At 42.6% G+C, this 65483-nt stretch overlaps 3 protein-coding genes across 5 annotated transcripts; 2 read left to right on the top strand and 1 right to left on the bottom strand.

The window, feature by feature from the left end:
• The first annotated feature begins 9334 nt into the window (after positions 1-9334).
• LOC310868597 (glucose-6-phosphatase catalytic subunit 1-like) lies at positions 9335-12313 on the top strand. The gene is made up of 4 exons (XM_083779054.1): positions 9335-9567; positions 10228-10337; positions 11114-11165; positions 11446-12313. Exons 1-4 carry the CDS (start codon positions 9440-9442, stop codon positions 11930-11932), a joined length of 777 nt encoding a protein of 258 aa, XP_083635180.1. The 5' UTR covers positions 9335-9439; the 3' UTR covers positions 11933-12313.
• Positions 12314-14236: 1923 nt separating this feature from the next.
• On the bottom strand, positions 14237-39125 carry nbr1b (NBR1 autophagy cargo receptor b). 3 transcript variants are annotated; one of them, XM_083780281.1, is made up of 21 exons: positions 38876-39125; positions 34633-34695; positions 33640-33658; positions 33485-33507; positions 32949-33149; positions 31527-31604; positions 30848-31122; positions 29710-29835; positions 28956-29162; positions 28179-28338; positions 27776-27859; positions 26732-26917; positions 25887-26009; positions 25639-25714; positions 24108-24284; positions 23325-23772; positions 22088-22330; positions 19808-19881; positions 18994-19072; positions 18798-18891; positions 14237-18095 (listed from the first exon to the last, which is right to left on the bottom strand). In XM_083780281.1, exons 1-21 carry the CDS (start codon positions 38975-38977, stop codon positions 17922-17924), a joined length of 3012 nt encoding a protein of 1003 aa, XP_083636407.1. In that variant the 5' UTR covers positions 38978-39125; the 3' UTR covers positions 14237-17921. The 3 variants fall into 3 exon arrangements, with proteins under 3 accessions (XP_083636407.1, XP_083636406.1, XP_083636408.1); XM_083780280.1 differs by having other exon boundaries at positions 27728-27859; XM_083780282.1 differs by lacking the exons at positions 14237-18095; positions 18798-18891; positions 18994-19072; positions 19808-19881 and having other exon boundaries at positions 22150-22325; positions 27728-27859.
• Positions 39126-40294: 1169 nt separating this feature from the next.
• Positions 40295-53191, top strand: LOC310868769 (transmembrane protein 106B-like). Its single transcript, XM_083779233.1, has 8 exons — positions 40295-40552; positions 41232-41417; positions 43722-43785; positions 43991-44150; positions 44669-44809; positions 45516-45559; positions 46888-46941; positions 50455-53191. Exons 2-8 carry the CDS (start codon positions 41237-41239, stop codon positions 50585-50587), a joined length of 777 nt encoding a protein of 258 aa, XP_083635359.1. The 5' UTR covers positions 40295-40552; positions 41232-41236; the 3' UTR covers positions 50588-53191.
• Positions 53192-65483: the final 12292 nt, after the last annotated feature.

Below are 65483 nucleotides of genomic sequence, written 5' to 3' on the forward strand. Positions count from 1 at the left end.
GTGTGTGTGTGTGTGTGTGTGTGTGTGTGTGTGTGTGTGTGTGTGTGTGTGTGTGTGTGTGCGCGCGTGCAAAACACACTTTTGTGCAGGCCAAACCGGTGACATCCCTGTTACAGGAAAGTATCTCTAATCACAAGGACGTGAGGAAATAAATTTGTTTTTGTTCTTTGTGTTGCACAGAGAGAAATGAGATGATAAAGGCCTATTCATAGTCTGGATTTTCGGTGGTGAGGTGACCACCGCTCCGGTGGTGAGGTGACCACCGGAGCTGAAATAACGTTGAGCGGTGGTGAGTAAAAACAGAGAGAAGGGCTGGACTATGGGACTTTCGGTTTTAAATCTGTCAGGATTAAGGAATGAGTTACGGAGTAGGACCCAAAAGCAGGCAACCAGATGCAGAGTAGATTATCTTCAAGGTGTTTATTTGACTATAAATCAGGGTTATTCCAAAAGGCAAAACATAGGCAACATCAGACACAAAACTCACTCGACAAAGGTCTACGGACCAACAAGGACAGACTGCAAACAAAGGGCTTAAATAGACAGGGGTAACAGGACACAGGTGAACTCAAAATACAATCAAACACAGGATAGGCTAACAGGCAAACAGAACACAGGTGACTAGGATACAATAATCAGGTACTGTAGGTAAGACAGAACAGGAAACACCAACAAGAGGAGGCAGGAAAGCAAAGAACAATACTACAAAACCAGACACAACCAAAACAACAACAGAGTAACAGTAAACCAAACACCACAAGGCAAAATACAGAACATACAGAATAAGTCCAAAACCTAATTAGGATTTAGGACTGTCATAAGTGTTCAAAGGCAGCACACATGACCGGCGCTTTCTTTAACATTCAAGGCAATACATTCAAGGCATTACAGAACATGAACTAAACACAAAATGCTCATGTCATAAATGCCATAATAAGAGTTCAGGGTCTGGAGCCATAGTCACGGCTCAAATACAAAGGCAGAGGAGTGGGGCGTGACAAAATCCAAATCGAAATCAGACCAGCCTCTCCTCTTTAGTGGAAATCTCACAATCGTTTGACCTACTCACCAATACAAAGACGGGTTGTGTCATTAGAAAGCCTACTTTCCTTAGTGGACGCACTCTGAGCCCCCCACCACACGTATAAACGGTACTTTTTGGCCAAAAAGCTTTTTTTTATTTCCACCGGGAAAAAAAAAAGTTACTCCGCTGCGCCCTCTACCGATATTGCCCAGAGAATTGCCTCATAGAGAATACTTTTCCTCTGGTGAAAATAAATCCCTTTCTGGCCAAAAAGTACCGTTTATATGTGTGGTGGGGGGCTCAGAGTGCATCCACTAAGGAAAGTAGGCTTTCTAATGACACAACCCGACTTTGTTTTGGTGAGTAGCAAAAACGTTATTTTTATTTACGCTAAAGAGGAGAGGCTGGTCTGATTTCGATTTGAGATTTAAAACCGAAAGTCCCATAGCCTTATACTGCAGAGCAGAATCGTAGAAGCAGTAGAAGACTATGGACCAGAGCTAGTATAACGGTAACTATAGGATTTATATTATATAACTCATTGCTGGGCATAACCAGCAAAACATAATGCATTCATTTGAGATCTCATTGAGGTTTAGGGCTCGATCTCAATTGTGGTGATATAAAACAATGGTGTAAGCATTTGATGTTTGTCCAACCAAATACATTAATATTTGAAGTAAAAAGTCAAAGAATCTTAGAAAAACTTGTCGGAATTAATACTTAACTAATCAGAATATGGACTGACAGCTTTGAGATAAGATCATGTTTGTTTTTTCTCTTGACCCTGTCAGTATCAGTATCATACTGTTTCCTGGCACTGCTGTGTTGCCAAATACGGATATATAAACTTAGGAGGATAAGAGTATAAATGACAAAATGTCATTGGAGTTATCTGGGAACCTTCCATAACAATTGCTTTGCAAACATGAACCATAGCAACCCTATTCTGGGTGAATCTTGGGCCAAGAGAGCTGATCTATACATACACTACACTTTAAACATAGTTTGAGGGCCAGCCTCTTGAAACAACCCTCTCCACTTGATTCTAACGTAATGTAGCTTTATTGTGCAATGTGCATACTCAGACACAGATAGACATGGATGTACACTAGGCACACTCAGGTTTGCTCATGCGTGCATGCGTGCACGCGTCGCGCACTCTCTCTCTCACACACACCACACACACACACAAGTGTAAATAATGTATTTGTTGTTTTTGTTTTTGTTATTTTCCATACCTATGTTTGATTACTTTGTCTCCTTACTATTTGTATATTACTATTTGTATATTATCTTTGGTGAGAACCACATATAAGCCCTCCCTGGGTTTATTTTCTCACCTGCACACACTTCTCTTTTATTGATGTTACCTTTATTTCTTCTTCTTTGTACTGTTTTATTGTGCAAATAAACTAAACCACACTTGTCGATCGGCTATATTGTCTCCAAAATATTTATTGTAGTGGAAACAAAAAGAGCAGGCCTTGTATAGAACCCTGGGAGACTCATAAACAAAGTATATATAGTTTAAGTGGTTAATTGAGTCAGGTCCAATATGACACTTACTGGAAACTCAATAGCAAATTCCATAACATCTTAAAACGAGACCATCTACATCTACTATCAACACTCAGGTCCTGTTCCAAAAGAGGGCAGTGAATATCAAGTTTACAATGACCACACAGAGCTGTCTTCTCCCATTATACTAAAGTAATCAAGTGAGGTGTTTGTGGAGGATTATATACAATATTTAGTACCCAGGCCATCTATCCCAACAATTTAATAATAGTATTATATATATGCCACCATGAGTTTTGGACCTAGCAGGGGACCATGTCCACTCACCTAGCCCAGGACAGGCTTGCTCTCTCGTGAAGCTGAACACTTGAAGCCGATAGAAGTGATTGTGTCCCTAGCGATTGGTCTGGTTGCTGTTGTGTTTTTCAGACATGTTCATACGATGAATGATGAGAAATGTTTTTTATATTTACAGTATAATGAAATGCCACAAATAGGCCCAATAAAATATTATTACTGTGTGTCATACTCATACAATGATGTTACATAACTTACATGTTGGAGTTATCTATATTAAAATGATCCCTGGCTAATGAGACAAATATGCCTTAAAACATACTTGCCCTCTACAACTAAAATAAAAAACACCTTAAATATTTTATTTCTTCCATAAATAAAGAATCTTTCACTCAATAGGAACTGTTCCTGTTGCAAGTTGATGATGTCATATGTCCATATGGTCTAGCCCTATGGAATGTATAGAATGCATATGCAAATAAAAAACAACTTAATGCTTCCTAAGGATAATATGAGCATCAAAGCAATATTTGAAATGCTTTTTATTAGCAGGTGCATTCCATACATTCCATACATAGGACTGGACCACACATAGACATAATGACATCATCATGCGACAGGAGCAATTCCTATTGAGTGAAAGATTCTCTATGAAAGAAATAAAATATTTAAGGTGTTTTTTTAGTTTTTTTTTAGTTATAGAGGGCAAGTATAATGTTTTAAGGCATATTTGTCTTATTAGCCAGGGATCCTTTTAAAGTTACAACATAATATATTCTGCATGACGTTGGACTGATATTACATTGATAACATGCAGGCAGACAGTGGATGAAACTAATGTGCAACGTTTTTAAAATGTCTCTTTGACCCAACACCCGACAGGTCTGTATAACTCAAAGAGTGTATAGCCTACTAATGCCACCAAATGTTCCAAAAAAACAATATCAAATGGGGTCCATATAGCCTATAATGCAGTAATGCACACAGTATTACTGTGTGTCCTTTGACAGGTTGAGAGTCACTGCTGTGATAGTGTTTGAGTGTAACTATCTGCTGGTCATGCCTCCAAGAGGAACGTACGTTTCGTGTGTGTAGTTCCTCTCCATGTACTTCCTGTTCCTCTCCATATGACATATGGATATCAATATTGAACATTAATTGATTGTTGACTTGTAGGTATGTACTGTGTAAACATTTACGTTTGTCACACGGTGAATTCCTCAGTCTGAATTTAACCGTTAGAATTTACCCTGACAATCTCCATTGTTCCGCACTCTGTTGTCTAGTGTTTTGACAGTAAAACGTCTCTTAGTTTAAACAGAGACAGTAGCACTGTACACAGACACATCCAGGTCTATGTATGGAGCTGCTGGGTGAGTCCTCGTGGGTGTTTGACAGCAGCTAGTAGTAGCAGCAGGTCTCCAATGCTCTGCCTGTACACACTGGTGTCTGGTGCTGGGAAGCACGGCTTTGGTGACACAGCCCAGGTCCTCCTCTGCGGTGCAAAGTTAGTACTTAGTTCACGTACCATAAGATAATGGCAAGAAAAGATGATGAGTAGTGAAATCAAATAATTATGTGAATGATTCATGATTCATTTCTCTTGTTTTTCTGTTCTATTTGAACTCTATTTGAACTATTTTTTATTTGTATTCAAATGTCCCTTTTAAAGTCTTAAGGTTGCCTTGTCGTTAATGCAGAGCACTTGTTGTTGAAATGCATTATACTTTCCTTGCCTTGACAATCACACATTTTTTGAACTTTTTTCCCCCTCATAAGTCACTGGGCTGAAGGCCTCGCCTTGGAAGAAAAAACAAGGGTTTGTACGTGAACCTTGCCAGTTTACATTATTCATGTCAGCCTGAGATTCTTACATTTGCTCTTACTTCATACTCAGGGGTGGTTCCCTGCTAGCTTCCTCCCTCCCTCCAGACGCACACACACACACACACACACACACACACACACACACACACACACACACACACACACACACACACACACACACACACACACACACACACACGTTTGTTAGTTTACTGTTCTCTTGCTTTGTAGCACAGTAGTACTCGCTGAAATCTGCTAGAGGGTGCTGTTGTACTTGTATTTGTCCTTCTGTACAACCCCCCAGTTATGACTGCATGGTGGTCATTAGTGTTTCAAATATAAGCCACATTTTATTATATCATTTAGTTTTCTGTTTTAGTTTTCTGCTCTTCTCTTAAGTGTCTATGTCTGTCCCGCCGTGGTATCCCAAAAGAACACAGCATTCGGACAAGAAACTTACTGTTGAGTAGATATCATTTTCACCACCTGTTATGAGTAGGTTTGTGTCATCATGGTTTATTTCTTGGTGCACAAACTTCCAAAAACGCATCTCTGGAGGTTCCCAATCGATTCCTTTCCCTCTCGTTCTAAACCACATCACACTTAAATAAATAAATACCTAAATAAATAAAAGCAAGAGATTATTTTCGTAACTAGTTCCCAGCAGCTGTGTGTATATAACCTGATTTCTCAGTGGAGACAACCCAGTGTAGCTATTAGAGTAATGAACCATTGCTGCACAGCAACACAGGGGGGGGGGGGGGGGGGGCTTCATGCTAACCGCATAGGGCATGGGAGAGGGGCTTCATGCTAACCGCATAGTGCATGGGAGAGGGGGCTTCATGCTAACCGCATAGTGCATGGGAGAGGGGCTTCATGCTAACCGCATAGTGCATGGGAGAGGCAGGCTTCATGCTAACCGCATAGTGCATGGGAGAGGCAGGCTTCATGCTAACCGCATAGTGCATGGGAGAGGCAGGCTTCATGCTAACCGCATATAATACATGCATGGGAGAGGGGCTTCATGCTAACCGCATAGTGCATGGGAGAGGGGGCTTCATGCTAACCGCATAGTGCATGGGAGAGGGGCTTCATGCTAACCACATAGGGCATGGGAGAGGGGCTTCATGCTAACCACATAGTGCATGGGAGAGGGGCTTCATGCTAACCACATAGGGCATGGGAGAGGGGCTTCATGCTAACCACATATAATACATGCATGGGAGAGGGGCTTCATGCTAACCACATAGGGCATGGGAGAGGGGCTTCATGCTAACCGCATAGTGCATGGGAGAGGGGCTTCATGCTAACCGCATAGTGCATGGGAGAGGCAGGCTTCATGCTAACCGCATAGTGCATGGGAGAGGCAGGCTTCATGCTAACCGCATAGTGCATGGGAGAGGCAGGCTTCATGCTAACCGCATAGTGCATGGGAGAGGCAGGCTTCATGCTAACCGCATATAATACATGCATGGGAGAGGGGCTTCATGCTAACCGCATAGTGCATGGGAGAGGCAGGCTTCATGCTAACCGCATAGTGCATGGGAGAGGGGCTTCATGCTAACCGCATAGTGCATGGGAGAGGGGGCTTCATGCTAACCGCATAGTGCATGGGAGAGGGGGCTTCATGCTAACCGCATAGTGCATGGGAGAGGGGGCTTCATGCTAACCGCATAGTGCATGGGAGAGGGGGCTTCATGCTAACCGCATAGGGCATGGGAGAGGGGCTTCATGCTAACCACATAGGGCATGGGAGAGGGGCTTCATGCTAACCGCATAGGGCATGGGAGAGGGGCTTCATGCTAACCGCATATAATACATGCATGGGAGAGGGGCTTCATGCTAACCGCATAGTGCATGGGAGAGGGGGCTTCATGCTAACCACATATAATACATGCATGGGAGAGGGGCTTCATGCTAACCACATATAATACATGCATGGGAGAGGGGGCTTCATGCTAACCGCATAGTGCATGGGAGAGGGGGCTTCATGCTAACCGCATAGTGCATGGGAGAGGGGCTTCATGCTAACCGCATAGTGCATGGGAGAGGGGGCTTCATGCTAACCGCATAGTGCATGGGAGAGGGGCTTCATGCTAACCGCATAGTGCATGGGAGAGGGGCTTCATGCTAACCGCATAGTGCATGGGAGAGGGGGCTTCGATCATGCTAACTGCATGATGCATTGGGGGACAGGAAGGGGCATATGTTTGTGCTAGGATGTTCACCAGTTTAAATTCCAATTGGGAAAGTTGTTGCAGCTGGGGGAGAATGGTGACCTGCCCTTGAGCAAGGCTCTAAAAATCAACCTCTTTATTCCTCCAGTTTATTCCTCCAGCTCCCCGCTCTGTGTGAACAAATTGTGTAAGATTTTCTCTTGCAACAACTTGCACAGGGATGGTGGGAGGAATTTATGAATAAGAGGAGGTGAAATGGACAAAAGATTGAAAGGAGAGATTAGGGGAAAGGGGCAATTATGTCATGAGGCTAGTGCTGAGAAAGGGAGGGAGAAGGAGGTCGAGGTGTCTGTATGTTTATGTTTGTATACATGATGGGTCACTGTGCTATGCTGTGTGTGTGTGTGTGTGTGTGTGTGTGTGTGTGTGGGTGTGTGTGTGTGTGTGTGTGTGTGTGTGTGTGCATGTGTGTGTGTGTGTGTGTGCGTGTGTGTACTGTGAATGACCTGGTTCCTCTCTGTGAGACAGGCCAGTGTACACACAAGCATTAGATGAATGAGCCGTTTGCTATTATAGTTCATTCTAACCATGTGATATAGGGGTGGGAGACGAAAAGAAATGAGGGGAAGGAAGGAAGGATGGAAGGAAGGGAGGAAGGGAGGGGGGAGGACGGATGGACGGACGGGCGGGCGGACGGATGGAGAGGTTGAAGTTTATGACAATGAACAATGGGACAAATAGGGAGAGAGGTTAGTTACTGTATACTGTAATATGGTGTTGGAGAGGCATGGAAGGATTGTACGTTTACTTGGAGGATTCGTGTTAAAAGGACAGAGACAAGAATTGATTAGAGGATGTATGTTGCAGGGTGCCCGCTGGCCTAGCGGTCCAGGCACATACCACATATATATAGGCTCTAGCCTGACAACGCGTGCGTGGTCGAGTCCTGTTCATGACGACATTTGCTGCATGTCTCTCCCTGTCTCTCTCTCCCTCTTTCCTGCCCGTCTTCACTTGAAACTATATCAAAGGCAGAAAAGCCAAAATTAAAATTAAAAAATATATAAAAGAGGAGTATGTTGGTGATGGACAGCTGGAGAAGATGTGTGTGTATGTGTGCACGTGTGCGTGTGTGCATGTGTTGCATGCATGGCTTCAGCACCAAGGACAGAGACAGGTCAGCACCAAGGACAGAGACACCATTACCTCACTGTGGACCTGGAGCATGGATCAGACACACCTGGCCTAGCCTCGGGACCTTAGGCGTTTTGTTTTCAAAATAAAAAAGCCTGGGCGAACGCATCAGGAAATGTGGCATAGGAGCGCTAACCAATAAGTGCAGAGGGGCGTCGCTTCAAATGTATGACCTCAGTGTTCTCCGCTGTGTTTTACAACAGGGGAGGGGCGGGGGGAGGGTAGGGGAGGCGGGCACTTGGGTTCATGAACAGATAGGGAGCCGACATTTGTTTCCAGTGCTAGTTTGATACGCCCCTCTATATGCCAGGAAACACCTGGCCTGGAGTTAAATCTACTTCCCAGTATATGAGAGTTATCTCAGTCTGCAGTGCAGTCATTTCCATATATATACAAGGACTCAGACCAGAGTTGGCTCAGTGGGGACGAAAGGGGCTGTAAAGGGTGTCAATAATTGTTCAGAGTGTGTACCAAGAATACAAAAGGAATGTGTGCACACAAACATAACAAAGGGAATGTCCACAGAGGTTTGGCAGAAGCTTGTTTTGAATGACAATGCATATATAGTGGAACAAATGCTACACAAAGAATGAAATAAAGCAGAAGGAAATGTTTCGTTTAAAAAGTCTGCCATCAAATATAATAGTGGATATTAGTGGGTTTTAAGATAAAGGGTTTAAGGACCACTTCATCACTTTTCAACCTGTCTTCATATAATTGGTCCTCACTTTTCCAAAAAAAGAAAAGAAAAATCTACTCAGTCTGTATCTCATATAGGGCGAATGTGGGCAGTTCAGAAACCCATCCACCAGTGACATCATCGTTAGGCAGATTTATTTTATTTATTATTATTTTTCCCTCGATTTTTATTATCGTAAGAACGGTGGCTTCCATTATCTCATTGCAACCTTTCAGGAATAGAAAGCCTGCAGTTTCTATGAGCTTGGATTCCCCATCGATGATGCCACTGGTGGACGGGTTTCTGAACTGCCCACAGCGCTCCTATGAGACACAGACAGTAAAGAAAATTGTGGCATTTTATCATGAATATTAGTGAAGACCAATTATATAAAGATAGGTTGAAAAGTGGTCCTTTAACCTCTCTGCGTCTTCTCATGTCCCTCGGCACTCCCTCCTTACCTTCCCTCTCTCTCAGGGCAGTGTTGTTTTTGGCAGCAAATTTAGATTTTAGTTTTAGTCGTAGCCTTTTGAATAGTTTTCATTTAGTTTTAGTCACATTTTAGTCACCTGGAATGTGTTAGTGTTGGTTTAGTTTTAGTTGACTAAATGCTTTCCTGTGTCTGTCCCTAACCGCGATTTTGGACTTGGTTCATAGTTCTTGAGCCACACAATACCTGCAGACTACAGACATAGCCAGGAATACTTCCTGCACGTCTCCATGGCAACAGACCTAAGGAACACCTTCTTCCTGTTCTCCCCTGTCTGGTTCCACCTACGGCAGCCCGTAGGGGTCAAGCTAGTGTGGGTGGCGGCAGTGGGGGACTGGTTCAATCTCATACTGAAATGGTGAGTGATTAACAGTTTCAAAAAGCAGGTGGCTAGCGCACATCCAGTTCCTGTCTGGTGCTGGACTAAGGTAAGTACAGTGAAGAGAAGAGAGTCCGCACACAGGTTTGCTCCAATGGTGTTTTCTTTCGTCGTGTCTTATATTATGGTGTTTTAAATAAAATAAAACACCATTGGAGCAAACCTGTGTGCGGACTCTCTTCACTGATTAACAGTTTAACCACTTAAAGGGCCGTGAAACACTATAGGTCAGCGGTTCCCAACCTTTTTTGGACCAAGACATGAGGGCCCATTTCACACGACCCATCTGACCACTTAACACGGCTGTTGTGTTTAGCATGTTTATTTTAATGATAGAGTTCCGGCTTGGATGAATGGAACTATACAGTACAATGTAAACACATTTTGTTATATTATCAATCAAAATGTAGTGCTTTGCCAGTTATTTGGCATGCACATATACAGTATACACTATACACGTATGCTAACGGCCCACCAGTGGGCACAGGTTGGGAAATGTTGACCTATTCTGAATTTGTTGAGAAGAGTTAGAGCCTTTAATGGTGCCACTGCCACTGCAATGTCATTTTGTACTGCTGTGTATTTTTGATGTAAAGTTTAACAATAATAAAATGAACTTGAACAATGTCATCCTACTAGGCTGCTGTTTGGAGAGCGTCCCTATTGGTGGGTTCAGGAGACAGATTACTATGGCAACTCCTCCCAGCCAATGATCGAGCAGTTTCCCATGACCTGTGAGACTGGACCAGGTGGGAACTCTCTCTTTCTCTCTCTCTCTCTGTCTGTCATGCTTCTCTTGCGTCACTCTTCTCTCCGTCACTCATTTTAGTTTCTTTCTCACTTTGTGGTTTTCTCTGAAGAACTATTAGAACGATTTGTAAAAACAAGAAAATAAATGGGGGGTTTTTACCATTTAAGAGTGTAGGTTGGGGGCACAGTTGGTAGTGCTGTCGCCTCACAGCTAGAAGGTCCTGGGTTCGATTCCCGCTCGGGATGCTGTGGGTGCTGGCGGCGTGTTTCCTCCTCCGCGTCATCAGTGCCCATACCCGAGGCGGGGTTGGCGAAAGGGCCCTTCTGTGTGGAGTTTGCATGTTCTCCCCGTGTCCCCTAGGGTAGGTACCCTCACAAAAAACATGCAGTAATCCTGGTCTCTAAACTTCGTCCCCCTGGCCAGCCGGAGGGGCCAGCCCTCCAGAAACTGGTTGGAATAACGTGTTGTCGTGTTCCCCCGTGTTCACCCTCTGCCTAGGTTGGCAGAGGGTGTGTAGAGCCCAGGATCACATTAGATCATTGACACAGGGGTGAAAAATGGGTTACAAAATCGTGGGATAACAATTATATATATATATATAAAAAAGAGTGTAGGTTGACAAATTAACACAAAGTTAAATTAAGATACATTTCACTGTGTTGCTGCAGGATGGGAAGAAGATCTCAGCATCAAATTGACATTGCAGTATAGGCATATGGCCTGTGGTGAAGGTCTACTATGACATGTCATGAGACAAACTTCCTCTTCTGACAGGAAGTCCGTCAGGTCACGCCATGGGGGCTGCAGGGGTTTACTACGCCATGATGTCATCACTCCTCGCCACATAGCATTGAAGAAACAAGGAACTCGCATCAGGAAGTGGTGAGGTCAAACTCTGTGACAGTGTTGGACTTGCGAGTAGTAACAATTGAACAGTATTTTCTCTGTGTGTGTGTGTGTGTGTGTGTGTGGGGGGGGGGAATGTGGCAAATCACTCAAGTTCTACTTGGGCGTTATTCCTCCTTCTAAATGTTCTGTTTTTACCGTACATTCCCATTTTCTTTCCTCCCATGTGGTTTTCTCACGCAGGCATCCTGATGGCAGAGACCTTCAACCGCCTCCAGCCTTTGCCACTACCTGCACACCACCGTCTTCCTCATCTCCCTGGCCCTCCTCCTCTACCTCCTCCTGCAGGTGGTGGGCGTGGACCTCCTCTGGACGCTGGACAATGCCCGGCGCTGGTGCCACCGGTCGGAGTGGGTCAACATGGATACGAGCCCCTTCGCCAGCCTGTTCCGAAACACCGCCGCCCTGTTCGGTCTGGGCTTGGGCCTCCACTCTCCTCTTCACGCCAAGACCAGGAGAATACTCGCCGGCAACGGCGCTGTTGTTGGTGGTGAGGGTGGCGGCGCTGGTGCCACCGCATACAGGTCGGGGTGTGTGGTTGTCTCACAGGTGCATTTGTTTGACTCTACGTTCAGGCTACCCACACACAGTCGGATTCTGTTCTATCTCCTGTCTTTCTGTAAGAGTGCAATGGTACCTCTGGCCACCGCGTGGCCATTGTGGCCGGCGCGCTGTGCCTCAGGGTAAAGAAGCATCTATGACGCTGGTTTTCATGTTAGGCATGTCCAGTCGTCCACGTTGACACATGTGTTTGTTTGACCACGGACTCCCATCTGAAAAGATGTGCCATGCAGGCCGCCTGCGCCTTAAGAGAAGATTTGAGTCCAAATTTCTCCAAAAAGTTTCAAGATTTTTCAAAATATTTCAACAATAGCAGATCTAGATCTTCAACTCATTTTTTTTTTACAATTACTATTATATACGGCCCACTTGCAATATCCTGATTCCTGACATGTTGGTGGGCCATAATGGGCTGACCTATTTTTGTGGTGTGAGCTTGCAGATCAGCTATTCTCGAACAGTCGAAGTATAAAATATGTTTGAAATGTTTAAACTATAAGTAATTTAGCTGGGGACCCCCAGGAACCTCCCAGAGGACCTCAGGAGACCCTGAACACAACACCACTTTGAGAACCACTGATCTATGAGACAAATGACAGACAGGACTATGTTGACTGGGCAGTGGGCACACTGGTGGAACAGTGGACTGAGGAGCATGTCCTTGAATGCTGTGGACTTGAGTTTCTACTACTTCTGTTTATATTTGTTTATATTTGTACATTTTAATGTATATTTTTGACTGGATTTAAGCCACAGACATATTGGTCAAGACTTGGTCTTGTCCGTGGCAAATTTTACACACCATGATAATGTTCTTATTTTGATCATAAGACCCAATTACTGAATGTCAAGTGTCCAGGTTTGACATGACACTTATTTAGTATATAAATGATTTACTTGCAAGGACCCCCCCATAATATTATTGTCCGTGATGTTATTGTCTGCTTATTTAATGTCCGTGGCAAAAATTGAATTTTGACAAAAACGTCCACCACAAGCCAGCATGACAATGACCAAAAGTCCAGTGAGGTATAACAATACAATGATTTATTTATATACATACTGCTATTGTGCAATATCGCTTTGAGCAATCTGACACATTTGTTAGGCTATTTTATTTTTCCTCATTTCCCCCCTGTTGTCCATGTGTTTGTTTACAGCTGCCGGGACAAACCTCTTCTTCATAAGGTGTCCGTAATGTTATAATTATACAGACCCCTTCTACTGTCTATGACAATAAAATGAATGGCAATGTATTGTATATATTGTAACTGTACATTATTGTAAAGACTGCAGTATATGGTGGTTCCCACAACTCCCTGGACAGTGAGAACGTAATCAAAGCCATGCTTTAAATAATCCTCGGGTCAGAGATTAGTTCAATATTTACATGTTTGAAATATACTCTTCGTGATCTGTTCACTTGCATCTTCTTTCTGATGCTCGCTTTGAACTGCAGCAGATGATGGTGTCTGGCTGAATAGAGATCTGCGTTAATGGACAGCCGAGTCTAATAAAGTGGTCGGTGAGAGTATGATGTGATAGATGTGATTTGGTGAGTTTGGTGCTTTTTAAGCAAACAACAAAGTATTTAATGTAGGCCTACATGTTTACACACTGAGTATGAGAGAGAGAGAAAGAGAGAGAGAGAGAGAGAGAGAGAGAGAGAGAGAGAGAGAGAGAGAGAGAGAGCATGCTTTTCCTGGATAGAGGCTGCACCATCTCGTTTGAAGTATTACTGCATTCGTTATTTCGTAGTGGAATTCAGGGAGTATAGGACAGCATGAGGGAGAGGGAGAGAGAGGAAAGATAAGAGGAGTTATTAAATATACGTTCACAAAAAGGGAGAGAAAGTGACTGGGTTAAAGGGAGAGAAAAAGTGGGGATAATGATGTTGAGGAATGTGGTATAAAGCAATACTGTCCGGATGAATATGAGAAGAACTATTTTGTTGGGTGGACCGTGGACATGTATATACTCTAAGCCTTTAAAGGGTCAGTCCCGTAGAGCTAACTGTTGACATGACACAGCAGAAATTGTGAAATAGGCTTGAATTTGCTGCCTCCCTCAGGGCACAGGAGGTTGTTTCATGTATGTTTTGTTATTGTGTTAAACATGTTTTTTTTCTTCAGTAAAATTGTTGTTGTTTACTGTTCACTGTTATAACGTGTAAAAAATATATATACGTGTGTGTCTGTGCATTTATATAGTGCCTTTATCCAAGGCGCTACATAGACACACACACACACACACAGCCGCCCGTGTGTGTGACACTTGTGTTGAGGAATGTGGTGTAAAGCAATAATGTCCGGATGAATATGAGATACTATTTTGTTGGGTGGACTGACCCGACCCCGTCGTACTAAGGGGGATCCTTGCAGAAATGTTCATCTACCTGCCAACAACCTGTTTACTTTGCTCACCAGAAAGTTAATGAGAAAACAAGTCGTAGGCCTACTCGTAAGTGTAGTGACTTTTTATTACAGACAGATTTGTACATCACATACCATGTTCATAAAGTGCAACACAGACATAAAAGCTCACATCTCCGCCCACACACAAATACTTCACTTTGTATACAGACACTGTAGGAAAATAGCTCTGACCTGCCCAGCCCTACCCTTATTGAAAGCATACAGTACATGGACTGAATACACTGAAGCTATGCATTTTCCCCATTCTGTTAAATGCAGAACAAGTGACCAGTTTGAAACCCATGGTTATGCATTTGACGTGCAAGGATTCTTTAAACAAATGGTCAATCTATGTTTAGTGGGTTTCCCAATGACAATAGAAGGAGGAAATAACAGAACAGGGTCCTTGTTCATTATTGTTTAAGAAAACCCTCTTTGACATCATGACAATAAAACCATATATTCTACCAGTATGAAACAGTGTTCGCTCTTGAATTGTACTCTTGTAAATGTCAATAGACCAAAGATGCACTAATATGGCGATGCGACGCTAAACCTTACCATTGAAAGCAATATAAAGTTTGTAGAGGGTAACTTATAGTTGACTATTCAATGAGAAACACAGCTGAGACCTCAAATAAGTTAAAACATAAATAAAAAATAAAAGGGGAGGGGGGAATTGGGAGGGGTAGGGGCATTTTTAAATACTGGTCCAAATCCTCACTTAGAATCTATGAGAAATATACATAATCTTATAAAAACTAATTCAGAAACAATCAAATTATTTATCTGCTAATCCTAGACTTTCCGGTCAATGGCCATCAGGGCTGCACATTATTGGAACAGTGATCTCAAGTGTTTTCGTATATGGTGGGTCTTGAACCAAAACTGGGACGCAGGACGTTCTGAGAGGGTCATAGATGAAACCTAAAACTAGCTGTAATAGAGGAATATTGTGTTATATAGTGGGTTTGCTCTTGACTTCACAGAGAAGGTAAAATTAGGGTAAATCCAGTTTAGATCCATCAGTCGTAATCTATTCCTTCAACTCTACCCTCACCTCACCGCCTCAAAATCCCAGTATTGTTGAGTGCAAAAACAATCTTTTCTTGGTAACATTCGCACCAATTGCACGCCGGTCCTAAATTCTGAATCATTACTATTAACTTAACACATTCACATATTTTCCATAATGGAAAATTCTTATATGCTCATACATAAAAATAAACCATTAAATAAAACCAAACAACAAACAATCTTCAATCTTGATACATATCATTTGACTTCCAGTGTTACAAGTTTGGAATGCACTCACTACTAGCCATGTACCCACTGACTGTACATGATATTCACTCTTAAATAGAATATTTCATTTTCAAATATAATTAGTTTTGTGACTCATAACAACAATTTGCCTTACTTGTCAGTACAACGTATGTTACAACACACACTGAAACAACGCAAAGATAATTGAAAATTGAGCATCTTTTTAGCATTAATTTCATCCCAATATCGTCCATGACGAACTATTTATTTTCAGGGAGAACTGTCGAATGGACAAACTCAAGTGAATTCACTGATTAACCTGTGGAATCCATTCCGTCATGAAGTCCATATTGATGTGTTCCTAATATGTCTTGAGGTGTAGATTTTAGGAAGGAAGGATTGACTGCAATTGAGTAGCTTTTATGCAAACGTGTACGGTACTTATGTAAATGTTTTGACAAAGTATTGTACTCAACTACTTTTGTAAAGGCAAGACTCATAGAGCAGCCTATAGTTCTGCTTTAAACTCCCTCTGTCTCGTAAGTCAATCTTTCAGAAAGATTTCTGACAAAGAAGCTAGACTAAGTGCTTTAGAGAACGTCATCAGAGATTGGTTGGTAGGACATAGTTAGTCATAGTGAAATGATGACCGTCAGGATGCCACATTGGTCCTTTCAAAGTGACCATTACTGTATGCAACTAACAGTTACTCTGAATGTTCAAAAGTGTACAAAAGACTTGTATTATACTTGTATTGTACTTTTACTTGGGTAGTTTTCAACACAATTAATCATACTTCTACCTGAGTAAAATTTAAGTCAAGTAATTGTAGTAGTTCTACTAGAGTTTGATATTCTAGTATTCTTTCCACTCCTTTTGCCGATATTGTTCACGGTCCTACAGTCTTTTCCCCGCAAGTCTATATAGAAGAATAGAATAAGAGCCACACTTTGTCATACGACAGTGTCAAAACCCCAACGTAGCCTATCTACAAGCTCACCACATGACACATTTTGTCTATAATCTGCAATTTTTGGCGTGCAACCCTGTTGTACGACAGTGTATAAATGTAGTGTAAACTGTTAAGAATGTATTGTATACAAATCTTTCAACAAAGATTCTCCACACAAATGATGTTGAGGAGTACATTTTCTCTCATAAGCAATGCATCTGTGGGGATGTTTTTGTATTCATACATACACAGCAGAATATGAGTAAGGTAGGCCTACATAGATACTTTGTGTGTTTGTGCGTACGTTATTTGATTCTCCGATTTAAGTTCCAGTGATACAGACATAAACCAATGATGAATCCTCCGTTAGAAAATGCTGCAGGCACAGAGACTCTGTACCGGCCTCTACCCGTTTCCAAACGTCTGGTCCAGGGCCGACCAATGAGTAACCGTGAGCGGGTACATTTCTCTTCATTTTTGAGAACCCCGAACTACACTGTATAATTCTCAGTGGTAAACTCAACCATGGAACAAACATTTGGTTCCATTTGTACACTCGCAGTTACAGACCTGTAAGGGTCCATTTGGATAGTGGGTTACCCTGACCCGACATCAAGAACCAGTGGACTATAGCACAATTCAGTGTGGATATTCAGTCCCAATCTAATCACATTTGAACAACCTAGGGCTGGGGTGTTTGGCGATCGTAAAAAGAGACACCTTTATTTTGCCTACACTTTTACTGGCTTCCTGTAGATATGAACATTGAAATTATTTGAATAACAGTTCTCTCTTTCGCCTATCTCTGTGTTTGTCCGTGTCCTATGCAAAGCAACTGATCTACCACTATGAAGGCCTACGCTGAATGTACAGTAAGACTATATAACATGGCGGTCTTTATCCCAGAGAGCTCACCGGAATGTCTCTTGTCTTCATTATGGTCATAGAGGAGCTCGCTTACAGACAAGTCAACTTGGTCCAATCAGAGGAAAGTTGGGCAAAGAACAAGGGAAAAGGAATGACTGTTTTTGTTTAATCATTTGACAGGATATATCCTCCTCTTGCTTCTTTCTCACCTTGTTCTTCTTCCTAAGCTTCTCTCCCCTTCCTCCCTCAGATGCTGGAGGTGATGTTTCACCTCCCACTCCTCTCTTCTCCTCTTTTAAGTATGCCTCTTTTTCATTGATAAAGGGTGGATTGTCAGTCATTTGGTCTCCTCTCCTTAACTCCTCTCTCCTCTCCTCAGTAGTGTGGGGTTAGTTATTCAGGTCACTGTCTATCATCGGAATGACTCTGCTGACCACGTCAATTAGACGGTAGTTGTGTGTTTCTCTTCTCCTCTTCATTCCTCTTGTCTTGTCTCCTTCATCAGTAGCATGTGCAACAAGCTTAAATACCTCATTGATTGTAGTTATACGTCTCCTCTTCCCTCCTTCTTCCTCTCCTCCCCTCCCCTCCTTCCTCCTCTCCCCTGCTCTTCTCCTCAGTAGCGTGTGGAGTACCAGTCGTTGTCCGTCATCTGAACAAGTTCATTGACCACGTCCAGCAGGTTGTAGTTGTGTTTCTTCAGGAGTCGCTGGTTCAGCGGCCGGTCGCTGAAGCCCATCTCCACCAGCACCGCCATCATGGTGTCCTGGGTGGACGCATCAACGGGAGGCTGGACGGGACAGAAGACCAAAACTTCATCAAGCTGGCCACACATACTTCAAGCACACTTTGTGCGGCATATATGCAAGTTAAGGGGCCGTGTCTGCAGAAAGCCTTTTATGAGCGGAGGATCACTTTGGATATTGTCTCTGTCGGGTGGAAACCTCATGTGTTCAAATCTGTTACTTTTCAGGATTCAAATTTCCAAAATAGCAGATCGACAAGCTCCAGTTATTTTGTACACGTTTGTGTGATGCTGTAGTATGATCAAGTAGGGTGTTAATTTAGGAAAAAACACACAAAAAGCGGTTTCTGCCCGATATAAACAATATCATGTCCAGAGCGCTCAGCGCCGACATGAAGTGTGTTGATGCGCCCAGCGCATGAACCTGTAGTTGCTGTGCTCGAGCGTTGTGTCATCTGCACTATTAGCCCAAAATAAATAACCTAGCTGAAACAACGGTAAACAACAATGTAATAAAGCTGTATTATTTAAAAACCAAGATTTACCCTGTTCTACAATGAAGAGTGAAATTCAATTATTAGGGAGGATATACAAAATGAAAGACATTAGGGAAACATATCAGTAATTGGGTCTTATGATCAAAGTAAGATTATAATATTATAATGGTGTGTAAAAAGTATTTATGTCAACACATTGTTGACATCTGCACGTAACACCTGATCAAAAGCTGGGGAATATCTTACTGACCTGTGTGGGACCTTGACCAGTGAACAGAGCCTTGTAGGCGGACGCTGCTACTGACAGGGCTCCTTTAACAAGACCTCCTGTTATACCTGGATGTCTGGAGAGATATAGCACAGGCTCATTACAAATACATTATCCTCTTATACCTGGTTGTTCAAAGTTCAGTGTGTGTGTGTGTGTGTGTGTGTGCGGGTGAGACCTGGGGTCCTCAGGGTTCCCGTCCTCAGCGTCTTCATCAGCTGACGTCTCGTCTGTCAACGGCTGTTTAGAACTGGACCCTGGGATCCAACACACACATGTTGAGTGATTGTCTGATGCTGAATTAACACCCACAACGGCAGCGATTGCTATCGCTCTGTTTTGTCACAAAATGAGCATGACTGAGGTATGAGTGACACCCTGGTAATTAAGTGAGTTGCGATCCAGCGAGAGCACCACTACTTCGAGCGACTCAAGGCAGCACGGCTGCACCCCGTCAGCGGAGCTCTCAGCAGGGAGAACTACAGACACTCGCCCTGAAAACTTTCATCATTCTTTCTTCATTCAGAACAGGTCAGCTCCATGTATGGCTATCCAGGGTTTGATGAGGTCGGTGTCGTGACCTTCATATACTGTACATATGGAGACGGCCATATATGTAGTGTCGACCATATGTGGTGTTATGACGTGTCACGAGGCGTGATGTCACGAGGCGTGATGGGCTGACAACCATATATGGAGGAGTGACCTGACAGAAGGACGGACGGGTTTTGCAGGTTTTCATAGTAATCTGCGACCTATGGTCGCAATTAATATTGATATTACTGGCTCCTTCTCCTGCCGCATTGGGGGAAGTCGTTTCTGTCCATTAGACAATGCATTGAACTTTGACTCTTTCTGAGAATGCCACGATCACAGCTAAACTTGGTATCTTCCCAATATAAAAATCGATGAATCCATTATATCCATATACATATAGTGGGAGTGTTATAACCAACTTTAACTAAATTAAGGGGGGGGGGGGGCGTGCTCACCCTCCTCTGTCTCCATTCCTCCCTCAGCGGTGGCAGCTGTAGAGTCACTGTCAGTTTGTCCAGCACTCTCTGGACTGAACAACAGAAAAGTGATATATCATACTGTCAATACCACAACATAAATATACAACCTTTGTTTTGTTTATTTTACATACTGTATCAACAATTCTAACTTACTAAATCAAATAATTAGTATTATTTAAGCTATAGTTGTAACCAATCTACAATGTCAGAATGTGTCACATCACCACGTGGGTTAGGTTTGTATATATATATATATATACTAGAATTTCGCGGCCGCTTTGCGGCCGCTCATCCCAGAGTTACGTTGCCGCGCACTATGGGAAGAAGGAAATTGCGGGAGTTGACATGTAGTAACGGATGGGTTATTAGTTATTATTATGTGTCCTTATTAGTGTAGTGTAGTGTAGTCAACACGTTATGGCTCATACACACTGCCCGGTATTTGCTCCGATTATGCTGTCGGGGAGCATTTTTGGCGCTGGCCGACAAAACCTGACGTTAAGCGGTGCCCAAAAGGTAGATCAGGATCTACCAGTATAGATCACAAAGGCTTTGCAGGTAGACCACATGACATGGCCCTAAAAATATATATAATTTTAATATAAAAAACGATTTTTGCATCTGCCGCTTGAGATGACCTGAGATGACTTGATTGATTGACATCAAAAAGGGCCTGTAAGCTCAAACACACAATGCAATACTTGTTGTTGCGTACAATCATCAGTAGCAAAGTCAAATACCAAAAATAAAAACCCTACCATTTCCATTTCCCCCCCTCTATTTCCCATGTGCGTTTGTCTTATAGTTGCTCTGGCCTCTGTACTACTGCCACCTACCGTCCATTTATTGTATTACACAGTGGGTGAAAGAAACACACCCCTTAAGACTAAACCCCACCCATCAGAGGTGTGGCGTCCAGAGGTACCTTTGACATGACATTTTGTGTGTGTGTGTGTGTGTGTGTGTGTGTGTGTGTGTGTGTGTTTCGATGTGCAGGGCGTTGCTGAGAATGAGCACCTGTGCTCAGCTACTTCCCTGGGTAAAAAAAAAAAAGAAAAAAAAGAAAGGTACCTTTCAAAACCTATAGAAGTCAGCCTGGTACAGACGAACGGGACACCACTGTATGTAGCCTATGAAAGGCTCCTCAATTACATTTTGTAACTATTTTCAGCAATGGGATAATAGTTTTATTTGGTGGGTATATGAGCTGGTCGTTTTGAAAGTAGCTCTGAAGTAAAAAAAAGTGTGGGCAGCCCTGGTATAGATGATTATATATATATATTCATTCCGTGGGTAAATCCCTGTAGGCTACCCACATATTGGTAGCCTATATTAGCCCAATATTATTACAGTAGGAACTGTAGGAACAGACAGCTTGGTGTAAATGTCTCTAATGGTGAAAAGCGTCAAATGGAGTCTGTACGGCCGAAGATAAATGAACAGCTGACGTCCTCTCCCACCGACGTCAGCTGTTCATTTATCTCCTTATTCATACACGCTTTGAGCTGAGAGAAGCTATAAAGCGCCTTTTAAATATGACAATGCTGTATATACAGTATGTATCAGCTGCACAGTTCAGGCAAGCTGTGGCATATTTAACTTTAACAAAATAGGTTTGACAGCTTAAATCCGCGCGGCAGGCATTACTCTGTCTCAACACGCACCAGTGTTGTGTGTGTGTGTGTGTGGGAGTTCCTGGTCGCGCAGAAGAAATGGCGAATTCGAACGAATTGTAAGCGAGTCGTAGTGTGTGTTGAATGGCATTTGAATGGCATTTGTGGGCTTGTGAATGAATTTTCTCACATGTAATTTGTGCTCACTTGCATAGACCTGGCGAATTTAGCGTGGTGAAAGGGCAACAGTGTTCCGGGGGTGTGGGTGCTTCGGGCGATAGTGTTTGTAGTAAACAAATGCATTGGCGGCGTGAGTGTGGAAGGGAGGCATTTTTGGTGGCAGTTAAATGACCAGTGTTTGGCGGGTGGTGTTGAGTTTTGGCGTCCGGCGCGATAGGAGGAGATAGGTCCCGAACACTGCGAAGGTAAGTGTGTGACGTCACTGCCGTGTGAGTGTGTGTGGGTGTAGTGTGTAAGATGGTGTTGTGGGTGTTGCAATAGTGACGTAGCTGTTGTGGCTTTGGGTTTCTTGCCATGTGTTGGGTACAACTTCTCACTTGTAAGAATAGATAATTTCAGTATTTTTGAACACAACGAACTGGAATGCACACTAACAGCCAGCGTCTTCTCCTCATCGGCATACCTGGGTGTGAGGAAGGCTGTGGGCGGAGCCACCACCTCTGGCGTGAGGGGCTCATCGTCCAGAGTCTGAGAGGTACACAGCATGTCGTTGGCACTGCTAGTCTCCGACACCCCCGACTGTTCGGCCCCCGCGGCCTCCCCCCGCTCCCCGTCCGGCGTGGCAGGGTCTGTGCCGTCAGAGGAGGGGGTGTCAGGGTCCGTGGGGGTCTCGGCAAGGATGTCTCCTGGTTGGGAGAGGGCTGAACTGGTGGAGGAAGAGGAATATTAGGAAGAGAGATGGGGTGTTTAAGCAAGTCTGTGTGTGTGTGTGTGTGTGTGTGCGTGCGTGCGTGCGTGCGTGCGTGCGTGCGTGCGTGCGTTTTCCTGGGCTTAAATAGAAATTGATTTTTTTTGTGGACCCCAGGAAGAGTAGCTGCTACATCAGTGGCAGCTAATGGGGATCCATAGCAAGGAATAAAGAATAAATCGAGTGGAAAACTGGGCAGTTACTCTGCTGGCTTTGGGGTGTGGTCAGACCGGTCCGACATGAACATGGCTGGGTTAAAAAATACTCTAGTCGAAAGTGTCAAACACTAGGGGCGACTGTGGCTCAAGAGGTAGAGCAGGTCGTCCAATGATCCATGGGTCGGCAGTTCGAATCCCGGCTCCTCCTGTCTAAATGTCGAAGTGACCTTGGGCAAGACAATGAACCCCAAATTGCTCCCGATGTGTTGGTTGGTACCTTGCATGGCTTCCGCCGCAATCGGTGTATGAATGTGTGGGTGAATGTAATGCACAATGCCTTGGATAAAGGCGCTATATAAATGCACCATTTACTTGAGAGGGTCCCCCAAGTGTCTATACTTGTCCCTCTACACCAAATCTGTTCGCCTATCATGACATGCCCAAAATGTGGTTAATGTTGGAGAAACAGAACACAAATGTCCACTAACAAATGCCCACGGTCACCTTTTGAGGGCGCAACAACAGAGGCATCAACGTCATTGGACTGAGTTGAAACTACAAGGGAAGTTAGCATGCCTCCCTGCAGTAGAGAAGATCACTCTGTCTCCCATGCAGTTTTTAAAAGTGGAGGTATACGAGAGCATTGTCATCTTCACGATCAAAGCAAGATTACAGGTTGTTAACTAAGCTTAATCTTTCCTTTTGGCTTCATACAAGTCATGCTCCTCACTGTATATTTATAAATGTGTACGTTTGAATATTGATGTACTGTATGTGTGTGCATGCGTGCGTACCTGTACATGGAATCCCCCAGTGGCCTGCTGGTGTCGAAGCAGTCAGGGAGGATGATGATGTAATCCTCCGAAGAGGCAGAGGAAGAGCGACTCCTCACCCCGTCTATCTTCCCCTCTTTCTCCTTCTTCCCCTCCATCTCCTCCTTCTCCTTCTCCTCCTCCTCCTCTCCCACCTTGGCCCCGGGGTCCACGCCGATGCACAGTTCCAGGTCCGAGGCCCTTGGGGGGGCGGAGAGAGGAGCGGCCGCGGCGTTGGGGCCCGGGGTCGCCGAAAGGGGCATGGGCAGAGAGGCTTTGAGGTAGACTGGCAGGGAGGCCTTCAGGGCAGCGGGTGGTTTCAGCGGGGAGTAGGGGCTGGTGGGGCTAGTCTCCGGGCTCTGCTCCGTCTTCAACGCTTTGCTTTTCCCACAGGAAGAGGCGGAGCCACCCTGGACAGCCGGACGCACCACTGAGAGGAAGTTCAAAGAATGGTTTGTTTTGCAGTATTATAGTTGTGTGTCATTTAAAGTTTCTGTCACGTCAAGGCATGAAATCCAGGGGATTTATAGGGTTCACCTTATACGGAAAACATTCCGTAATGATACAGCGTTTCCATCTAGTCATTCCTGCATTCACGTTGGCTGAATGTATTAATAACAGCTGTAAATCTGTGCAGGAACTCCCCACATTATGAGTGATAGATTTGCAGGAATCAATTAACATTTGCAATTCCCGCAATCCTGTACAGAGACTACAGACATCCACAATGCCTTCATATATCATCATCGTCCATGTCCAACTCACCTTTACGTGGTGCTGGGCGTGTCCCTCGGAGGGGGGTGGGGTCAGGGCCCTCCTCCAGGGTCAGGGAGCGAATCACAGTCTCACAGACAAACTGGGTCCCACTGATGTCATCCTCACCTTCTTCCTGTGCTGGGACTCCACCCCCTTCTGTTCCAGGAGCCGCCCCCTGGGGCACATCTGAAGAAATTGATCATAGCATGATGATGTTCATAATACTTATAATAATAACATGCAACTTTATTTGTATTGATGAGTTTCAAATGTAGTCCCACACATGTCATGTTGGGGACCAACACAGGTGTTTAAATTTGTCTTATTGGCATAGAACTAATGTTCTACAACAGAGACTCTCTTTTTTCTGTTGAGATATTTAGTGTTTACAGTACGTCGTCATATAACTAAATATTCTGTGGTTCTTGAAAGAGTTACTAAACGCTCAAAAACACGGACAGTGGCTGAAGACTGTTGTACGGAAACTCCTGCAGTAAATGAGTTAAGACCTGAGGCCGATTCTGCAAATGTGTTCTGAATCATTAGTTCTCACACAATTCAAAAATAGCAGATGTACAAGCTGGCAGCGATAGCCAATGCAAAAATCTAAAATGGCACAGATGCAGATCCCGGTTTTAATGAGTTCATGTAAAATCAATTCTAAAACAAACATGCAACCTGTGAAGATAGGTGGCTAATTGTTGTGAGGAAAAAAACAGATTGATTGATTCATTGATTGATTGATTGGATTATTACTTACTAAATAGGCTTGAACTTCAACCTCTCTTGATTAACAAACTACAAATAGAACTCCACAGCAGAATGGCATCAAGGAAAAACGTTACCCATAAATGCTATAGTGACGACCTCTGCCTCTCCCAGAGGGTCAGACCTAGAGAGGGCCTTTGTCATGCGTGTGGGTTTCATGGTGAAAAGGGGACATGCAGGGACTCATGTCTGGATGGAAGCATGCATGGAGGGATAGACGAATGGAAGGAGGGATGGACAGATGAACCCAAGACAACGATGCATTCTATCGGTTCATCTACCCATCCCTGCCAATAACGAACGAACGGAGAGAAGGAGCAAGGAGAGGGAGGGAGTGAGGAGAAATCGGCAAAGAGAGTCGGCAAAAGTGAAAGATGTGTAGTTGTAGAATCAACCAGACTCTATACTAGTAATGTTGCACGTTTACTGTTCAATAACTTTATGTTACCAGGATACAGATCTGATTCAAGTAGGTGAGTACAGTTTTAAGGATATGACTCTTTTGGTAATACTCATGAATGATGATTCCATTTCAGTTCTTGGGGTTACGATCTGATTAAAAAACGATTCCCGGTTGAAAATTGATTCAGTACAGAGGGGTATATCAGGGTCTACTCTGTATAGTAGGGTCAGGGTGACTGAGCACAAGCTCAGTGGGTGGATCCCTCAGTCACCTATAAGGCACAATCTGGGATGAAAGTGGTGAAAGCAGCCAACACGTTTAATCAGCAATCGGTGGGTACTGATGTGAGGTGACGTGAGGTGGCCTTACCAGCTGGGGTGTCGTTAGGGACACTCTCCAGTTCCTGGACGATATTGATGTCCAACAACTCAAAGGACAGCAGATCCTAAGAAAGACAGAGATGCACTTCAAGATATTTCCCCGGACCAGGGCTTCACACAGAATGAATTATATATAATTAAAAAGAAATGCTATGCAAACCTATTCTTGGTTCTGAGTCATGCTTGAAATGCCCTTCCTGGCCCAGTATAGTGTAATAGCAGAGGTAGCAGCAGTACCTGTGCAGTGAGCAGGTCCACTGATGGAATGTAGTACTCCTCCTGGTCTACTGACATCAGAGGTTGGTCCCTGGAGGAGGTACACGACTTACTGTCCTTGGACGCTCCCAGCGTAATCTTACCCTACAGAACACAACACAACGGAATAGATTACTACAACATCCAGTAAAATAGAACAGATTACAACTACTAGGGGTGAACACAAAAAAAACATTGGTCCACTCAAATATCACGATTTTTAATGATTATTAAAATTGTTTTATGTCAGAATGACTGACTTTATCTGGTGCATTGAATTGATGATTCAACTTTTCATGGTCTATATTGTCTTATTTATTTTTTTGTAGTATAAAAAAGGAAAGTAACTTGGGGGAACAACATCCTAATATGTAAATGAAACAAGTGTTTCGGCACCTATGCATTATGCAATCTCATTTTGTGAAGAACCGTGAAGCATCGTGCAGCAGGAGTTGGCTGTCCAATTCATTTTAGTTACTCTTATGTTTTTGTTTATACGTTTTTTTAAATAAATATTTTCATGGAAAAAATGAGAATCGTGTGAGAATCGGGATCTCTTTTCTTGTGGAGGAAATCGAGATTCACATTTGAGCAAGAATCGTGCAGCACAATCGAAGTGGGAGGTTAAGTGAATCGTCCCACCCCTAATTACAACATAGAATAGAATAGAATAATTATAGATTACAACACAACATAACAAAACAGAATAGTAAGAACAGAATAGCACAGAACAGAGCAGAATAGATAAACAAACTGCCCTTAAATCAAAGACACTGTAAATATAAATGTTTCCTCCGTCCTTTCATATATTCCTCCCTCCATCCTACCTGTGGCGTGACGCAGGGCGACACCAGTATCCCATCAGCCATCATGGCAGCCGGCGCCAGGGGATCGACCACGATGCTGCACCACACTCTGGGTCCAAACTGCTCTCCCCCGTGGGCCAGGCGCCAGTGAGAGGTGTAGGAGCCCTCCACACTGGGGGCACACAGTGCTACGCTCACCACCCCGACCTGGACACACACGCACACACACACACACACACACACACACACACACACACACACACACACAAGGACGCATTTAACCACAAGAACCCCAGCGTTCCTATTCTAGTTTTATATGTCCAGGTTTTAAGCCATTAAAACCTGGACACCGCCACTGTTACTGTGTAAAAAGGTTTTTAAACTAACATTGATCATTTTTATCCAATTTTGAATATTGTGGGAGTCAAGTTGGATTGAATATCAAATGGATGGCACATTTCATGCTAGCAGAAACTACATTTGCACCAGAAGAATACAGCAGAAATACCCCAAAACTCGAAACATATATTTATTACATACAAAAACAGTAGTAAAGTAAAAGTTGTGGTATGGTGTTAACTGAATTACGAGCATGACCGTTTGAAAAACAACAATCGAAAAACTTGCATAGCAGTGCACTACTCTGGGAACTCGATGAATATGCCAGCTCCAGTTTCATTTGTTATTGGAGGACTAGCAGTGTGTGTGTGTGTGTGTGTGTGTGTGTGTGTGTGTGTGTGTGTGTGTGTGTGTGTGTGTGTGTGTGTGTGTGTGCGTGCGCGCGCGTGCATGCGTGCGTGTGCGTGCGTGCGTACGTGTGTGCGTGTGTGTCTGTAGAAGATGACAAATGTAACCGTATATATTATCTATCATGTATCCCACCCCCATATCCTTTTATGTTGGCTCATCTTATTGGCACTCCTCTCATGTCCTATTCTCGACTCCATCTCCTATTTCCTCCCCGTTGCATCTCTCCTCTGCTCTGCTGTCAGATTCATTATTCTCCTCTCTTCTCACCTGTCCTGGCTGGAGGAAGGGAACAGCCACCTCTCTCTCTCTTCTCACCTGTCCTGGCTGTAGGAAGGGAACAGCCACCTCTCTCCATCGCTCTCCAGAGCCCACCGCCAGGTTACCCCACATGAACTTCAACTGGAGGGAGAGGCAAAGAAACAAGGTCAACTATCAGCTCTGACCACATCCGTTAACCACATGAACCCTAGCGTCCCTATTCTGGTATGAACATTTGGCAAAAATAGCATATCTACAAGCTCGCAGACTGGCTTTAAATCGAAGATATTATTTAGTGCAAAGCAAAAAGACAGTGGGGCCTCTTACAGAGTGGTTAACACATTCCCTCCCGTCACCATAGGAGGTAACGTTAGGCCAGTGCCAACAGAATGAACAATATAATCAGAGAAGAAGAAGCATTATCCGGCTGACCTGGAAGTGATTGTAGATTAAAGTATACCTTGGTTTCGGCGCCCCAGCTGACCGTTCCAGTGTTCCTCATCTTCCAATACTTGATGAACTTGGTACCAGGTCGGAGTCGGGTCCCATCTGGAAGGTTCTCGTCCAGGAACAGAGCCGTCATGGCCGGGACCACCAGGGGACAGGGGCGCTTTGGACGCCTGGGCCGCAAGAAAAACACGCTTTAAATTAGAATTAGAATATAATTTAAATTATATTCCCCACTTGTCATCGACTCCCTCCCCTTGTTTTGAGGTGACGGCTATTCAATGACAGGCGTGAGTCACAATGGGAATGAGAGGGGTGGGGTGGGGGGGTGCTTTGGAACTGGAACCAGAATAGGATATACAGCACTGTTGTGAAAGACATGCCAAGTCAGTTACACAAAGTCAACTCATTAAACAAAAGGAAAAAAACTGAACCCACCCTTGAGAATTGTTGATTTGAAACCAGTGGTTTCTTTTATCTATGAAGTCGTGACACAAAACACTAACACACACTGATATCCCGGCTTCAGCCTCTGAATCGCTAGCCACGGCCATTGAAAAGAATATGTTCTGGAGGTGAAACATGCTGACCTCAATATTCCCCTATCTAAGGTATTTACAGTCAGTGGCCCACTGAGAATGAGTCACCATCCACTTCTGGCCTGAGATCGACCAAAGTCTGAGTCAGAGTTAGTAACTTTTACTGTATGTCACACATAATCACTGTCAGGGTTGCAGTACATTCTCACAGATGCATAATGACCGTTTTACTCTCTTATCTGCTAACGTACTCAGGGCTGTGGTGCTGCGTGGCCCGCGGCTGCAAGAGCACGGGGGAGGAGCTCCCGTCTCGGTGGGCGGAGCTCCACTGTAAGCCCCGCCTCTCCATCCTCAGCTGCTTCCTGATCTCCTTGACCTCGGCCTTCAGCTGCCGCTTCTCCGCTTTGAGGCGCTGTTTCTCCGCTTTGCGGAAGCTACGGTCCCCCCGCCTGTAGAACCTGGATTCACACACACATACAGATGAAGCTACGGTCCCCCCGCCTGTAGAACCTGGATTCACACACACATACAGATGAAGCTACGGTCCCCCTGCCTGTAGAACCTGGATTCACACACACATACAGATGAAGCTACGGTCCCCCCAACTGTAGAACCTGGAATCACACACACACAAATACAGATGAAGCTACGGTTCCCCTGCCTGTAGAACCTGGATTCACACACACAAATACAGATGAAGCTACGGTCCCCCCGCCTGTAGAACCTGGATTCACACACACATATAGATGAAGCGTCAAATAGAGAAGCATAATTCAAATAAACAAAACAAACACACTTCAAAATTGCAAGAATATTCCCTATATCAAGAATCCACCTCAACATTGCTAGTTTCATATTCTTTAACACAAACGTGTACTGTAACACTTTTAACAATAACTCTAAAATGAGTAACTGTTTCATTAATTTCAATACAGAAAATCTATGTCCAGGGATAGATAGAGGTGTCATGGACACAACCAGATAATGACAAATGTTTTCCTATACCTGCTGTGGTCCGGAGCTGGAGAGCCGTGCTCGGGGATGGACAGAGGAGTCCTGGCCCTCACCAGGTTGTGACTGGGGTCATGAGAGAAGCTACAGGGTTCACAGAGAGTACAGGACGTACACACACTGGAGAGAGACAGAGAGAGAGAGAGAGAGAGAGAGAGAGAGACAGAGACAGAGAAGGGAGGTAAATATGTATTAGTTTAGCCATCATACACAAAAATGCCATTAGAGAAACTGATCTAAATGATGCGTGAAATACAGCATCAAGCTACAGTAGTACCTTCACAGGGCAGATGATCTTTAAACACCACTGAGAAACATGAACTCCTAACTGTACCAAGCCTTCCTCCAATGGAGTACTCTCTTTATAAAGAGACAGAAGGTGATCACCGTACGATTAAGGTTCTGGGCAACAGCGCCTGGCTTTAAATAGGACCAGAAAGGGAAAGTACTTGGGGTTGGAGTGAGTCGGGGTGTTGCCATGAACAGAAACTTAGCACTAGTGTTAGGTTTCGAATTCCAGTTCAAGTAAACAAACACGATGTCAGCGTCTTGTGTTTACTTCTACTAAATTCCCCTTCGTTTCCCTTCTCTTGCATCAACATCCCGCTCTCTCCTTCCCTCCTGTACTCTCTCTTCCATTCCATCTTTCGTTTTCACCATTACACCATTTTATGAAACATGCAGACTCCACAACAACCAATCAGAAGATCATTTTGGGGACGTCGGACCCCACTTTGAGAATAAATAGGGTATATGTACAGCAGCCATTTTGGAAAGAACTCTTCCTAGCTACATCAGGGCCACTTCCCTACTTCCTTCAAAGGTGTTGCCGATGATACTAATTGAGGCTCCATTTAGTGTACAGTGGTTATCAAACGTTTTAATTTCAGAGAGTAACACACCCTCACAGGGCCATTTGGAACCCACTCAAGCACACTTTGGGACACACTGGTGTAGCAGAGTGTTTCCAGTGAGCAACACGCAGTAGCAGCACCCGGACTCCGTTTGACCAAAATGGAACAGAGCCTTAATTAGTATCATCGGTAACACATGTGAAGTGTTTCTGCGCGCATAAGTTATTCTGCGCGCATAATAAAATACACCCCATGTGTGGTGCTCAACCTCGCCTCACCTGCACTGGTATCCTCCTCCGGTGGTCTGCCCCCGGCAGGAGGAGCAGGGAGGGGTGGAGGACGAGGAGGAGGGCGCGCCCGGCAGCGTCGAGGAGGACACCTCGGGGACCTGCTGGGCCTCGTCTGGGCCTCCTGCCGCCGCTCCTCCACCGCCCCCCGCTCCTCTTCCTCCTCCTCCACCCCCTCCGCCACCCAGGGGCTTGTGGATGCAGCACTGGCCAGAGAACTCCCTGCAGATCTTCTCCACCGCCTCACGCACCACCTGGTCCTTGAACTGGAGGAGGGAGGGAGGGAGAGAGAGAGAGAGAGAGAGAGAGAGAGAGAGAGAGAGAGAGAGAGAGAGAGAGAGAGAGAGAGAGAGAGAGAGAGAGAGAGAGAGAGAGAGAGAGAGAGAGAGAGAGAGAGAGAGAGAGAGAGAGAGAGAGAGAGAGAGAGAGAGAGAGAGAGAGAGAGAGAGAGAGAGAGAGAGAGAGAGAGAGATATGTAGATAGTAGGGTGGAGGTAGAGACAGATTTGGTATGAGAGAAGAGGGGAAAAGTAAAGTGTCAAGAATGGGGAAATACACAGAAATGGATAAAGTAATTGCATCCGTTCATTATTATCATTATTATTATTATTCCAGAAATGGTTCCATTTTTGTAAAGACACTGCATAGTTTGTCCTGTAGAGTGCACAGACCTTCTCCATGTAGGAAGTGAACCAGGCCGGAGGAGTCTTGTCTTCTTCTTTGGTGCCCTTTAGTTCCTTCAGAATCACCTTGGGAAGAGAAGACAAGAGTTCATCAGGTACGTCAGCAGATTCTACAAAATGTCTTCCAAATCCTGACAGTTTTCTGAAATACCTATGTTTCTATGTCAGTGCTGGTAACTCAAAATATGTATATGTATTTGGCTGCCGACCCGCATCTGAAAATATGTTGTTTCAGGGACCGGGAGAAAACACATGTGTTGAAACGGTTGCTGTGAAAGAATTATATATTCAAAGATTTGCGCACATTTCCACGATTAAAAAAAAATAGCAGATCTGCTATTTTCAACATATAAAGTTTAAAATATTGGTTAAAAGCTATAAGGTGACGCAGATGCGTCCTCAGGTCTAAACGGGTTAACAGGGGTACATTCTGTCCGTGCTGGTTCCATTTCATGTTGGTGCATGACCTCGCACGCAACACCACTATCACCACCACAGGTGTTGTGCAACATCCCTAGCAGTGAGGTCCTCGCTGCACGGCCCACTGGGGGGAGACCCACTGGCAGACCAAGGACCAGATGGGAGGATTATATCTCCACACTGGCACTGGAACGCCTCGGGATCCCCCAGGGGGAAGTTGCTAATGTTGCTCTGGAAAGGGAAGTCTGGAGCTCTACTGTTGGAATTGTTAACCCCTTATTTGGAAACTAAAAGATGTGTGTCCCTTTGTTCCTTATTGTTGGGAATCAATGACACACAAAGTTCAATCAGATCATACACATACCGGTATGCTATAATACAGGTTGTAAATATAATATATAAAACATTGCACATACTGTGTGTGTATACAGTGAGATTTTGTCTTTTAGCCGAATTCCAGGGAGTTGACAACCCCTAGAAGTGAAGTAGGTCGGGAGTGGCTTATTGTCGGTATCAGCCGGTAACACGCGGGAGTCTACTGTATACCCGTTACAATGCGCTAGACCCCTGGGAGATGGATTGCTGAGGAGGAGCGCCACACCTACCATCAGCTCCCAGTACTTCCCGCACGACTTGCTGCACCAAGCCGTGCTACTCATTTGCTGAGTTGGCGGTGCCATCGACTAATATCACTGCATAGATATTAATCTGGAACTTCGGTGTGGAAGATTTATTTACAAACCGATTCTAATCACAGCAAAAAAGTCTCACTTTGAATAGTGGCTGATTGGTCACCCACAACTATGGGGTGAGCTAAATGTAATTAAAACCGAGGAGTGCCAGACCAATCTCCCCAGGGAATGTTCTTTTCCTGTGGCAGATTTTTGTCTGGTTTCCAGGCTACCCAGACCCCAGACTGGGAAACACTGGACTATACAAGCAAAAACCAAGAAGTATATATTCATTAATGGATCCAATGAGCTTTCTTACCATGCCCTGTTCGGGGACAGCGGCCTGGATCTTGCGGCTCACCACCTGGGCCAGGGCGGGGCAGTGCTGGGGCGGTCTGAAGCCTCTCTTGGGCTCCGCTCCGCTGGACTTGGTGGTGGTGGTGGTGGTGGGGACGCGCGCTGGCTGGCCTCGCGTCTCATACACGTTCATGTGCAGACGGTTGCCTTGCCTCGACGCACTCTACGGAAAGAGAGAACACGCCAATCAGTTAGATTCACTGGTCAGATGTGCAGCCCCCGTTTGAGCTGAACTGAATACATGACGTTGCACTAATTGAATTTGATCAATTTGGTTTGTTTCAATTTCAAATTTTCAATGCATTTAATTAAACAAGCTCAAAATGTGTTGCATCACATTGTGACGCCTACTGTACACTGCCTTGAGGGGAGAGTGCTAATACTGGGCACTGTGAATGAACCAATATGTAATATATTAACAGACTAAAATAGATAACATAAAGGCATAGACATAGTACAACTATGGAAATGTAAACAAAATACAACTTTACAACTTACTTTCAATGCCTCCTCATACTCAGCTGTACAGAGAGCAGAAACCATGTTAATAATGTTATTGAACATCTCATATTCATAACAGTAACTTCCATATTAATTCATCGTTGTGTTATTTGTGTGCGTGTGTGCTGCGTGCGTGTGTGTACTTTGCATACCTTGGCTGTTGATGGACACCTGTAACAACAAAAGAACAAATATGTAAATTATATTATCCATTCAATTGCTTACCAATTTGTCATTTTTTGGGCATGTTTTTCTTTTCTATTCTAAATGTACATTTATGAATTAATTTTGCTTTTATAAGAACATTTCTGCATTTGTATGGATAATCGGCATCAAAACATGATTTGACACGTGTCAAAACTACACAAAATACTGAAATTGCAACTGCTTCAACTTTATTGCCATTGTATAAGGAAAACATTTCATTCAGAAGATACTGCAATAACAAGCTGCAAATGAGATCACCATGTGGATTAATTACTAAATTGTCAAACTGACAAATACTGTTCACAGATCTCAACTGTGGAATGACAGCAATGAAAGCCTATCAGAGGATGCCACCAAAGTATATTAGAGACATGTCACCAAGTTGGAAGAGTCATATCAGAATGAGACAACTGTAAAGTTAACACCTCTTCTCCCAGGAGCAAAATTAAAACGTAACGTAAATTAAATACTATAAAGGATTGCAGATATGCAGATGTCGGATTGTCGGCTAATCAAATGCTTATCATTTGTAGCCTGTGGCTGGTAATGTTTAAGCATGGGTTTGGTGTGGTTTCATTCATTCACCTTAATTAGGTTAGGCACTGTTTGTTAAGCACTTAACTGGCCCAATATACTTTGTCTTATGATGAATAGTTAAAATAGCCGATCAACAAGCTCTGCTATCTACAATAAAAATATAATACATGTACAGTATATTCGACCACAACCAGCAGGTCATGTGTTTCTTTCTTATGTCTACGGTTATGGTGCAGATCTGGGCAGGGCGAGAAACAGTGTGAGAGAGGTTTGGGTTTCTACAGTTTCTACATGGCTTAATAGCTTTTCTTTTACTGCATGACGGATGGATACCCACCACCCCTGCGTTAAAACAGGATGTCACATCTCCAATATGGTGATGTGTTCATTCATTGACTCACCTCCTCGCTCTCCTCGTCAAAATAGGTCACCTGCAGATTACACAGTCCAAAGGAACGCTTTACCTGTACAGGAAACACACACACACACACACACACACACACACACACACACACACACACACACACACACACACACACACACACACACACACACACACACACACACACACACACACACACACACACACACACACACACACACACACACACACACACACACACACAGTTAAAGACAGAGCATCGACGAGACGGTTTGTCCTAAAGGGCAACAAAGGAGGAGAGATAGAAAAGGCAAGGTGGGAGATAGAGAGAGTGTGAGAGAAAAAGCTAAATGACAGAGAGAACAGAGAGAGAAGGGATGGAGATTGTGGACAGGACAGAAAGCGACCTGGATTTCAGACAAAACAATCATTTCAATGAGGGTGAACTCAGTGACTCAGCCTGTAGTGTCGAGGTGTGTGTGTGTGTGTGTGTGTGTTATATGAAGATATTTATATGAATGGTAAATGGTGCATTTATATAGTGCCTTTATCCAAGGCGCTTTACATAGATTGTGCATCAATTCACACATTCACACACATTCATACACTGATGGTGGCGGAAACCATGCAAGGCACCAACCAGCACATCAGGTGCAAATAGGGGTTCAGAGTCTTGCTCAAGGACTTCGACACTAACTCTGGGCTAGCCGGGTTCGAACTGGCAACCTTGTGGTTACCATCCAGCCACTCTACCCCTGTGGCTCTATAGTCTATATAGTAGTATATAGTTATTTATATAGTTGCATAAAATGAAGTTCAGTTAATGAATACGTCATATTTACAGAATATTGAAGTTTTTATACCTAATTCTGTGTATAATTAAATTACTTCTATTCTCCTCTTCCCCTTTTTTCATCTCTCTATCTCTCTCTCCTCTCCATTTCTTCCTCTCTCTACATCCCTGCACAGTCTAGCAGTGGAACTACAACTCAACAGCCTGACATCTGCAACTCAGCAGCACTCAGAGAAATTAAGGTTCCTCTCCCTGTTATAAATACGAATGGACCATAAATCCAGCAGTCCATGTACGCCAGTGAGATGTATTTCAGCCTAGTTCCCGTTAGCCTCCTCAACAACAGCCACACATTAGAAAAATAATATAAAAGAGTATGTGTCGCGCCACACCCACATCCAAATGTGCCCTAGAAAAAAACAAAATGGCGGAGGTGCCACGCCCCCAAAGGTGCCCTCAAAATCTAAAGCAGAAAAAACATCTACTACTTTTGACGTTTTCTCGTTCAAGATCTAAATTATTGATGAGTCCATCTGAAAGTCTCACCTTTATCATTGCATGTCATCTGTCTCCTCATATGCCTGCAGGCTAGCCTCTGTCTCAGATATCTTAACTACTTTGTTGACCGGGAGGCCCCCAGGGTCTATACTTGGTCCCCTCCTTTTAGCCGATCTAAAAGCTCACAGCGTGTCACAGTAGTTTATAGCTCCTGTGTTCACTATTATGACATGCCCTGAACAGGGATGCTATAGGAGTATAGGGTTATCATCTCAGTTAGGGTTTATCAGGATTGGACCCATCAGTCTAGCGCAATGTTTGCAAGTGCCGACACAGGCAACCTGTTCTGTAACACTTTACATAAAGGTCGGTTCTATAATGCCTTATAATCGCATTTATAATGCGCTTATAAGTTATAACAAGGCATTCTAGCAATTGTTATAAAATATAAACCTTTATAAGCATGTATGATTACTTATAATTACGTTTATAACATATTATAAGTGCTGGTACATTATAAAGCTCAGTGGAACAGCATTATTATAAGAGTTATAATGCCTTATAATTGCATGCATTACAATGAGGTTATAATGCATTATAGACACAAAACTTAATAGAAATTCTTACCACAAATTCTACTGCTTTAATGGGACAAAATAAAGCTAAGCTTAACTATCACCTTCAAATCATCATTTTGTCATAACATTTTTTATTTTATTCTTGTTTTGGTGACATGGCTGGTCATCTTCTTCTCTCCCTCTCACTCCCTCTATCCCCTCCTTTCTATCCGTCTCTGCCCTCATCACGTTACAAATAAACTAATTAAATTAAGTGAATAATGAATGAATGAATGGATGGATGGATGGATGAATGAATGAAAAGTGAAAGTACCCATAGTCCATAGGCTATTACTCAACATGTTGTTTCCTAGGTTTGGTTAATTCCATTTTCTCCACTCAGCCCTGAAGTCCCAGCCAACAGCTTTGTGCCAACTCAACACTAGAGTCCAGCTGCTGCTGAGAATGTGATTTGCACTTCATGACTCATTTGAATGCAACCACAGTGATAAAACTGTGTGTGTGTGTGTGTGTGTGTGTGTGTGTGTGTGTGTGTGTGTGTGTGTGTGTGTGTGTGTGTGTGTCTCCACTGTCTGTTTGAAAGAGTGCTGATGTATGTACAGCTGATTTGTTGCGGGCGAGCAACAAATCGTTTTTGGTGAGCTACAAATCCAGAATCAAAAGCAAAATTTCATGAAAAGATGCAGCAATTGTTAACCGCTGAGCTTGGCTATAGTGAACCAATTGTACTTAAATAAATACAAGAATGACACTTTTTGATGAATGGCCTTGTCACTTAGTTGGTGATATAATGTAACGTTGTTAATTATGTTGCTATAGCAACACTATGATTGTGTGACATCTAATTGTGTGACACAATTGCACAGTGTATCCTGCTTGTCTGTCTGTCTTTCTGCTACCAGGCAAGACACACACACACACACACACACACACACACACTCCAAAGTTCTGCAATAAGGGCCTACATGCTTGTCAATGTATAGTGCTTATCAGGGGAAACCTTAACTCTATTTCCAGCAGTGGAATAATAAATAGACCTGTCTGTCAGACTGATGCAGCCTTGCTGGCCTGCATTAGCCGCAATTTGCAACTGTAGATTTTTGAGTGGTGCAATCACTCCTACATCCAGCAATGTCTGTGTACCTAGGTAGGTAGGTACCTGTATGTGTACCTGTATGTATAAGTGAGCACGAGTATGTTACTTATTTATACCAGTAGGGGGCACCAGAGTACAGAGAAGAAATTGGAACGATACAGAGAAGAAATTGGAACGATACAGAGAAGAAATTGGAACGATACAAATTGGAATGATACAGAGAACCAATAGACGGGAGTTTCACCACTCGGTTCACACTGGTGTGATTTTTTTACAATGGGTTGAATCTAGAGTTGCAACAAGCTCCATCCACTTCCTATTCATCATTTTTGGTTTGTGATCTGCTTGTCTTAAACGACGTTAAACTCACCAACATTGCAGTTGTAGTCCAAGCTTGAATTATCCTCTTTCAATCTGCCGAGCTTGTTTTTCATAAAAATCCACCGTAGAGATGTTATGAGATACTTTCTGTCAAGACATCCTCTGCAAGTGATTCTTTTTCTAAGTGTTGCAGTTTGGAAGCACTCGTTTTTGTTAACGGATCGCGCTGCTGCCTCCTGCATTATGTGCAAATTCGAAACAGGTGGAATGCAGGGCCGTTCAGTGACGTACGACGAGTGCTTCCAAACTCCAGCACTTAGAAAAATAATCACTTGCAGAGGATGTCTTGACAGAAAGTAGCTCATAACATGTCTACGGTGGATATTTATAAAAAACAAGCTCGGCAGATTGAAAGAGGATAATTCAAGCTTGGACTACAGCTGCAATGTTGGTGAGTTTAACGTCGTTTAAGACAAGCAGATCACAAACCAAAAATGATGAATAGGAAGTGGATGGAGCTTGTTGCAACTCTAGATTCACCCCATTATAAAAAAATCTAGAGTTGCAAATTGCGGCTAGGCCTGCATGTGCACCTCTACAGTCCAGGTGTAGACAAAGAGGAAAAGGATAGTAGGGTGGCTTTCACTGAAATATAGTCTACAATATAGACCCATTAGATTTATCCACACAGCACTGACCTAAAATGTGTATTCTACACGGATTCTGTCTTTCAGTTGTGAGGTTTGCGTCCAAGATGTTGATCATCAACATTCGCTGCCTGATGATATTACAAAATCACACATCACGACTCACACAAACACGACATGGATGACAGCACGTTTAAATGACGGTAAATGATGGTGCGGCCCTGCTCTTATAGCTTGGTGACACTCTGTCGTGTCGTTCATGTGTCCTCTCATGATGAATGATGACATATACTGTCTCTCTGTCCGTCTGTCGTTCATCCGTCTCTTACCATGGCCTCCATCGACTCCCAGCTCTTGGTCTCGGAGCCCGACAGGAGAAAATTCTTCGCATTCCCCCGAAAATTCACCTTCAGATTGATGTAGAAGTCCATGGCTGCGCCTGTCTCTGATCCTGCGCGTTACCACATATTACAAACGATGACAATGTATCGTTTGGGGGTTTATTTCAGTTTTTAAGGGCGAGTAATTGAGGTTAATCTCGCCGATTCTCTCTGTACTGTGACTTATCTGTGGGATGAGATGAGACGTATTTTCTGTTTACATCAGAGCCCTGGCCCCGCCCACAAAGCGATCACATGTCCGGAAAAAGGAGCTCCGTCTTCTGTAGTATCATCGCTGCGCAAAGACGCGCAACCACCACTCTGCGCGCAACCAGTGCTAACGTTTGACACTTGACTACACTAGATGGCAGTATTGGGTAAATGATGGAACTTTCAATGGGCCAGTGGTTCTAAAACTTAAACTTAATCTTACTGTCCGATAAGGCTTAGAGTATGTCCACGGTCCACCCAAAAAAATAGTTATTCTCATATTCATCCGGACAGTATTGCTTTATACCACATTCCTCAACACAAGTGTCACACACACACACACACACACACACACACACACACACACACACACACACACACACACACACAGGCGGCGGTGGCTGTTTGTGTATGTGTGAATGTAATGCAGTCTATGTAAAGCGCCTTGGATACATTTAGGCACTATATAAATGCACCATTTATACACACACACATTATTATTATTATTATTATTACTGAAGAAATACTCTTCCAACCTCCTGCCCTGAGGGAGGCAGCAAATTCAAGCCTATTTCACAATTTCTGCTGTGTCATGTCAACAGTTATAGCTCTGGTCCATTAACCTCGCCCACCAGGCTGTCCATAGCCTTGACCAGAGCTAGTCAACAGTGTGGGAAAGACTCGATTGCCTACGTACACAACACAACGACAACGGATTGAGTTGTTAAAAGTTATAAAAACTCAATGGTGTAAGCCCAGCATAGATATATGAAGCCCAGAGCCATCTAATAGAAGAGTTGCGATATTGAGGGGGCAGAAACCGAGCGCTCGAGCGCTGTTCACGCAGCCTAAACTGAGCCAAGCTGGAGTTGGAAATACATTGTTTTCAGCGAGGGCGGCGCAGACAAGAGCTATTTTAAGCACGTGTGCAACATGACAACTGTTTAAAAGTATTTTACAGTAACAACTAAAGTGTCTTTAATGTTTATGTTGTACTATTACTACAAAACAATCTAAAATAAAGGGATTTAAGAGATCATTATAAAGCTGGGCTGTTGCCCGAGTCCAATGCATTTCTGCCAGGACTTGTCCCTTTTGGTTGTCCATGTCCGCCATTGGACTGGCCCCATGAAGTGAACGCAGTTTGCGTAGATCTGAAACGAGGGCACTAGGGCAGGCTTTCCACGGGTGACGCGAGTCGAATCGGAGCACAGGCTTCACTCCACACTACTGACTACAGTAGACCAAAGAGGAGGAAAACAAAACACTGCGCTCCGTATGTAACCATATTCAAAGTCTGCTTGTGTCGGAGCTGAACATAAAATGTCTACCCTGTATTCCGAACGCAGGAAAGCTGCGTGTCGATGATGAAGACGCTGCTGTCAACGCCATATTAATCCAACATCATTAAACCAGGTAAGAAGCTAGCTGTCGCGCAGCAACACGTTTGTTTTGGAGGAAGCTTTGTTGTTTGAGACGAAAAGAAACTGGGTCATCGTCCACTATACTATACTATAATAAATGATGAGTACAGTATGGCGTTGTGAGCGGATTTGTGTTTTTTTGTGTTTTATAATAATGTGTTAGATTATGTTTTGCACTAAACTCACTTGTATGGATCGAGTTACTCAAACGAGTGTCATCATAACAGAACTTGAATTCGACTTATGTTGGTCCATAGACCAACACTGACCAACACTCCCATTATGTTATTGTGTCATAAAGAGAGTAGAGACTCCATGTTATACAACGAGTAGCCTGTCTATCTAGGCCTGTTTATATATAGGCATCATTATCTGTTTCATGTGTTAAATCATGGGCTGTTCAAAGTCAAACTGAACTGTAGCCGGCTGTAACTTATAATTCACATTAAGTCAACAGCATTATGCGTCCCATACATTAAGAGTTTTGAAGATTTTTTATAGATTTTTAAAAGACTACATTAGACACTAGAATGTAGTATTTTCAAAATATTTTCAAAATCTTGTCAAAACCTTGTAGTGCATGGGAGGCTTCACACAAATATGTGCATCATCTGATAACTATAACGTTGCTCCACCACGCTATTCTGTTCTGTGTTCTGTTCTATTGTCAGGTATTATGGGGGCTCTTGCCAGCAGGTTGTCCAGCAGCCACAGCGAGGCGCCAGGAATTGACAGCGGGGACGACAAGGCACCGATCATTGTGGATGTCAAACCCAGACGGAGCAGCAGCAGAAGGCACAGCTCAGCGGAGACCCTGGACTGTCCCACCTGCCAGGGCACTGGACGGATACCCAGAGGTAACACACGCACGCACAGCAGCACAGCACAGCACTCATGCATAGATGGGTTGAAATGCAATCTCAGGCAAGTTGAGAGAGAGACGTTGCAACATTTGTCTATCACTGTTACGCCGCAAAACTCTGTAATAATGCGACCTGCAATGTAACACTCATGCACACACTGACACAAATGCAAAGTTGCACAACTTTGGTCACTTGCGCACACCACCAATACGCCGCATCCATAATAACCTCATAATAATTGTGAAAGCGTGGCCAGTATTTTTATCGGGAGACTATCAAACAATTAAAATTTAAAACCAAACCATAAGCTAAAGAAAGACATTGTCATACTGCATATATTCGCAGTATAATCGTGAGGGAGTGTTCATTATAATTATAATTACATAATTACATTAAAAGTGCACTGTCCCAGAAGTAAACTCTTGACTTGGTATTTTACTGTGTGTAGTTTTTAAGGAAGAACAAATGTGCCAAACAGCTTCCTGCTCTAGCATAACGTGTTCTGGCAGCTATAGCCTGCCCTACACGGACATGCACCTGGTGCACCACCAGAGATACACAGATCCCCCATTACTATTCATGGTGAACCCATCAACCAGGTATGTTCGTACAAATACCTAGGAGTAGTAATAGACCATCTATTGTCATGGAAAGATCAGATTGATTCAGTGTGTAAGAAAACAAAGCAAAGAATCTACTTCCTTCGCCGTCTAAGATCCTTCGGTGCTAGTAGACGGATTCTTCTTTTGTTTTTCACTTCTGTTATTATGAGTGTTCTTCAGTACTGTAGTACCACCTGGTACGGATGTTTGTCTGCATCCCTAAAGTCACAACTGCTGCAACAACTGAACATTTGTTCAAAGATTGTTGGACAACAACTTCAGAAACTTTATACATCCACGTATGATAACAGCATCCTAAGGTTAGCAAGGAATATCACCTCTAATACTAAGCATGTGATGTATGGAGAATATAGGTTGCTACCTTCAGGAAGGAGATATGGTGTACCAGCTAGGGCTGGGGCGGTATGGGATTTTTATTACTGCGGTTATTGCCGGCCCCCATACCGCCGGTATGGCGGTTATTACCGCCCCCCCAGGGGGGGGGGGGGGGGGGGAATAATAAGAGGGCTAATAAAAATTACTGGTATGGTGTGTGCGATATTAATTGTGAGATTACCATAATGACAGTAATCATTAAAGGACCACTTTTGAACCTATCTTCATATAATAGGTCCTCACTAATAGTCATGATAAAATGGCACGTTTCTTTCTACTCGGTCTGTGTCACATAGGAGGCCTAATCTAATTGAATACCCCTGCCATAAAGCATTACACTTGTTTACAAGAGGGTTCACCATTTTCAATTCATCATATAATTTTGTACACTATGCACTTCTATAAAGCCAAAAACAGGAAATCATCATAACGGAGGTAAAAAGGGGGAAAACGTATACAGTGAGGGGGGGAAAGGGGTGGGTGGAGTCAAGGGATTTACATCTTAATGACAGTTGGTAGGGCGTTCCACATTTTTGTGGCATAGGAGTGAAATTAATTTAGGTGGACCCTCTTGTAAACAAGTGTCCACTCACAGTTAACAGTCTTTGTATTGAGTTGTGCTTGAAATGTAGTGTAATTCTGCAAACTGTTAATAAATATTTTAATCAATCAATCAATCAATCCTTGTTTGTGCCGAATCTGGGTTGCACATGGTTTTTTGAACTCCCTCTGGTGTTGTTGTGTTGCTGGCATGATTAGACTGACTGAGCGTCACTGTTTATTATGATACACTTTTCATTTCATAAAAAAAAAAAAAAATCATTTCATAAAAATAAAAAAAAAATTAAACTTTTTTTTTTTTTTTTAAACCGCGGTAATGAACCCGATACCGCGGTATGCGTTACATACCGGCGGTATGGCGGTATTGCGGTTATTGCACCCAGCCCTAGTACCAGCATACAATAAGGTCAGACTAAAGAGGTCCTTTGTCCACCAGTCGACCTTGAGGCTTAATCAGGAGATGTAGTAGCCACAGGATAATCTAAGCGGTGGATATTGCTCATGTCTTTATGTATGTAAATTGTCTTGTTCTTTGTTGTTTGTATATGTGTTCTGCATACATGGCTGCTGTGTCGCAAGACAAATTTCAGTGTGAACTGACAATAAAGTATTATATCATATATCATATCATTACCAGTATATTAAAAACGTTGTTGTAAGCATTCAAGCAATGTCACAGGTGTGTTGATATCGTGCAGGAAACGCCCAGCATTGTTTTAATCAGTTGTTTGTATTCCAGGTCAGGAGAGCAAGCTGGTGGCTGTTATTCCCTGTAATGACCAGAGGTTGAGACCCAGACACACGTAAGGGATCATTGTTTCAGTCATTTGTGACTTCACAACATTGTACAGAATAGATGTTTTGATGGCTGTCATAAAAATGCCCTGTCAATTCAGTGTGTGCGTGTGTGTGTGTGTGTGTGTGTTTGTCTGTCTGTCTTTAGATGATGAAACGGTTATGAAATTCTGCAGCTCTCTGAGGTGTCACCTGTTCTCTGTTTTTCAACAGGAAGTTCTACGTGGCGGTGTCTGTGGCCTTGTGCCTATTGGTTAGCACCTTGGTGTTGTTCTTCCTGTTTCCTCGTTCTGTCATCCTGTCGCCAGTGGCCGTGAAGTCCGTCTTTGTTTTCTTCATGGACGAGGACGATACGGTTGAGATGCACGTAACTGTGAGTAGGAGAGAGGAAGAGGCGAGGCAAAAGAGGGATGGAGGGGGAAGAAATGAGTGAAGGAAAGACAGGAGACTGGTGGGAGGGTTAGAGGATGAAGGGTGTGAGGGACGGAGAGGAAAAAAAATGAAGAAACTAGGTCTGGGAAATGAACCAAATATATACAGAAACTGATATTTGGAACCAATAACCACTTGTGACTTAATATTAAAGATGTAGATTAGTCTGATTAATGTGTTTACACAAACCCTCAAAGCTGGACATAGGAGACTCTAGCGCCCCTCAAAAAAACCAAAAACATAATCGAGGCAAACAAGAAATAGTTGTGATTTTGATTTTGAAGTTATATCACCCAGCCCTAGAAGAAACAGATGTGATGGATGTATGAAGAAGCGAAGCATGGAGAAAGGAATGGATATAGGGAGAGTGGGAGAGATCCAGATAGAGGGATCTATGGAAGGATCATGGATGGATAAAATGTTATTGTTAACAAATCATATCTCATCTCTCCTGTGTAGAACGTCCTGAACATAACCAATCAGAACTTCTTCGAGGTGAAGGCCTCCAACCTGACGGTCCAGGCTCTGAACTTCGAGACGGTGGTGGGAACGGTCTTCATCAAGAATGTCACCACTGTCAAACCACTGTCTGATAATATAGTGAGAGCTCCTTCCATTTTAAATGACTTAATTATCTGTATTTGTGTCCGTTATTGAAATCTCAGTTTTTTTTATGCACTTAAATTTAAAGTTCTGCCCACCACATTGGAGAATGGAGTCCAAAGCCTTGACCAGGGCGCCCCAACACAATTGACTGTACTTGTGGGTGGAAAGACAATTGGCGAGGGCGCTCTGTTGTTGCACTAGGCATTCCCGCGGGCTGATTAATGCACCTGTTCAGTGGGAAACTGAACTGGAAAGGATAGCATGTTCTTCTACATGCGTTACACCTTCCTGGTATGTGTATCGGACTCAGACATGTGTCCGTGACTAGGACAATAAGTCTCAGCAGCAGTAAAAAAGGAAAGGAAAAAAGTACTTTATTCTTTGAGGAACCTGCAAAACTACAGAATCATTCTGAGATGAAAATAAGTCAAGAAGGTCTTTTCTGTGAAGATGATGCTTGACTTTCTGTACCGTTCTTCTCAACCATAGCTTCGCCGTTACCATGCCTTATAAAGCCCACTATACAGCTTCATTTGTTTGCCCCACATAAAGGACGTTTGTGTTGTAAGCGCTTCCTACGAGTCACGCCTTGGTAAACTTCACTTATCGGATAAGGTGAATTATAGCCCGGAGGTAATGTTTGTTTTCGACTGACAGACTGCGTGTGACACTCTCTCTCTCTGTGTGTCCCTCTCTACAGTACTCCTTTGAGATCCCTATCAAACTGACAGACCCGGGACTTAAGTGAGTGGCCACTGTTGCTGATTTGCCTGATGGGAAAAACCCTTAGTGGGTACAGATGTCTCATTCATAGTGTATGTGGGAAGGTGTGGTGGAGTCATATTTTAGCCAACGCTGTTAACAGTTAATGTGTGTCTTGTCAAAATGAAGCATGTGTCGAATACACAGGCATGTTGTTTTATTTATTGTGGAGTTATCTTTTCCTTACTTGAATTGGGTGTTTATATATGGAGTGAGGGTGGTGTTCCCTGGGAACTTAAAATCTTTTAAAGCTGCATTGCATAACTTGCGTGCCCCTAAGTAATGATCAATTGTCCAGTACCACTTTGTCAAGCAGTAGGTGTCCCACCCAACACCAGGGTCTAAATATCTCAATGGATGAGTAGGGAGACCACCTGCAGCCACTGCAGATGTGCTAGCTATATTGTATTAACATATTCTACTATGCAGAGCAAAACATAATTTTATTCATTACAATGGCAGATTTAAAGCACATAATACTGAAAAATTCAGAAAATGCAACACAAATCTTTCCTGTTCTTTATGATGGAAGATACTTTCTCTGTTATGAAGCTATAATTATCGTATACTTGGATACGTGGACATAAATCCATGTCCACCTTTGATCGGATTGCTCTGGAGTTACTCCAGTTCTAAAATAATTGAATGTATTTGAGTAAAATATGTGCAGCACATGTCGTTTTCCTTTGATGGTGCTGTTTGGTGTGACGTGCTGTTACATTACAGTGTTTTGGTATGTTGTATTTACAGACGTTTATGATGAAAGCTTTTTCTTCAGTTGGTTTTAGTGGTCTAAATATACAAAAAGGAGAAGTGAGTTTTGCAAAAGTAGTCTTTTGAAAGTTTATATATATATATATATATATATATATATATATATATATATAGGCAGAGAACCGCACATAGAACACAAACAGGGAGCGACATGAACCTATTTTAAAATTATTGAATAAAAAATGGATTTAAGCAACCCTGAATGGAATGCATTTAAATACTTTCTCAATTGATTGATCCATCTACCTGAAAATGATCTTATCTTACAGTGTCTATAGAGCACCGAAGTCTGACGTCAATATCAGTAGATGGCGCAAGTCCATGGGTTCATGCACTTTTTTCTTTGCATTGTAATCCCCATAGGGGGATTTTAGATCGTTTCATATAAGAACTGTGCTTGAAAAATACACATGTCATCCCGGCTGTTTCACTCGTATGGGTATGAAGAATCAACTGACAGAGAAAACGCTAATGAATTAGTAGCAGTTCATAAACAGACTGTTTAATACTTTTTACCCCTGTTTTGTCTCTTCCAGTAACTACTGCAGGCAGACCTCCATCCAGATCCACACTCTGTTTATACACCTACAGTAAGTATGACCCGGTATACCTGCAGGCTTGTGACGTATGACTCTAAATTTGGGTAAGGTTTCAGCCTGATCTCAACCCCATGGACTTCCATGATACATTAAACTATCTATAAAACATGGGAAGAAACACACAGACTGCTAGCCTCTTGACATATCACGCCGTAACTCTGACTCGGAAGAGTCAGAGATAGTTAGATTGACATGTTTAACAAATGTGTCATTAAGCACTGTTAATTACACCGTTAACCATAACCACTTAAACCCTCTTAAACCGTTGGCCACATTGACCATTGTAAACTGTTTGCAAAACTACGAGAGTGAGAGGTTTCCTTCCTACTTAATACGTGTTTTACATTTCTGATTATACTCTCATCAAACCACGCAAGTTAGATTTGATGATAATACAGCCGTTCCATTCCTAGTGACAAAGTGAGTTAGACAGGGTGGGATTTTATCACATGTGCTTTTTAAGTTAATTATGAATTAACTCTCTACAAGTGTTGCGAGAAAGGCTCCTTAGCCATCTACTGTAACTAAGCTTTGACTTTTTATTGGGGACAGTTTCGAATTGCAGCCAACCGTAAGTGCTCTTTGAGAGCAGTTTTGAAGGAGAGTAGGGATACATATTCCTTTACGACACTGAACGTTAATTAAGTTAATAGCCTACTCTCACTGGTAATGAGAATAAGAAGTTAGTTTACAATGTTTAACCTCACAAGTCATGACAAAAGGCTAATCAAACTTGGAATGGATCATATTATATAAGTCCTTTCTACTTGCTCATTACCTTTGTCGGGGTAAAAAGAGGATGCTGGACATATAAATTGATTACTGAGAGGAACATATCCTATGCCAACATATAAATTGATTACTGAGAGGAACATATCCTCAACTGTCCTACATCGGAAATGGGGTAATGGACACTATCCTAATCAGATGGTAAGACTCTTAATGTGGAAAAGTGTTTAAATGCAGATACAAAATATGTGCGTGAACAAGATTAGTAAATGAGGCCCATTGACTAATAAAACAAAACGGACCGTTACTATAATATACAGAGATACTATAAAAACTGGTCAGACATTAGCCAAATTGTCAAATGATATAAGAACGAAGCATTAAAATAAATAAAAATGCCGATTGTGATAGCAATAGCAGATCGGCTATTGTGTAATAGCCGATCTGCTATTACACGATGTTTAGTTGTGGAACCGTGTTGTTAAACCGTGTCAAAATAAATGTAATTTAAAGGTATATTCAGTGATTTCACTTAATTCAAATATCACTTTTTTTTTTGTTTTGTTGTGATAATCCTCCCTACTATAGAGTGTGCTGGCCATATAAGGAGTTCCTCCCTGTCCCCAGTTAACCCCTGGGGGTCAAAAAACCTTAGGTTTCGTTTTTGACTCTCTATCCTGATTGGACGAAAGGCTGGGTCCCACAGCCAAAAACGAAACCTAAGGTTTTTTGAGTGAAATCACTGAATATACCTTTAAGTCATATTTGGTACTAGAGATCTGGTAACAGTGGAGAGAAACTGAGATCTCAGAGTAGAGACAAGAGGTAGAGTAGTCTTTTATCTGCCTGTTGACTCCTAGCCAAGTTTTCATCGTGACTTGAACATGACTCACATGACTCACTGTGTGAGAGGGATTGTGCATTCCGCCATGCTGATTAACCACATGAACCCATCCCTACTCTGGGCAAGAAAATGTTTAGGATTTAAGTGGTTAAAGCTAATGCAACAAAGACAATGAATGGTGTATAATGTCAAACTTTATCTGATTAGTACACTAGGTTATTATATTTTTTGCATATTCTTATTGTCTCCACCAGGCCGAAGGCATGTGGGGAGAGTATGTTTTGCACTCCGTCCGTCCGTCCGTCCGTCCGTGTGTCCGTGAACAGCTAATCTCGGCCACCGTTAACCCGGTCGATGCCATATTTTGCACACACACTCCCTGGATGCCAACCATGAACCTCTGCCCCAAACTTTCCAGAACGGCCTGTTATAGCGCCACCAGGAGGCCACTTTGTGCAAAACAAGTTTTTCGATGCCATATTTTGCACACACACTCCCTGGATGCCAACCATGAACCTCTGCCCCAAACTTTCCAGAACGGCCTGTTATAGCGCCACCAGGAGGCCGCTTTGTGCAAAACAAGTTTTTGCACAGTACACCTACAGATTTTGTCCAAACATCACGCAAATTGGTACACAGTCTCTCTAGAGCCATTCAACGAAACGGGTCTTTCAGATTTATCAGACTCCATCCTGATTGGTTAAGATTGGCTTCCAAAGTTCACAGGAGTGCTCAGTTTCAAACAAAATGCTGCAAATCATGAACACATCGCGTGATTTCTGTGAAATTGTGCACCCACATTCCCACTAGGCCGAGGACGAAATGCCACATGAACAATTTCAACTCAGCCTCAAGGTGGCGCTATAACTGGCCGAAAAGTGTTTTTACCTCTAACTGCACGGATCTGTGGATAACCTGGTGGAGACCTGTGCCCGGAAGGGCACTTTTTCTAGTTTATTTTTGTTTTCAAAATCAGGATATTTGTAACTACTTTTTGAAGTGGGTTTGCTCATTTAGTTATTTTTAATTTATTTTAAATTATGTGGTGTTATATGGTGTATTTTTCAAGAGTGAAGAGAAGAGAGTCCGCACACAGGTTTGCTCCAATGGTGTTTTCTTTTATTTAAAACACCATAATATAAGACGCATCGTTTCGGCCGCCTGCGGCCGAAACGTCTCTTCTCTTCACTGTACTTACCTTAGTCCAGCACCAGACAGGAACTGGATGTGCGCTAGCCACCTGCTCTTTCATATCCACTAGGCTACCCCACCCCATTTTATATCCTGTAAAGCCTCTTTCGCCTAAAATGTTTCTCCCCCCCCCCCCCCCCCCCCCCTTCACATCTAACTTTATTTGATTAGTTTCAGTTGGTTATAATAACCTTGTTTCCTCCTGCAAGGAACACAGCTTGTGATTATATTCGTTTGTTTCTATGCCAAAAGCAAAACCCACACAATGGCCCCTGCAGGCACAAAAGCCTCACTTGACCTCACATGATTCTCAGAAGCATGTAATTAATATGGCGCCCGGGTGGCTCTCGTCTGGTAAGACTGCCTACCACACAAATAAGGCTATGGTCATTCCTGCAGCTGGCCTAGGTTCAAGTCTGACCCCATTTTGCTGCATGTCATTCCCTAGAGGCCTCCTGCCTTTCCTATCTCTTTCTCTCTCTCTCTCTCTCTCTCTCACACACACACACACACACACACACACACACACGCAAGCGCACTGTACAGTAATGAAGTAGAGATATTTTAATATTTAAGGTTTTTTTAATTGTGTGAGTTGGTTGGATATGTACATTTGTGATGAAGATTTTCTTGTTGTAAGTCCATTCATTCATTCATTCATTCAGAAATGTAAGAAAAGGATTTTGTCATATCATTCTAATTATTTTTTGTATGTGCTGTGCTGTGTCTGTCCTCTGCAGGATGTCCATGACCGTGTACTACCTGGCTCACTTTGAGCAGCTCTCCCTGGAGTCGTACGAGTACATTGACTGTGGAACCAACACCACCGTGCCCCACAGTGTCAACCCTGCTCCCCCTCGATGGGGGGACTGATGGCTGGCTAGAGAGATGGTTGGACCCATGGTAGGACGGAGGGGTGGACAGGTGGATGCATTGTTTTTCTTCTTCTTTTTTTACATTGGCAGACCACAAGTTCCACAACGTATTTCATAGTCGGTGTTAACATGTTATATGGATGGACGACACCTTCTCTTGTCCTATCGAATGGTTGGATGTATAGAGACAGTTGAATGGATAGATTGACCTGATGGAGCTTGATGGATTGATCAAATGATGAAGTGAAGAGCCAGATACCCACCCCGTCTTCTGTTATACTGAAGTCCAAATGGACTAATAGATCAAGTTATGTGACACTGGAGGGAAAGGGATGGCTGGGTTGAAGGAAGGACGAATGGATAAGCACACACCACTTTATTCATTGCTTCACGTTTCTGTCTTGTTTCGACATCTGGATGTAGAATGCATTAAACGGCATCACAACAACAAAGGAAACGGGCACTGCTCTGAATCAAAGGAGACGTCCAGTTTTAATCAGAAAACCCTTGTGCCTAATCTAATGGAAATATAGACGGGGAGTATGGTTGAGGGATTCCTCAACTAATTTATCTTTTTAACGTTTGCATTTCATAAATTTGCCATGAAGAAGGTACAGCGGGTTGGGTGGGTGTCTGCGGATCTGGAGCCCGGTCCGATCTACCAACAGTATCACGACCCTGCTGATGTTATGTATGAGCCAGCAGTCCGAGGGAGCACTTGTTTTCCGTTTCACGTGCAATTTTGAAACGGACCTATTCCGTCCACCATGGCTTGCCAGCTCTGGCGAGCGAGACTCTAGGCAAGCAGGTGCCTGCGTCCACAATAGTCTCTCACTTTCTGTGACCTTGTTTTCCATGTTATATTATATTATTTTTATTTTTATTCATGAAACCGTCTCAATGTAACATTTATACTGTATGTAACAGTAAATTCACAAAACCACTCGGTTAATGTCTATGTATGGGGGTTAAATGTTTTAATAACCCCATTCCATTTCCTTGAAATGGAAAAACAAGTCATGGGATGGCTCAAAACATCCTGATGGTCATGTGTTCTTACACAAATCTTGTAAATCATAAGCCAGAGAAAGCATAGGTTATGAGTTTCATGAACTCACTACACCATTTTCTGAATTTGTTTGAATGTCCCCCAAGTGATGAGTGATGGCAAGCCCCCCACCTGGCACCCCCTTAAGGATTCAATGTTTCAATTAAATTTTTGTAAAATTATAAATAAATAGAATCTAGCAAGTGTAAGGTGTGGGATTGGGGGGGGGGGGGGGGGGCATTTCAAAGAAGGTACAAACAGTCAAATCCAGTGTTAGGACTCGTAAGGATCCATGTGGTTACATTTGTACGCTCAAATGGATAAATGAGCACTGAGGATTGTACTGTGTAATTTACAGTGCTGGTTACGTTAGTGTCTCTGTTTCACTTTAAGGCATCTTGTGACTCCCATGTCTTAATATAGTTGATGGATTTCTGTGGAGGGTTTTGTTTTTCCAACCTTGTTGTGTGTGTCTGTTTGTCTAAGCAGTGTTCCCGTGGACTCTTAACCACTGGAGCCATATATATCAAAAGAATTGCTGATCCACAAGCTTGGAATAAAATTAAATGTTTTTTAAAAATTACGTTTTTAGAATACTTGCCCTAAATAGGGATACCAGGATAATGTGGTTAATGGGTTATTTTGTGGCTGAAGGGCTGGGGTATAGTATAGTCACAAGTAGTCACAAAAAACATTTCTAACCTAGTTTACATTTGAAACTTGTGTAGTTAAAAATGTATATCACATGTTGATATAAGGCAAATATATTGCCCAAAGGCTAATAATAAATATGTTTTATTATTGTCACTCACGATTCAGTGATCCTGATGTCAAAACTTTAAGAAAATATTACCCTTCAACCACTTTAGACTTTGCATCTCTATTTTGGGCATGTCATAGGTGAAAAAAAAACAAAGAAAAAACGTCCTAAAATAGCTCAAAAAACATTACGAGCTCATAACATGTCACAATGTGGCATGTTGTGAGCTTTTAGATGAGCTATTTTTGCACAATACCGTTGTAGTATAAAATTGGAGGTAATGACGATGTATAAAATATTGCTTTAGTGGTTAAGAAAGAAAAGCAGGTGTGCTTCCTCTGGAAACCACACTTGGTTAAGGCAGTGGGTGTTGGCTTTAAAAGGGGGACCCACATCCCCATTCCCCAGTATCACATTTTAGTCTGCTCTGAAGAAGGCTGTTTGCCGAAATGCGCCAGTGTTCTCAAATAAACCTGAGCCGCTCTTGCATCTTGTGCTGCATTTTCCACTTAGTTGGTTTATGAGTTAAATTACTTTTGTTGTTATTTATTGTACATTTTTAACACACACCCACAAGATTTTGTTGTATTTATCAAGATCGGGAACGTGTTTGTTTTGGTCCATCCCATCTGATAATGTGAATATTGCAAATGAAACTGTAGGAATCGGGATTGAAATGGCAACATCTTTGAAAAGTCAATGAAACCAACATTTCATAACATCCTGGTTGTGTCTGTTGTTCAATTAGGCCTAGTTAGGCTGTATAACTCAACTCTTACTTACCAGTAAAACATTTAAACCAATGTAAATTGCATATATTTTTTTTTCTGATGCTGTACTATACATCTCTCCAACAGATGGCGCCAGTGTATTTCAGGTTTGCTGCCTGTTACCTTTCCTTCCCCTAGCCTCCTAACCTTTAATGTCCACTTAATCTACACAAGCCTCTTGCTTGTGGAGATACATTTCATTAAAAAACTTTATTTTCAATGCAGTTCTCAGATTTACATCACTTTGTTGGCCTAGCTGCCTAGCCTAGTCGTCTATTTGCCATTAATCATGGATTATGAAAGTTGACCACTGATTGCAATATAGCTCAATTACTGCATGATTGACGATGGGTATGTTTTGGATGTATTTTTTCTTGTGATTGCTTTAACTAGCAATTGGGTTAGCAATAGGGCTTAGAGATTAGTGTTGTTGTCCATTACTGCTTGAATTTAGTTTTCCCTCTATCTCCAGAGACAAAACTTGATCCTCTTCCCTTTCCTCCTGGCCTTCTGTTCCTCACCACTGCTGGTTGTACTGTATCGACTGAAAAACAAGAACAGGTACCATTTTATATTCCAGTCCACTATAGATTTTGAAATGTACAAATGTGTCTGTATAAAGTATGAATACTCTTTGTATAATATCAGAGTTAAATGAGGTGTAATTGACATTTTTGTTAAGTGTTAATAGCTCTCATTTAGTAATCATTGCTATCGGTCACCGGCCTACCCGCCTCTCAAGCTTTTTTTTTTTTTTTTAAGATATTTTTTTGCGGCTTACGCCTTTATTGATTTTTTAAGGGATAGACAGTAGGCTGACAGGAAACGGGAGAGAGATGGGGGGATGACATGCGGTAAAGGCCGTGTCGGGTCCGGGAGTCGAACCCGCGGCACACCGCGACTGGATCACCAGTCCGGTGCCCAGACCATTACGCTATGGCCTGGGCCTCCTCTCAAGCTTTTTAGCAAATAGCAAATACTGTACATTTTCATGTTGGGATACACTGTAGGCCTATATATATATATACAAGTGCAATTGTAAGTGATGAAACAAACCTCGTAGGGGAGTCGTGGACCTCAAGGCGAGATTGATCATCAACCGCACTTACATTGTATCTGTTGGGGATCCTTGCACTGTATTGGATGGGAGCTGTCTGCTGCAGGCTGGCGTGACAGTGTGGACAGTGGCTCTGGGCTGTAGGGTGAAAACACAAGAAAAGGTATCCATGCTTGATCAGAAAGCTTTGTCTGAATCAAATGTTGGAAAAGAGAGAATGACACACCAACGGATATATAGTCCTCTGGCAGACTGGGTGGCTATTCCAAAACAAAAATATCCCAAATTTGACACCCCCACTTGAAGCCATCTCACTCGCTCATTTCTTTGGATATAGAAGCAAGTGGTCGAAATGTGAATACAGCACAAATATAGCCTGGAAACTGTGTTTATGTCAATTTCATCTTTGACTTTGGCAGACAGAGATGATGACAAAAATGTTCTTCCTGTTTGCTCATTCTGTTCGTTTGCAGAATATGACCCAGTTTATTTATTCCAGTAAAAACCTCAGGTTTCCAGTCACTCTGCTGGTTGGTCCAGAGCAGCAGAGACAGAGAGTCTGGTGACAGCTTGCAAAAGCCACCGAGTGTGGCGCTGTCAATTATTCAGCAGGACTCCTTAATGGGAACACTCTGGAGCGTAACAGCACTGTGTGTGTGTGTGTGTGTGTGTGTGTGTGTGTGTGTGTGTGTGTGTGTGTGTGTGTGTGTGTGTGTGTAAGCCACCAATGACGGCCTTGTTCTTATAGTATTCCAGGAGCATCCATTTGTTTGTTTGCGTCTGTGTTTCTCTGTGCTCACCTGTATGTGCATGCAGGCGCAAGTGTGTGCTGTGCATGCATGCATGAGTTAATGTTGCGTTCATTAACTGACACATGCAAATCAGCAATGTGTTGTTGAAATGGTAAGACATTGGCTGATGACTGACCTAATGAGGGTCAGTTAGTCATGCTGCTGATGTCACACTGATATTCATGAGCTCATCACAGAGACAACAGGATGACTATTGTTCTCTCCCAGATGGGGTCAGTGGGAGGTGTGTTAACTGATTGGTTTCACTTTGTGAGTGCGACGTAAATGTGAGCGGTCGGGTGTTTGTGTCGTTCATTTTAGCCAGTCATGTTCAGACATGAATCTTGGGTGTATTAGTTAGTTTAGTATTCACTTGACCATTGTTTGCGAACTATCATGTTGGTTTATTGTCATTGTTCATGTAAACTGTAAAAAGTGTCCTGGAAGTCCATATGGGCTGGGCTTCTTCGGATGACACTTAAATAAAGAATCAATCAATCATGATCTAATGGGAATTTGTATTTGTACTGTAAAGTAAACAGATGTTGCTTTGGCGTGAAATGGCTGTAGCACCCATTTCTCAAAAGTGGCCTTTTTCTCGACTGGTTTAGTTTCCGTAGCTTCGCTTGATTGTCATGGTCGCAGATTTAATAGCAAAGTGAGTTTAACATTGTTTAACGTCGTTTTAATGCAATCAGAATTTTCTGTTTGGATGTATGGGCTGTCATTTTGACACTCAGTAGGCGTTCTCGCATAACTTCTGGGTATTATGATGATGCATACCCTCTATACTCTAGCTCAGAGCATTAGATTTTCCAGTCTGGATTAGTTCTTATTTCTACACCTAATGTAACTTGTCACTACAGTACAAAAAAAGTGCCTGTTTTGGTGCTCCAATTTTGAACATTCTCTAGTCTAGGCTTACTACTGGTTGCTTGTAACGTGGCAATATGGCAGTGGTTCTCAAACTTTGTCATGTCAAGGACCCACACATTGACACATATTAACCCCCTCCATCTGAAAAGGTTTTGTGCCATGGACCCACAGAAGAGAATATTTTATGTTAAAAAAAGAAACATTTGAAAGACATAAGGTCATGAATACAAGCGGCCGAATGAGTTTTCTTCGACAGGTGCCTTAGAGATAGGGTGAAAAGTTCAGTCACGCGAGTCATGGGTGAGAAGACTAGAGTAGAGTCCAAAAATCTAAAATAGAAGATGTAGCCTACATGCTCGCAGCGTGCTGTGAGCTTGTAGATCTGCTATTTTTGAATGGCCAACATATAAATGGATGAAGTTGTTAAAATGATTGTGATGCTAAATTAACTACTTTTGCTGGGGACCCCCAGGGGGTCCCCGTACCCCACTTTGAGAACCAATGCAATATGGGACATTTAGACAATTCTACCATGTACTGTATGCTGAAGGATGCTATGAGCTGTACAGTCAGTGAATACTGATACAATTACAAGTACATACTGTACCTTGTTTCTGGTCTGCTGTCTTTAGTTCTTCTGTTCCTTTGGACTCTGGAGCAACCCGTAACGGCTGTGGGAAAGAGACAATCAAACGTTTAGACTGTCTCAGAAACAATGAACAAACACTCCACATCCACCACATTGTACCACAAATGTTCAAACACTGTACTTGCGAGCACAATCCTTAGTGTTTTATGGACTTCAAACAGACAGACAAAACACAAGCAATACTACTCTGAGAACAATTTACCCAGCACACACACAAACAAACACTCAACGAGACAAAGGCCAGTTTATCTCAAACAGCCTCATTTTACAAGCTTACATGTCCGTGCACTCGCGCGCGCGCGCACACACACACACACACACACACACACAGACTCCGCCAAAGCACTGTTTACCCAGGCAGAGGAAGAAACAGATGGAACCACAACTAACACATGTTGTGGGTGTAGTGTCACAGATTATCAAAGATTTAAGTGCAATTAATTATCAATTAATAATTCATTAATAATCATCCTTATGTTATTGTACGTTATGTTACTTAACTTTACGCTCTTTGCTGCTCGGTTTTCCTTCTGCTGTCCACTCTTCTCATGTTTTGAGGCAGTAGTTCTCAAACTTTTTCATGTCAAGGGGCCCCCCAAATATATTTGGTCACATATCCCATTTTAAAACATTTTGGGCTAGGGACCACCATACAAGATTTGTGTTATAGGGATTAATATTCATATATTATCACTTTTTTTAAATAGACGATGTATACAGGATTACAGTAGTTTAAGAAAAGTCCCTGTTCCCATCTTTGAGAACCAGTGTCCTACTGACTGTCATTCAATCCGGACATTTGATCTTCAAACATGGTGCGGTCAGGTGTATGGTTTGCTGCTGACCTTAGATCAGTTGACCTAGTGAATTGTCTCTGAACTCTTTACGGTTTATATCGAATGATTAACTTAATTTCAATGTGTCCATTTGTGCCAGTACTGGTTTTCAGTATATTCTAAAAATGTCAGAATTCTTGACTTGGACTTGGATTGTAGGACTCATAATGGAGTGACATGAGAATGATGAGATGATACGGATGCAGTTTCCATTAATACAACACAGAAAACCTAATGATTAATTGTACACCCTTTTCACTATACTGTATATTTAAACACCACTATAACTGTAGGCCTTATAACTGTAGGCCTGTCCAGTCCACAAACCTACACATTCAGAATGACTGAATCATATCAGTGTGTCATGCCCTATAGAATCTTCTTACAGCTTGAGGTTGTTTGGAAATTGTTTGCAGATGGTTCTCAATTTGTTTGTTGGAGCAAACACTTATAACACTTACACTTAAGTAGCCTCCGGAACCGGAAACCTCTTATACTCATTACTGTCCTCTTCTCACTAAAGACAGAGTGTCGAGATACTCCTGAACAGCAGGTGGACACTTGAAGGATAAGAGGATTCTTCTTCCAAAACTAACAAGGGTGTTTCCTTTCACAAGATGGAGATGGGTGGATAAAGTTTAAGCTGGTAGGAAGTATAGGAACAGATCACTTTTACAAGCATGTTCACACCTAACACCAAGTGTCAGAGATGTGCCATTTCCTGAATATTTGAGCATTGAGGCACGAGATCTCCAAACTCCATGTTTAAATAAGGAGGAATTGTGGAGAGTTGAGACAATGGCCTCTAGTTCTCTTGAGCGCTAGCCACTATCATTTGTTGGGTCATTAGTGTGTGATAATGGAGTGTGTTGTGGCCTCTCTACTGTGAATGGGAGACGTGCCGTTTCTTGGCCCTTTTCTGTGCTTAAAATTCAACCCATGATCATACAACTACAGTACTAGATTAAGCTTTTTCATGGTTTCTTATTAATCCCATTGATGTTTTATGAAGGTTAACGGTTTACTGGATTTTCAAATTTGTCTGCCTTGTAATTACCCGTATTGTGCCGAATATAAGACGACTCTGATTATAAGACGACCCCCATTTTTCAAGACTAATTTGTGGAAAAGAAACATTGAATGTCAAATAGTCTAGTGATGGGATAAAGTAGACCTATTAAGCAGTTACCATTACTTATAAGAGTGTGCACCCTAGCTGTGCTCAAGCAAGGTCACAGAGAGACAGAAGGTGTCTGAAAAAATTGAGACACAGAGCTCTCCAGGACCAGGACAGACGACCCCTCTGGCCTGCGCTTCAATTAAGGGGACCAACAGACTGATATGATCGAACAATCTGATTCGTGATATAACAGGTCGTATTTGCTGTTTATATGCATGGACCATTCATTTTGGGATAAGTATCCCAATCATTCAAATATGCCAGTTCTTATTGGACTATCTCTAACTGGATAACTCTTGAACTATAACGACGCATCACTAGTCCACGATTATAATACGACCCCATTTATTAGGATATTTTCATTGTAAAAAAACATACCGGTAGTCTTATATTCAGGCCAATAGGATAGGGTAATGCATTGTAGATGTTTTCCTGTATTTATGTATCCTATAGCATGTCTTGTATAACAAAACAAGATCTCTCCTGTCATGATTGGAATGTGCCAGCAACAGGACACAAGCTGACACAACCTGTCAAATTAGCACAGGAAATGGGCTTGACCCCACACCGGGGTGTCACATTTTACTGCTTGGTTGCCCTGTTCACTACTGTTCAATAATGGAACGAGTATAGAGATTTGACACTCATCTCTATGATTATCAGGCTAGCTGGCCACCTAAACAAAAATATGTCTTACAACAGTAAGGTGCTTACTGTTGTAAGGTGCTCATTTAACGTAACTCTGAAAATTCACAAACCGCACACGGTTAAACTGAAACTCCAGATTGTAGCCATTCCTGACGTTCCAATTTTGAGGGTTTTTAATGTGGTTTATGGCTAAACAGAGGACCAGTCATAAACATGTCATATATTCGGCACAATACGGAAATTACAAGGCATCACCACACCAGCTATGTGTCCTTCACCCCTTCACCCATGATGTTATGAGAAGTCCATTGGCGCTGCGTAACGCTGGCTGCCTGTTACTGCTGTAACAAATCAATTTCCCCTCGGGGATTAATAAAGTATTTTCCATTCCATTTCCATTCCTGCTGCAGTGTCTTTGAACAAGACTGACATAATGCTACAGTTTGGCAGTTTGAAGAAAATAATATTTTGGTGTTTGTATGCGGTTCTGGATGCTGCAACCTACTCTGGCCTGAAGGGAGTGGATTCTCTATGGAAAGGAGTGATCACACCAGAGCTTTCAGACTGCAGATACGCTGTTTTTTCACCTGGTTTTTTTCCCTCGTCATCCTGTCCACCATTCCCTGTCGACGCCTGGCCTCCCAGTGCATAGCTGCCATTCTGCTGTACAGCGCTAGAGAGAGCGGGAATTACACAAGAAGACATCTGATACTGTAAACATACAATGCATAGAATGCACTCAAACTACAGAATGAAAGCTGAGTGGAATGCAATAAAAGCCAAATCAATCTATGCTACTGGTTTTCAACCAGTGGGCTGGGGACCACCAGTGGTCCTTGAGGAGGTTCCAGGTGTTCCTCAGCTAAATGATGGAGAGTTGGTAACCAAATGGACCCTTATTAGATCTTTAACTCTTGAGAGCGTAAAATTAAACCAAATGGACCTGTACGGGTCCATTTGGTTTCATTTTATGCCCTCAAAACATCTGCATTACTTAATTTACAAGAAGTCTACACTATTAGAGAATGTTATTTTGATCAACATTTGCCTTTTATCTCTCCTATCTATGGTACCACATCAATACAGCATGGAATTGTGGACAAAATATCCAACGACAACAAATTATTCAATGTTTTGGTTCTGAGGCTAAATTTCATCAAATGGTGGTCCGTGGCTGAAATGAATAATGATATGAAAAAGGTTGAAAACCACTGATCTATGCCATTAGAACTTGACATGTTATGAGGTAGTTGTTTCAGTGCGTGATCGTAAGGCATGAATCATCCTTCACATCGACAACTATTAGCATTTTCATGTGCACATGCATCTCACGTACATGACCTGTGATAACATACAAGTCGATGTGAGCAGGGTTTGAACCTTTGCAGGGAAACACCATTGGATTTCAAACCCAATGCCTTAACTGCTCGGCCATCCCCTGTCTCACTAAATATTATTATAGGTTCAGATCTTGCTCACAGAGATTGTTGCAATGAAAGTCCGAGCCTCACTCCTCAAGACAATAGGTAATGAGATTCATTGCTTATGTGTGAGTTTCACCATCTCCAATACACCATTTGCTAACGCAGTTAATGGTAATTTACATTTACATTTATATGCAAACTGCAAAGCAGCTGTGATGGCAGAGTGGTTGCTAGTGAGTGCTTATCTGTTACTTGTGTCATCTCTTTCTCCATTATGAATTGCAACAGTTCACTAGAAGACTAGACAGTTCACATGAAATCCAATGTGGTTTCCCTGCGTTTGTTTAACTCTGAGTGCCTCATTTTTCAAGACTGTGAATGCTGTAGCAGTATAGCTGAACATTCATAATATGCAATCTTCTTCCATTTGAATTTGTATAGCAAGGTTGTATATGTGGTGATGTTAGCTAGTTAAGGTGTTGGTGACCGTGAAAGCTAAAGGAGTTTAAATGTGTGCAGGTTCAACCCTCTCCTGCAATGTTTCATAATCCCAATCTCTGCCATTTCACCAATGCATTTAATCCTATAGTTTACGTATCATTCAATCCACGTGAGTGCAAGATGTGATGGTTAAGGCATCAGGAATATCGAGTTCCAATGGGACTTCTTATGTAGATTCAAACCCTGCTCACTGTAAAAGCTTATAAGTTCCTCATTTCTCAAGAAAGCAGTAAATGCTCAATGCTGTCATGGATCGTTGAACTGATTCCCTTCTGTGATCAAAATGTACATATTATTCAAACAATTTTGTATGGAAGCAGCTGTGATGGCCGAGTGGTTAAGGCGTTAGACTCAAAATCTAATTGGGTTTCCCTGCACAGGTTCGAACCCTGCTCACAGCGAGTTGCTGAAGTATCTACTACAGTATTTAGTCAAAAGCATAATGCACCATCTTCATCTGTATGGCTATCTATAGCTAAACTTGGTAGTGTAAATATTGATTATATGATTACCAAGAGGCTAAGGCATTGGACTTGAATCAAATAAATGTTTCCCTGTGCAGGTTTGAACTCTGCTCCCAGTGACTTCATTGCACAATTTTCAGCTACTTCATTTGTACCTGTGTAATAGACTGTCTACTTCATCTTTATTCTTTACCTGTGTAATAGGCTGTCTGTAGTATTGAGAATGAGCCTGCCTGCATTAATTCAGAGACAGCTGTGATGGCCGAGTGGTTAAGTTTAGGTTAGGTAGGTGTTAGTGTTTCAATCAAATTATGTTAGCGGATATTTGACATTGCTACATAAGATAAATAAGGTGGTCCTTTATTGGCAAAGCACTCCTTCCAACATGTGATTCGTTAGCCGATTTGCTCGTTTACATATGACGTAAGTTTTCCCTTCAATGTCAATGTTAATGTTTTGATGTTTAATTTATATTATCATATCATATATAATTTCTCCGTTCATTGTCAATGGCAAATATTGAGACCGGAATTCCCCTTTCATTGTCAAATCTTGAGACACGTGGGGACAAAAGTTGTTTATAGACAAATCTTTGTATCTTAAAAACATGATGCACACTCTTCATCTCTATCTATGTGCTAGCTAGAAGTATAGTATTCTCAATGAGGCATGTGGCATTCTCAATCACACGTGACCTGAGCGGTTTCCCTATGCAGGTTTGAACCATGCATAGTGTTTATTTGTAAACGCCATGCACCTTCAATTATGTGCTTTGCCTAATTAACCAATTCACACATATTAGTTTAGATTAGAGTTAAACTACCATTACCTCTTGCCCTCCTGCCCTGAAGCACAATCTGTCTCACTCAGCCACAGGGATATTTCCTTTTGTTAGATGTTTGGTCTCCCGTGTGGGAGTCTGGGGTTTGAATCCGTCATTATCCGGGTCATTACATAGCCGTGGACAAAACAATGACAGCTTGCATTGTTTGACACTTACATCCTTTCCGTTCCTGTCCATCAAAAAGGACCGGCCTGTAAAATGACTCCTGGGAATGAACCAACGTGCATGCCACCTGATCCTCAGTATGACCACATATCACTGCAGGCTATCACCTCTTCTGATTCCTCTTCTCGAGTTAAAGTAGTGTCACAGTCACAGAATCACAGTATGTTATGAATAATGTTGTGAACTATTATGATTAAAAGCAGTGAAGCGCTCTTTCCAATGGGCCAATACGGTAGATATTACAAACTGGCGTGTGTGCAGCATCAGTATATTATGAACCCTTGTGCAGAACAAAGAATCTGCTCGCTCATTGTAAGAATGAACAATGAACTAACTAAATGATAGCTAGGATCCATGAAGTTCACCTTGGTACTGACCCGTAAGAAGGCGGTCTGCCTACAGTTACCACTATCAGACACAGTATCATGTTATAGCAGCTGTACAGGAACTTGCTTTGACATCGGTGCAGAATGTGTTTTAACAGCATTAAGTACATACAGACTGCAGAGACTCACATTGGACGAGATTAAACTCTGCTGCTAGGTTAAGGTATAGGCTTGTGTCCACAATCAAACCCAGAGATTTTTTTTAACAATCTTTCCCTTTTGTTTTTCACAGAATGACAGTGCATGCAGACTTATTTTTAAAACGACTAAAAGGTCTCCTGGCAAAAGAAGTTGATGCAAAAATAAAAGTACTTACGTCAGTTCCTCCCAGGAGAACAGAAGAGTCTTGCAGCTCCCTTAGACGATTCCTGTACGTTCACAGGTAACTCAGCTGACTGTGTTTACCTCTATCTCTTCCTCTATATCTATTCTCCTGGGACTGGTCTCTCCTCCCACTCCCTCTCTCTCCCAGGTATCTCTGACCTTGTTAAGAGTAACCAGGCAACATAAAGCTCCCCGGGGCTGCAGACAGTCACTGGTGTCGTCAGACAAAAGAGATGGTTAAATCATTGCTTAGCACCCCCTGCGGATTGCTAACAATGATTCCAACAGTGTGTTTGAAATAGGATATTTAGAAGCTAACAGATGCTACCAGATCTGATCTGAGTAATATATTAGTTCAGGACACATCATTCTCAAAGTTAACTCTATTTAATTAACACTAGTGCATAACACCATAAATGCACCTCACTGCAGAGAAAACCCATCTCAGCTAACCATTGAAATCTATTCTATTTAATAGTGTAAAAAGTACTTCATCATAACCACTGCTCCATTTATCTAAAGGTGTATAATGTTCTTGGAGCTTTTAGTTGATGTTGTGGAATATTTAAACCTGGCAAACTGACAATGCAAAATAAACTAATATTAGAGAAAGCCTTAAGCAACATCTAAACCACAACAGATGTGCCACTGTAATAAACCCACATGAAGGTCCATTGAATTGCTTTGAGGAAACTGACCACAAACCAAAGTCTCCATAACTTTATGATACTGTCATTCCTCCCTTCAGACAGTAGATGGAGCTCATATCCTGTAGAAGAGGGAAAGGCAAGTAAAGTGACTTTGATACAAGTAAACTGATTGAATCAGGCTTGTATTCTATTCTCCCTGCTATAATTGTGTTCTAAAACTTTCCCACCTGTTCACCTGTTGCACATTGTGGTGTATTATAGTTATAAAGGTTTTTGGTACAGATAATGCTTAATACACTGTTGTACAACGTGTAAAATCAGGCCTGGTTGGTTTTACGGATACTGTGACTGAAAAAGTTTCTCTGAGCTTTCTTTTTTACAACCTGTGTTAACCAAGACAACTATTGCAGAGCAGTCTCCTGCCAATGTGTTAAGTTAAAAATGCCCTTGTCAGTGTCTTATGAAAACAGCCAGATGGATGTGGTAATTTTGCCTGTCCCATTAATTCTATTTCTGTGCTGCCCCCAGGCAACAAAGCCCTTGTGAACTGTGTGAGTGTTATTGGGAAACTGCTAGCTGTTGGAAACGGAGAGAATGAAGCAGACACATGCGTGTGTGTGTGTGTGTGTGTGTGTGTGTGTGTGTGTGTGTGTGTGTGTGTGTGTGTGTGTGTGTGTGTGTGTGTGTGTGTGTGTGTGTGTGTGTGTGTGTGAAAGAGAGAAAGAAAGAGAGAAAGAAAGAGAGAGGGAAAGTCTATGCTCCGAGTCCTATCTTTTCTTGGTCCCAGTTGATAACAAACTATTGATTTGACTACTGCACTTTATTTTCCATCATGACTTTCTCTCACTCTGTCACTAACTCTCAGTCACTCACTCTGTCCCCCCCCCCCCCCCCCCCCCCATGGTGACACACAGAAACTGCCCTGAGTTGACAGCATGATAGATTGATACTTCATAATATAGGCTACATTCCTCATACAGTACATGCAAAGCACAAATGTCAGCTGATGTAATGCAATTTGAACACAAACACACACACACACACACACACACACACACACACACACACACACACACACACACACACACACACACACACACACACACACACACACACACACACCAAGCACATCGCTCACTGAGAATGACAGGCTGTCCTCTATCTGTGCTCTGAACGTTCCATGCTATGATATAATCGGAACAGTTTCATAATCAGAACAGCTGTACACTATAGTCAATAAATGGCAATCAATTGTCATTAAGGCAGCATTTCTCTCAGTGGGGTGTAGGGGTGGTAGTGTGGTTTGTGTGACCATTGTTCACAGGAAAATCCACCAGTGTTAATTTAATTCTGACAATGTATGGTTACATACAAATTGTTATGTACACTGACTCTTTAAGTCTGATTCATACTTTGTAGTGTTCCGATGTCTACTGTCTAGCCACAGTGTTTTGTGAGCTTGTACCTGTAGGCCTACTGTTAATAAGAATGCTCATTGCTTGCTAACCCATTCAAACTTAC

This window comes from Protomyctophum parallelum, assembly GCF_964188405.1.
Source record: "Protomyctophum parallelum genome assembly, chromosome: 13".
NCBI lineage: Eukaryota > Metazoa > Chordata > Actinopteri > Myctophiformes > Myctophidae > Protomyctophum > Protomyctophum parallelum.

What these genes read in the sequence shown, in the direction of transcription:
- LOC310868597 (XM_083779054.1), top strand. Translation starts at nt 9,440, where the DNA reads ATGGCAACAGACCTAAGGAACACCTTCTTCCTGTTCTCCCCTGTCTGG. An exon ending in GACCTGTGAGACTGGACCAG is followed by an intron (nt 10,338 to 11,113) that starts GTGGGAACTCTC and finishes CTCTTCTGACAG; the next exon opens with GAAGTCCGTCAGGTCACGCC. An exon ending in GGGGTTTACTACGCCATGAT is followed by an intron (nt 11,166 to 11,445) that starts GTCATCACTCCT and finishes CTGATGGCAGAG; the next exon opens with ACCTTCAACCGCCTCCAGCC.
- nbr1b (XM_083780280.1), bottom strand. Translation starts at nt 38,977, where the DNA reads ATGGACTTCTACATCAATCTGAAGGTGAATTTTCGGGGGAATGCGAAG. An exon ending in GGAGGAGGATACCAGTGCAG is followed by an intron (nt 29,836 to 30,847) that starts GTGAGGCGAGGT and finishes GTCTCTCTCCAG; the next exon opens with TGTGTGTACGTCCTGTACTC. An exon ending in CTGGGGGATTCCATGTACAG is followed by an intron (nt 22,331 to 23,324) that starts GTACGCACGCAT and finishes TTCCTCCACCAG; the next exon opens with TTCAGCCCTCTCCCAACCAG.
- LOC310868769 (XM_083779233.1), top strand. Translation starts at nt 41,237, where the DNA reads ATGGGGGCTCTTGCCAGCAGGTTGTCCAGCAGCCACAGCGAGGCGCCA. An exon ending in CACTGGACGGATACCCAGAG is followed by an intron (nt 41,418 to 43,721) that starts GTAACACACGCA and finishes TTTGTATTCCAG; the next exon opens with GTCAGGAGAGCAAGCTGGTG. An exon ending in AACCACTGTCTGATAATATA is followed by an intron (nt 44,810 to 45,515) that starts GTGAGAGCTCCT and finishes CCCTCTCTACAG; the next exon opens with TACTCCTTTGAGATCCCTAT.